At 55.9% G+C, this 63,382-nt stretch overlaps 1 protein-coding gene and 1 long non-coding RNA gene across 10 annotated transcripts; one reads left to right on the top strand and one right to left on the bottom strand.

Moving 5' to 3' along the window:
• Nucleotides 1-6,111: 6,111 nt before the first annotated feature.
• Nucleotides 6,112-59,282, bottom strand: PAK4 (p21 (RAC1) activated kinase 4). Of its 9 annotated transcripts, none has more exons than XM_015441686.3 (10): nucleotides 59,149-59,282; nucleotides 17,072-17,144; nucleotides 15,637-15,863; nucleotides 12,112-12,570; nucleotides 11,459-11,911; nucleotides 10,389-10,522; nucleotides 10,017-10,143; nucleotides 8,772-8,897; nucleotides 7,684-7,818; nucleotides 6,112-7,091 (listed from the first exon to the last, which is right to left on the bottom strand). In XM_015441686.3, exons 3-10 carry the CDS (start codon nucleotides 15,838-15,840, stop codon nucleotides 6,936-6,938), a joined length of 1,794 nt encoding a protein of 597 aa, XP_015297172.2. In that variant the 5' UTR covers nucleotides 15,841-15,863; nucleotides 17,072-17,144; nucleotides 59,149-59,282; the 3' UTR covers nucleotides 6,112-6,935. The 9 variants fall into 9 exon arrangements, with proteins under 9 accessions (XP_015297172.2, XP_065392669.1, XP_015297173.2 ...); XM_065536597.1 differs by lacking the exon at nucleotides 59,149-59,282 and adding an exon at nucleotides 29,527-29,716; XM_015441687.3 differs by lacking the exon at nucleotides 59,149-59,282 and adding an exon at nucleotides 27,973-28,197.
• On the top strand, nucleotides 48,016-50,708 carry LOC135968694 (uncharacterized). The gene is made up of 2 exons (XR_010583636.2): nucleotides 48,016-48,186; nucleotides 49,682-50,708. It is a non-coding gene; the product is annotated as an uncharacterized lncRNA (long non-coding RNA).
• Nucleotides 59,283-63,382: the final 4,100 nt, after the last annotated feature.

Raw genomic sequence — 63,382 nt, 5'->3', positions numbered from 1 at the left:
TGAGCTACCCCCATGTCCCCCAAGCGCAGTCCAGGACCCTGCTTACTGCCCCATCTCATCTCCTAGTCAACACCTCTCCACCCCAAGTCTCCTCGGATCACACCAGGGCAACAGCCTCCCTTTCAGAGTCTGCGGCTTGGGACCTGCCCTCCTTCCATGACCAGCCACCTGGAAAGACACAGGCCCTTTTCTGTTCATAACTGTGGTCCCATGAGTCGGGTAGTGAAGGCAGCCTTGACCCACTTCTCAGTGTGGCATGGTGAGGATGTGCAGGAATTCCCAGGCCCGATGCCAGGATTCTAATCCTGCCTCTATCGCTTTCTGGCTCTGTGACCTCAGGCTGACATCTTTGTTCCTGTCTCTCATCTGTCAAACAGGCCAAGGAAGGTGCAGTAGTTCCGCAGAAGGCGGCTACGAGGGTCGTGTTTCCCGGGTTGTGATCACAAATTCCCAATGCGGTGGCTTGAAATAGCACACATGTATTCTCTCAGTTCTGTGTTGTTGTTTTTTTGTTATTTTTTTTTTTTTTTGAGAACGAGTCTTGCTCTGTTACCCCAGGCTGGAGTGCAGTGGCGCGATCTCAGCTCACTGCAATCTCTGCCTCCCAGGTTCAAGCGATTCTCCTGCCTCAGCCTCCTGAGTAGCTGGGATTACAGGTGCCCACAACCACGCCCGGCTAATTTTTGTGTTTTTAGTAGGGGCGGGTTTTCACCATGTTGGCCAGGCTGGTTTCGAACTCCTGGCCTCAAGTGATCCACCTGCATTGGCCTCCCAAAGTGCTGGGATTACAGGCGTGAGCCTCCATGCCTGACCGTATTCTCTCAGTTCTGGAAGCCGAAGTCTGAAGTGCAAGTGTGGACAGGGCTGTCCTCCCTCTGAAGCCTTCAGAATGCTTCCTGGCCCCTTCTGGCTTCTCCTGGAAGGCCCCTGGCGTTCCTGACTCCAGGCTGCATCAATACTCTAACCCGTGATGGGCTGCTTCTCCGTGTGCCCCAAATCTCCCTCTGCATTTCTCTAAGGGACACTTTTCAGCAGATTAGGGCCCACCCAGATACACCAGGGTGACCTCATTTCCAGATCCTTAACTCAGGACACATCTGCAGAGACCCTTTTTCCAAAAAAGGCCACACTCACAGATTCTCCATGGACCTATCTTTTCTGGGGGTGGGGGTAACCTTTTTTTTTTTTGTGGAGGGGGAACATTTTCCTTGGGGGGGCGGTAACCACTACAGGGGTTAAATGGGGCAAAACTAGGAGCTCAGCGAAGCCCCTGAACACAGCCAGACTTTGATCAATGTTTTTTTGTCTGAGATGGAGTTTCGCTCTTGTTGCCCAGGCTGGAGTGCAATGGCATGATCTCGGCTCACTGCAATCTTCACCTCCCGGGTTCAAGTGATTCTCCTGCCTCAGCCTCCTGAGTCGCTGGGATTACAAGCACCCGTCACCACGCCTGGCTAATTTTTGTATTTTAAGTAGAGACGGGGTTTCACCACATTGGCCAGGCTGGTCTGGAACTCCTGAACTCAGGTGATCCACCCACCTTGGCCTCCCAAAGTGCTGGGATTAGAGGCGTGAGCCACCGCGCCTGGCCCATTCTCCCATTCTCAATCCTGGCTGCATGTTAGGATCACCTGGGTAATTTTTATCTTAAACACCTGTGACCAGGCCCCAAGCCACACAAAAGGGAGTTCCCTTTTGCTTAGAGAACCAAGCCTCAGTGTGGCCTTCAAGGCCTTCATTTCTCCCAAGATCTGTGGTTCATTCATTCGTCGCCCGTTTCCTTCCCCAGTGGCAGCCATGCTAATATGCAAATGAGTCTCCTAATTTGGTCTTGCAAAATGAGGACCACTGTTTTATGTCCATACTTTACAATGTATACACCCAGCCTTGTATTATAAATCTTATTATTGTTTTTCTTACCTGCTGGCTGCACAGGAATTTTGGGGGTGCACTCCTGCTGTTTAGCCACCCACCACCCTAGGGTGGATATGCCGCCGCCTCCAGCCCCCACCCCACAAATAATGCTGCAGTGAACGTCCTCGTTGACTCTCCCTCAGGTCCAGAGAGTTTCTTTGGGAAGTCACCCAGGTATGACTATTGGAATCATTGGGAGATACATATACGCAACACTTGACTAAGCCGCATCTGTTTTTATCAGACTCATGGTGTAAAATGCCATGGCACAGTTTGAATGTGCACGTCTCTGATGACTAATGACTCTGAGCGGCTACATACACCCTTACTGGCCTTTGAGTTCTTTCTTCTCTAAATTGCCTGTTCATATCCTTTGCCCATTGTCCTGTTATGGCTGGTCTCTTTTTCTTGTTAAGAAGATATCTTAAGTGTTAGACTTTGCAAATATTTTCCCCCATTCTGATACCTGTCTATTACAAATGAAAATTATTATTATTTTTTGAGGTGGAATTTTGCTCTTGTTGCCCAGGCTGGAGTGCAGTGGCGCGATCTCATCTCACTGCAATCTCTGACTCCTGGGTTCAAGCGATTCTCCTGCCTCAGCCTCCCAAATAGCTGGGATTACAGGCACCCACCACACACCCAGTTAATTTTTTTGTATTTTTAGTAGAGATGGGGTTTCACTATGGTGCCCAGGCTGGTCTTGAACTCCTGACCTCAGGTGATCCGCCCGCCTCAGCCTCACAAAGTGCTGGGATTACAGGTGTAAACCACCGTGCCTGGCCTTTTTTTTTGAGACAGAAACTCACTCTGTCATCCAGGCTGGAGTGCAGTGATGCGATCTCGGCCCACTGAAACCTCCGCCTCCTGGGTTCAAGTGATTCTCATGCCTCAGCCTCCCGAGTAGCTGGGATTACAGGCACCCACCACCATGTCCGGCTAATTTTTGTATTTTTAGTAGAGACAGGGTCTCGCTTTGTTGCCCAGGCTGGTCTCAAACTCCTGACCTCAAGTGATCTGTCTGCCTTGGCCCCCCATAGTGCTGGGATTACAGGCACGAGCCACCGCACCCGGCCCCCAGCATGCTTATTAAATCTCCTTGTCGTATATGAAGCTCCTGTACACACCTGGGTCTGCCTCTGGGTTCTCTGTGCTGTCACTAAATCAGAATTACCAGGGTGAAGCCCAGCAAATCTAATGAACAACAAGGGTGGAGAATCCTGACTGCATGGTAATAGAATTTGTGTCAGACACACACACAAACACTACATTTCCCAACCTCCCTTGCCTCTGGGTGCGGCTGCGTGACTAAGCTCTGGCCAATGAAGCAATGGCAAAACCGCTGGGTCAGTCCTTCAAGAGGAGTGCCCTCCTCTCTCTGTGCCCCCTTCAGAGCATAAGGAATCCTCTAATACCACATGGGAGAGGCAGGTGTCCCAGGAGGAAGGAAAAAGATGGAAGGACCGATTCGGAGTCCCACAGAAGTAGGCCTTTTACATGGAAGAGCAGTCATGGATGGCAGGGGTTCCCAAACGTGAGCGGGCACCAGCATCCCCCAGAAGGTGTGTTAAATACAGATCACTGGGCCTCACCAGCATCTGATGCACCTGGGGTGGCGCACACGGATTTATTTGCGTGTCTAGTAAGTTCCCAGTGATGCTGCTGGTCTGGGAACCACACTGTGAGAACAGCTGGTCTGACCTGGCTGCATCGTTTATTTTGGGTCTCTGTAAACGCACCTCCAGTTCTAGGTGGACAAATCCATCCCCGTGCCCCTCCTGGGCCTCCGGGTCTGACCCTCACCCATGGCACCTGTCCAGCCGAGTGTCATTCATTCCCGTGGAGCGCCTCAGCTGGTCAATTAAATGTGGGCAGAGGGACTCCTCTGGCGCCACCTTGTCCTAAGCGCTCCCCTGTTCTGCTCCAGGCGGACGCCTGAAACATGCATCTGTAGACCCCCTGGGCCAGTGGGGTCGGGAAGGGTCTGCCGGTAGGAGGCTCCTGGGTGAGAGTCCAGGGCAGGAAGCTGGACGAAGCCACTCTGCTCTGGCCGGGCAGAGGCGAGAGTGACCACCTGGGATTTGGGGAATGCCATCGGCCCCTTCTGTTCCTCCAGCCACACAGATGGCAGCAGCCTCCTGTCTTTAATGATCGCTGGGCACCTGGCCCTCTGTGGCTCCTCCAGCCTTCTCAAAGCTTTGTCATGATCCAACCACCTTTACCACATCCCGCCATGTGAAACAAGTCTGGCTGGGGTCTGTTTACCCGACTGGCTCCCGCAGGAGGAAGCCACGTGGGGAGGAACGGGACCTCGGGCAGCTTTCACCCCGCGCCACCCAAAGCCGTGCCTTCAAACTGCAGTTGAGTGGGCCGGGCGTGGTGGCTCACGCCTGTAATCCCAGCACTTTGGAGGGCCAAGGAGGGAGGATCGCTTGAGGCCAGGAGTTCGAAACCAGCCTAGGCAACTTAGTAACATGTCTCTCAAACCCCCCACCCAAGCCAAACAAAAAGAAACAAACCTGCAGTGAGTGACTGAAGGCACCAAAACCAGCAGTCACCGGGGGTCACAGATGTGACTGGGTACAGGAGCTCCCGTCTCTGAGCCTGTGGTTTCTTCAGCAGGAGCGTGGGCAGCTCCTAGAGCTAGCTGTTCTCAGTGCCTGTGGGGTCGCCGAGCACCCTGGCTGAGCCTTGTGTTTCTGAGATGCTCTGTTCTTCTCAGTCCTTATCTGGGTCTGGAACCACAGTCACAGCGGCCTCCTGAACTGCTATTCTCTTTTCTGGAACACCTTGTTCACGAGGTAGAAGGAATTACCTGCTCTTTCAAAGTCTGGTAAATCTCATTTGAGGCCAGGCACAGTGGCTCACGCCTGTAATCCCAGCACTTTGGGAGGCCAAGGCGGGTGGATCACTTGAGGCCAGGAGTTCGAAACCAGCCTGGCTAAGATGGCAAAACCCAGTCTCTACTAAAAATACAAAAAATTAGCCGGGCACGGTGACAGGAGCCTGTAATCCCAGCTACTCAAGAGGCTGAGGCAGGAGAATCGCTTGAACCCAGGAGGCAGAGGTTGCAGTGAGCTGAGATTGTGCCACTGCACTCCAGCCTGGGCGACAGAGTGAGACTCCGTCTCAAAAAAAAAAAAAAAAAAAAATCTCATTTGAAAGCGCATTCGAGCCCGAAGCGTTTTATTTATTTTGGAGTGTGTGTGCAGTGAGGAGACAGTTATTTTGGTCTTGTTTTCTATTTCTTCTTTTGCCAATGTTAGCATTTTTTTTTTTTTTTTTCCAGAAAGGCATCCACCTCACCTAAGCCTCCAACACACTGCAAAGAGCACAGCTGCTTGCACCACTGGGTTTCACTCTGTGATGACCCATCTAGGCTGTGTTTGCACTTGGCACAGGCCCTGCCACACACAGAGTGCCCTGATTCTTGGGGTCAGGACCTGTGGAGGGCGGGAGGCGTGCACTAACCTGGAATCTCTGCCCCGGCCACTCACTTCCCAAGAGGACCAGGCTGAGATCTCTGGTGCTGATGACGCCTGGCTGGCTTTGGGGATGGAGGCTCACTCCTGGCTCTCCCCCTGCCCCACTGCCTCCCTGGGTGCCGGGGAGGATGCAGAAAGTGGAGCCCAACAGGGCCTGAGGCACGAAGTGCCAGAATGCAGCAGCAGTAGGGATGGCGGCATGGCCACCTCCATGCCAGTCAGATGCCCCCCAGCGTGGGCTCAGCTCCGGGCTCCCGCGTGGAGGGACGCACTTCACAGGGGGTCTCTCCAAAGCCAGCAGCTCCAGGCCAGTCGGCCTCAGTCAGTCTTCCAAAAGTCCATCTGCCCACTGACCAATCTGCCAAATGGCCTTAAATTTACCAACATCGGGTTAGCTCCTACCCACCAAACACGCTCAAGATAAACAGCCTTTAAAAGCTTCCAGGAAATTGCAGATTTGGCAAACTGGGATCAGTCTGCACGGGGACCGTGGCAAACTGACTGCTTCCAGGGGTGGGGCCAACCCTGTCCCATTCTGGGGAGTGGCGGGTTCGGGGGGCTTACTGGCTGCTTTGAGCTGAACTCCCCACTCCCCACCCCACCCTTGCCCTGCCCTGGCTGGAACCGTGGTTTGCTCCCAGATCCAGACCCTCTCCCTGCAAATTCCCACCCAAGACAGTCGGGCAGGGCCCCCAAACACACCACACACACAAAACAAGACAATGTTTTAATTGTAAAACTAACTCGAGGCAGGGGTGGGGGGACCGGGGCTGCGCTGACCAGGCAGGAACCTGGGTCTCCAGGCAGTGGTTCTGCCCACGCCACCCCGCAGGACAGGGACCATCTGTCCCCCAATAGGGGCAGGGGCTAGAGTGTTATAAAACGACAATATAAATAGACTTCTAGAAAAGAGGAGGCTGTCCAGGTGCAGTAGTCATTTGCTGCAGGGGCTGGAGAGGGTGGGGGGCCCTGACCCTGTCTTCCCATCCAGCCACAGAAAGGGGGTGCAGGGCTACGGGAAAAGGCCACTCTTCGGACATTCATGATCGACCCCCACAATGGCTCAGGGGGAGAGGGGGCTGGGTGTCAGGCAAGGCGCCAGATACCCCGTTGCAGGCTGGAGGACGGGGTGGCTGGATCTTTGCACACACGCACATGCACACTCGCACGCGTGCACACTCACACACACATTCACCTCTCTTAGTGTTCTCTCCACCCCCAGCAACCCCCACTGCAGACTTCCAGTGATGGGAGGGCCGCTGTCCTTCTGGAGACAAGAGCACGGGGGAGGGCCTGTCCCAGAGGGTGAGGGTCCTGGGAGCCTCACTTGCTCCCACGAGTCCCTGTGTTTTTCTAAAAGTCACGAGATCAAAACCGGAGTTCAGTAGTAGGGTCCCATCTACCCCCGGCAAGGAGGGCGGTGCCACATGGAGCATCTCCCGGGCTGGAAGGAGTGGGAGGCCTGGCCCGCTACTGGCCTCGGTGGGGCGGGGGTGACCCGGGGGGCTCTTTGGTCAAGGGGAAGGGCGCTGGGTCTCATCTGGTGCGGTTCTGGCGCATGAGGGGCACGATGCTGGCGGGCGGCCCCGCCTTGGCCAGGAATGGGTGCTTCAGCAGCTCAGCTGCTGTGGCCCGATGGGCAGGGTCCCGCACCAGCAGGCGGTCCAGGAAGCCCTTCAGGGATGGTGACACCTGTCGAGGAGGAGCGGAGGGTCAGGGGGTGAGGGCATCACTGATGGTGTGCTGTGGGGCCGCAGTTTCCGCCTCTGCCAAGTCGGCTGGCGGCACGTACTGTGCAGGAAGGAAGCTGGCAGAGGTCATGGGTGTCTAGAGCTTGGGGTTTAGACGGGACAGGGACAGTGATGGTGCCCGCGATGGCGCTTACTGTGTGGCCCCAGAGGAAGCGACAAACTCTGGGGGCTCATGTACTCCCTATTTCCATGGCTTAGCAAGGAGCTGGAAGCAACTGGGCCCCAGAGGTGCCCCTTTCTCTCCTGGCGAGTCCTCCACTAGGAAGGTCCCGGCCCTGTCCTCCACTTCTAAATGTGCGAATCTCTCTAGGGCCGCCGGGCAGAGCCCAGGGCAACAGTGAGGGTGCAGGGGGCCTGGGGCTCTGCTGCCTCTGTCGCCCAGGCCCCACAGACGGGGTCTGCACAGACACATGAGGCCTGGGGGTGCGGGGCCCAGCACACAGTAAGCACCATCCCAGGCGCCATCACCGTCCCCATCCCGTCTACACCTCCTGCTCGGGCTGGTGCAGTTTCCCGGCCAGGGAGGGGTCTACCTTGTGCAGGTTCTTCAGTCGGGGCGGCAGGTTGTCCCGAATCATCTTCATGGCTTTGAGGGGTGGCTCGTTGAAGTAGGGGGGCTCTCCGTCCACCATCTCAATCACCATTATCCCCAGTGACCAGATGTCCACCTGGGGCAGGGGAAGGGACAGCAGGGCTGAGCTGCTGGGGGATGGTGGGTCCTGGGGAGGCCTCAGGGAGGGACCGCCCGAACGCTGTCTCTGCCTCTGGCTCCTGGAGTCCTTGGCCCAGAACTCCCTCTTGGACACCCAGCCAGCAGTCCATGTGCCAGGGAGCCCCTGAAGAGAGCTGCCCACCCCGCACCCACCCCTCTTCTTTCTGTCAACTGCCCCCAGGTCCCCTCCCTCCCTCAGTCCAGGTGGCATCCAGTGGTGGTTCAGGACCCAGGTAGCCTCATCACCACAGTGGAGACACAGTGATTGGTTCAGAAACAGGCACAGGACCCAGCCTGGGTCAATTAGAGCCAACCTGGGGACTTTACCCAAAACACCCAAGGAAAGAGGGGAGCCCGCAGGCAGGAGACACTTCCCAGAGCTGCCGGGGCCAGCTCTGCTCCCACAAGGGGAAAGCCAGCCTGTGAAGACAACGCTCAGAAATCAGAGCCAAGGCCGGGCGAGGTGGCTCACACCTGTAACCTCAGCACTTTGGGAGGCCAAGGTGGGCAGATCACCTGAGGTCAGGAGTTCGAGACCAGCCTGGTCAACATTGTGAAACCTCATCTCTACTAATACAAAAATTAGCTGGGCATGGTGGCCGGCACCTGTAATCCCAGCTTCTCAGGAGGCTGAGGCAGGAGAATCGCTTGAAGCCAGGAGGCGGAGGTTGCAGTGAGCTGAGATTGCGCCACTGCACTCCAGCCTGTGCGACAGAGCAAGACGCCATTTCAAATAAACAAACAAAAAAAGAATGAATGAATACATGTATGCCTGCAGTACCTCCTCATCCAGAGCACCATTCCTGGCAATCACTCCCAGACTGGGCCCCACCTCCTGCCAGCGCTGCAGCTGGAAAATGGCAGTGTATGCTGTCCACAGCGGGACAGCCTAACAACCCTGGGGCTCACCTCTGGCCCGTAGGGAAGGCGGGAGATGAGCTCTGGGGCCATCCAGTAGGGTGTGCCGACCAGCGACTTCCTTCGGGGCACTTCCTTGCTCACCTGGGCACAGAACCCGAAGTCTGACAGCTTCACCTGGGGCGGGCAGAGGCAGTGGGGTCAGAGGAGCTGGCACTACAGGAAGGCGAGCAGGGGGGTCCACCTGCCTCATTCCTTGGCTTCAGACACGATGTGCCGCCCAGAGGACAGAGCTGGTGTCCAGAGCCAGACCAATAGGAAGCTCCACCACCTCCCGGTGGGGGCCCTGGGGCGAGTCACCTCCCCCAGGATCCCCTCATTTCCCTTCCTGACAGCCTCTGGGGCTTTTGGGGGCACTGGCCTGAGTACTGCAGATAGCAGAGGCCGGGCTGGGAACAGGGTGGCCCAAAAAGCCTGTGCCCTGGGGCCCTGCTGCCCTCCAGCAAGTCTTTAGTTCGGTTGGAGAGGAAGGCAGCCCCGCACTGGGGCCCGTGAGGGGACACAGCCTGCCTTTGCCACAACCAGGCCCCTCACACCTCAGGAACTGTGGGCCCCTGTCCGACTTCTCAGGATCTCTATGGGTCTTCCTGCCTCCAGAAAACATCCCCACAACCGTGTGTGGACAATCTCGGGTGGCCCACAGATGTCGCCAAAACACATCTGTAGACATCCGGAGGTTTTCACAGACCGTCAGCGACACAGCGCTCTCTGCCTCTGCCTGGACTGACTGGTGGGGCTTAATCTTCCCTGGGGGAAGGGACGGAGTCATCCACTTCTGCAAGCATTTCATTCAAGTCAAGGGCCCCCTCTCCCAGAAAATCACGTCCACCCGGCGTTATAATTGCCACGGCCTCAGATTCGGAACCTCAGTCCAAAGTATGGAAGACAGGGCTGGGGTCCACGGCCCGCCCCGGGTGCTGGGCAGGGAGCGGCTTTTCAGTGGAGGGAGAAGCCTGTGGTGGGGGCTGCACTGTCTGCCCAGATCCCTGCCCCTGGGCCCAGCGTCCTGTGCTGATGGCACAGCCTCCGCCAGCCTCTGCCCTCCCACTGCATACAGTCCCCACTGAGCTGGAGCCTGACTCTGTGCTGCTCCACGACGGAGAGAGAACTTCTCGGCTCCTCAAGACACAGACCTGGGGGTCGGAGCTCACCTACCCTCAAAGGGCATGGGGAGAGGCGGGGAAGCCCCGCAGCCGGAACCCCACCACCCCTGCACCCCGCCGCCCGTCCCCTCACCCTGCCGTCATGGGTCAGCAGGATCGAGTCGCTCTTGATGTCCCGGTGGATGACGCCCTGGGCGTGGAGCACCGACAAGGCCTGCAGCACTGCCAGGCACACGGCCGCGATCTGCTCCTCGTTCATCCTGTGGGGTGGGGTGGGGGTGAGCAGCCGGGTGGACAGCACCCCGGGGGCCGAGGGGGATGCAGCCCTGCCTTGGGATGGGAGGACTCTGAGACCACTCGGCCCCACTCTGGAACGGGAGGAATGGAAGACAAGGCCCTATCCCGAAGGCCCGAAGCACAGCTGGTTTGGAGATGTGGCCCCACCCCAAGCGGTCTGGAGGGGACTTGGTTGTGTCACAGGAGGAGTCTGAGGCCCCCGCAGTACCTGGTGTGGGTGACGATGTCGGTGAGGGCGCCTCCTTCCAGGAACTCCATGACCACCCAGAGCTCGTCCCCCACCAGGTAGCTGTTGTACATCTCCACCACATTCTCGTGCTGGTAGTCCCTCATGATCACCACCTGTGCAGGGGCTGCATCAGTGGTGGGGGGGAGGCGGGAGGGCTGCCAGCCCTGCCTCAGACCCAGCCAGCGCCACCCCCGTGGTTCCTCCTGCAGTTCCACATCGAGCTTGTGCTCACTGGGGTCACCTGGACTGCCCTCCCCTACTGCCACAGCCACGTGGGCCTCAGAGCCAGCTTGAAGCCCATGCCTCCCTTACAGGGGTGCACCCCCCTGGGCACACGCTCGTCTCAGGTCAGTCCTGGGCTGGTGCTAGCGGGGAAGTGGGAAGACAGCGTTCAAGCACAGAGCTGAGACCCAGACAAGCAGGTATGGGGCAAGGATGACAGAAGAGGCGTGCATCTGGGGGTGGAGGAGGAACTTAGGCGAGGAGCTCCTGGTGCAGCCAGGCGCTGTGATGCGCAATGGGGCCAAGAGGGGCCTCACACACCCGGCAAAGGGGCCTGGGCTTCCTATTGTCAGGGCACTGAAGGGCGCTACCAGGGTCTCTAAGGAGGGATGGGGATGGGGTGGCCTGAACGTGAAACATCCTCTTGGTCGTTGTGTGGGCTGTGCTGAGGGGATGCCCAGGAGCTGAGGCTGGGGCGGGGCACAGGGAACCCAGAAGGGGCAGGTCTGGAGGACACTGTACTCTGGAGCCCGGGTGGGCTTCAGTGGGTGCAAAGGGCCTGGAAGACACGGGGTGAGGGGTCAGTGGGCCGAGGAACCCTGGGTCTGGGGCTCAGGGACAGAGATGTGGGTGAGGGTGCTGTGAAGACAGAGGCAGGGACCCAGCTGGGGCGGAGGAGATGGCCTGGGGAGGGAGAGGAGTGAGGGGAGGATAGGAGGCTGGCCCAGCACGGAGGAGTGCAGGGAGAGGAGGGATGGCAGGGCGGGAGGACCAGCAGGGTGGCAGGGCGGCAGGGTGGCAGGGCAGCATGGCAGCAGCGCCCGCACCTCGTTGAAGAGCAGCTCGCGCCTCTGCTGCTTGCGCAGGTCCATCTTCTTGACGGCCACAAGCTTGCCCGAGCTGCGCACGGTGGCGATGCACACAATGCCCGTGGAGCCCTCGCCAATCTTGATGAAGTTGTCCAGGTAGGAGCGGGGGTCACCTGGGTCCACCACCAGCTGCAGGGCAGCCCGGAACTGCTCATGGGATACTCGCTGCGGCTCCCGCTGTGGCGAGCGGGGGCCAGGGGGCCCGGGCACAGCAGGGGCAGCAGGGGCGGCTGGGGCGGCTGGGGTGTGGGCTGGAGGGGCCAGCTGGGGCTCCGAGGCGTGGGGGCCCAGCACTCCAGGGCTGGGGGCACCTCGGGCTCGGGTGGGAGGCCGGGAGGAGGAGGAGGAGGACTGGGGGACGGCCAGGCCCCCCGCTGATGGCCCGTTGGGGGCCACGTCATGAGGCTCCCCCTGAAACAGAAAAGAGAGGCAGCTGTCAGTGATGGGTTCCAGGGGCCAACTCTGCTCCCCAAGCAGGAGAGAGACCCAGCGATGGGACAGACACATGGGTGGTCAGGATGAGATGCATGGTGGCAGGGTGGGGCTGGAAGGTGGGGACGGAGGAGCAACGGGCAGGGGACAGCGGGGCCCTGGGGCGGGGGATGGGTTACCTGGGCACCCCGGGATGGGTGGTCCGTGTCAGCCCTCGGGTAGGTGTTAAAGGGCCGGCCAGCTGCCAATTTCGCCCCACTGGCCAGACCAGCAGGCTGGGGGGTGCCGACGTCAGGCCCGGAGAGGGGGCGTTTGTCCCGGGAGGGCTCCTGGGGCCCCCCTGAGCCCTCCCTGGAAGACTTGGGCCTCTTCTCTGGCCCCACCCGTCGCCTGTCACCACTGCCGCCACCCGCCTCGCTGTGACTGGCGATCCGGCCTTGGCTGCCTGCCTTCCCCGGGCCCCCTCTGGCCGTGGTGGCCGGCTCCTCCGGCATCCCATTTTCCTGGCGGGCACGGGCGGGCGGCGGCGGGCTGTCTCTCCGCAGGGAGTTGGAGCGTGTCACCGACATGTTCTCAAACTCATCCAGCAGCAGCGTGAGCGCCCCATCCTTGGCACCTTTGCTGCCCCGCACGATGGTCTGGGGTCCCAGTCAGTGGTGGGTGGGGGCCCAGCAAGGAGTGGGGCACACAGGACGTGCATCCGACACGCGGGGACGGGACAGCACGACACACACAGAGACAAGACGGAGACGCAATGAAGAGATGCCATGGAGTGACAATGGCATGGGTGGTGCGGCCCCTCCCCTCCCTGGGGACGCGGCTGCAGAGGCCGGAGGAGTGATCCCCATGGCCAGGCTGCTGCCCCCTGGGCTGGGTGGGACCCTGGGGAGGCACCCTTTGTTCTTCTCCTGTTCCCCACACTGGCAGAATAGTCCTGCCCTGTGGGGTTGGGGGAGGGAGGGCAGAAGCCAACCCATCCCCATCCCATAATCAGCCCCGAGGACTGCAAAAGACAGGGAGCTGGGGCCTGGCCTGGCCTGGCACTTCCTCCCCTGTGGGCGCCAGTGTTCCTTAGCCCCAAAACCACACTCTGCTCCCATGAACAACAAGGGGTGGGGGACAGGGAGGGTCAGAAAGGCCTGGTCCCAAAGTACAGGGCAAGGGGGTCCCAGGAGCCGGGTGGCAAATACAAACGCAGGTGGGGACCAGGCAGAGCGTCCAGTGCGTCCCAAGTCACCCTGTCCCCACCCTCCGTGGTCTGAGTCGTGTCCTGCAGGGCCCCTCTGTCCCCGCCCCATTTCCAGGCACACGGGTGTCTCCCCACCACGCCCCCGCCCAGGGCCTCTGCTGGCTGCTCCCTCTGCCCGGAACATCAGCTCTCAGGGTCACCGTGGCTCCCTCCCTCCACTCCTTCAGGTCTTCACTCAAAACTCAGCTTCTCAATGAGGCTTCCGCTGGCCACCCATCATCTAAAATGCCAGCCCCTGCCCTGCCTGCATTCTACCCAGAGCGCCTGACAGCAGCTGATATAGAGCACACAGGCATCTGTCTGCTCCCGGCTCTGCCCAGTGCAGGCTCTGGGCAGGGATGGCTTTTTCCTGACTGCTTCAGGTCCTGCTACATCTCAGCACCTAGACCAGCATCTGGCACACAGCAGGGGCTCCGTGAACTTTTGCTAAACCACGGAGTCAGTGAGGCGGCTGTGCAGAGGCCACGGTGAGCTGAGAACGTGGGCCCTGCTGACAGGGACCCTGCCCGGGGTTCAGATATCCTCCAGCCGGAGGCCTGCCTCTAATGTGCAGAAAACACTGACGCCACAAACCCGTGGTCTGCCGCTGCCCTGCCTCTCCTGGCCGTGGCTGTCTGCCTGAAGCCGGGCCTTGCCCAGGGGCCCCAGGAAAGCAAGGTGGACACTAGGCCAGTCTTTGCTTTTAGAACCGGGAATTGAGGCTAGGAGCGGTGGCTCACGCCTATAATCCCAGCACCTGGAGACCAAGGATCACCTGAGGTCAGGAGTTTGAGACGAGCCTGGCCAACATGGCGAAAACCCATCTCTACAGAAAAGACAAAAACTAGCTGGGCATGGTGGTGGGCAGCTGTAATCCCAGCTACTTGGGAGGAAAATCACTTGAGGCAGGAAAGTCACTTGAACCCAGGAGGTGGAGGTTGCAGCTAGCCAAGATGGCGCCATTGCACTCCAGCCGGGGAGACAGCAGGAATGTGTCTCAAAAAAAAAAACAACAAAAACAAAAACAAAGAAACAAACAAAAAAACACAGGTGGTTGAGTGGGCCCTGGAAGGCCTGAGGTCCAGACAAGGGCAGCAAACACAAGCGCCCATGGGGCCCCAGGACAATGCCGGCCACGAGGCCCTGTGTGTGAATTCAGGTGTCCTGCCTCCTGGTGGGACCGCCACAGGCAGGCCTCACATCTGGCGAGCCAGGCAGGAGCTGGGTTTTTGGAGACACCTTGATGTGGGTCAAAGCCTACATGCAACTGGCCACAGAGCCAGGCAGGGTGTGGAGCTGAGGCGGGTTGGGTGTGGCCTGCGGCCCAGAAGAGCCAGTACCCAGCCTGCAGAGGCCACTGCCACTCGGCTCCAGCTGGTCTGTCACCAGATGCCAGAAACGGCCTCGGAAGTGGTCTGTCACTTTTTCAGTGGTGGCAAAGAAGTCAAAGCATTCAAAAGCGTCCTGTGTGGGCCACATGGAACCCTCAGTGGGCCACCACACTGAGCTGCACTTGTGTCTACGGCCAACTTGTGGGCCCTTGGGGCTCCTCCCCGCCAGGCCGGGCTGGGCACCCGGAAGGGTGAGTCCCCAGGCACACCCATCTCCACCCGCTGGAAGCAAACCTGGCCGAGCTCCCCCTGGCCTGCGGCCCCTCCCGGTCCCCACTGACCACGGGAGAGAGTCCAGGCTCCAAGGCTGGCTTCTGAGGCTCAGCAGGGGCTCAGGCCAGGCCAGCCTCGTGCAAGGCCACACCCAGACACCGGCTCCACAACTCTCACCATTTCACATGGAGGCAGGAGAGGGGGTAAGAGCATGGGCCTTGGAAACAGACATTGGTTCAAATCCCAATCTTGCCATTTTGCTCTAGATGGCAGGAAAAAAAACCCAAAATCAAAAAGCCTGTGTTTCACAGGCGTGATTTCCCCCACTAAAGCCCGGCTTCCCCAGCGCCTGCTGGAACTCCTCCTCCTCCTCCTCAGCTCTGGGCTCCGCCTCGCTGTCCCCTCCTCCCAGAAGCTCGCCTGGAGCCCTGGTCTGGGTCAGGTGCCTCCTCCGGGCTTCCCCATCCAAGCCCTGACCACTCGGGGCTGTCACCCTCTGGGAATGGGTCTGTCTCCCACTGCCACGAGCTCTGGAAAGGCTCAAGAATGTGATGGGAGTGTGGTCTGGGGCACAGCAGCATGGCCCCCGGGGTAGGGGTGGCCGGGAGACAGCAGAGCTTGGAGGCTGGTGTGGGGGCTGCCAGATGGGCCATGGGGGCTCAGGTTGGGGTGGCATGGGTTCTCAGAACTTGGAGCCAGTGGGTGGAGGGTGAAAGGCCAGCGCTGGGCCCAGGATCAGGGTTGAAGGCTGGGGTGTGTCTGTTTCCATGTCAGTGAGGAGGTGTCAGTCATAGGGTCGAGTGTGGGGTTGAGGGCTGGGGTCACTCAGGGGTGGGGGTGGGCTGGGGGAGGTAGTGGTGGCTGCCGCATACCTTGGGGGCCCCGGGCTGGATGGAGGTGATGCAGGCGGGGTCGATGAGGGGCTTTGGCCGGCGAGCCGACTCCTCGATCAGGCTCTGCCACTGGCGGGGCAGCCCCGTGAACTTCTGCTCATGCTGGTCGAAGCCCGTGTGCACGCGGTGCTCGAAGTTGGACGGCGCGGAGATCTCCACCCGCTTCTTCCTCTTCCCAAACATGATTCCGGGCGGCTCGGTGCGGCCTGCGGGAGGGAATCGTGGTGGGTGAGTGAGAGCCTGCCTGTGTCTCTTCCTCCTCTGCCCCTGCCCTGTCCCTTCCAATCTCATCTTCCACCGGAACCAACAGGAGGCAGGTGCCTCCTTCTGGGTCTCCCTGCTCAGCCCCTGCCCCCATCTGTGTGGCACACGCAGCCAGAGGGCACCCGTGAGCACCTGAGCCGCCATGTCCCTCTGCTCAGAACTTTCCTGCCGCTATGTCTCCCGCGGGCCCACAAGCCCCCATCACCTCTCTGTTCTCACCCCCTGGAGACCTCAGGGCCTTTGCACAGGCTGGCCCCCCTGCCAGGAGCTCACTTCCAGTGTCTGCACGGGCTCCCCGTCTCCTCCTTCAGTTCTCAGAGCAGCAGTGACTCTTTCCCTGACCACCCCAAGGCAAGCAGCCCCGTGTCCCGCCGTCCCCGCTCTACATCACCGTCACAGCCCAGAAATCCTGTCTGTTGTTCCGTCTTAGGTTGCCGAGGGCAGCATCCACACCACTCGCTAGAATGTCAGTGCTACCTTCTGGCCAGGTCTCATCTGCCCCGCTTCCCCACATCCCCCGCTATGCCTGGTACACGGTGTGTACTCAATGGACGGTCACTGCTGGCCTGGCCACAGCCACCGCCGCTGGTCCAGCCCTGAGTCTGGGCTGGGGACGCACACACCGTTGGATATTGACTCAGCACAGGGTTACTGAGCCCCTGGGGTAAGAGGGCACCCAGGTAGCCTTGCCACGACACTCCCCTATCTTCAGGATCTGTGGTCTTCAGTCCGGCCCTTGCCATAGTACCAAGCACAGAGCAAACGCTCGACCAAAGCCACTTTAAAAAACAAAGGGGCTGAGGGGGAGACATGCTGATGGCGGCATCTCATAGATAGCCCGGAGAAAGATGGGAAGAGGAGCCAGGCGGCCAGAGTTTGACTCTCCACCACATGCTGCCGTGACCTTGGGCAAGTGACAACCTCTGTGTGCCGTGGATGAACCCCCACAGGGCTGCTGCGAGGGGCCATGGGTGACTGGGAGCCAAGAGCTTGGTGCAGGGCTGGGCAAACGCGGGGGGCCTGTCAGTGGGGGCCACTGTGATGGCCGGGGCGGCTCCCACAGTGTCTGTGGGAGGAGGGGCCCAATTCCTGCTCCCCCGGAAGGCCCCACCCCAGCTGTCCCAGGCCTGGGCCCTGGAGTCGCACACACCTGGTCTGATGCTGGTGGGACAGAAGTGCCCTCAGGCGGGTGACCACTCCTCTAGAGGCTTCGGGTTACTCATCTGTAAAATGAGAGGAATGCATCCGTTCACTCATTCTCTCATTCACTCATTCACTCATTCACTGAGGAATAACTCAGCAATGGGCCTCCTCTGCGGCCACCGCAGCGGCCCTGACAGCCTCTGACCTCATGGGAAGTTCGTATGGGGCAGAAAGACCTGTCCCTGCGCAGCAGCAGCCCAGGTGCAGGGCTGGGGGACGGGAGCACGGGACCCAGCCTGGAAGGACAGCGGGGTGGGCAGTAGGGAGGCTTCCCGGAAGAGGGGAACAGTTGAGACCAGAGGACGGGGGGACACACAGGTGGAGTTTCTCTTCTGTCTTGTTCCCAGCTGGCTCCCCAGAGCCTGGCACAGTGCGCAGCCCAGAGAGTCCTGTGGTCCTAGTGAGAGGACAGAGGACCCGCAGATGCATGCGGCCCCTCCACACCTGCTTCTCCGCCCAGCTCAGGCTGCCTTCATGGGAGCAGCCAGGAAAGGTGAGGCCCTGGCCAGAGCTAGGACCATCGATGGGAGCCAGCCAGGGGAACCGGTTTGGCAGCGGGAACCCTGTGGGAGGCGGGTGGGGACCCGGCAGTCAACCTGTCTCAACTGGTCCCAAGAGGCCAGCGGGTGGTCAGAGCCGGCCTGGCCAAGGCTCCTAGGGTTGGCCCAGTTTCCCTGCTTGCCCTGGGGCCCAGGATGCAGGGCGGGCAGGGGGCCTCCTTTGTGTCTGCCCAGCCCCTTCTCCGAGCCCAATGCCGGTGCCCTGAGTGCTGCCCAGCCCTCCCTCGTGGCCTTCCAGCCCGGCCCATCCCTGGTGGCCCTGACCTACTCTCTCGCTGCTTTCTAGGCCCAGTTCCTAGGGTCATCCACATACCCCAACAGTCCCCATCTCCCCACTCTGCCTGCTGTCACTCCAGAGCTGTGTCCCATGTCCTCTGGCTTCTCCGTCCTCCCAGATGTCCCTCCACCCCCTTTGGCCCCATGCCCAGCCCGTGACTCTTCATCGTGAACCTGTCACCCCGCCCATCCCGCTCCCTCCCCACTGCGGGGCACTAGGCTGTTCCCACAGTCACAGGAACAGGATCAGCCATGTGACCCTCACTAAGCCCAGAGGGCGGAGAGCAGGGCAGACCCGGAGGTGGCGGACGCCTGGGGACAGGGCAGGAGAAGCCTGGAAGGCCGGCAGCTGACCCAGCTAGCAGCACGGGGTCTGGGGTATGTCCTCCGAAGCCTGGCCTCCTGCCCTCCCACCCATAAACCCCCAAGGGAAGGGGGCAGGGGGCACGCCTCCGGATATTTGCCTGGGGCCGCCCCTTTCCTCTGGGCACTGCAAAGAGGGCAGGACAAACAGAGGAACTGAACATGTTTATAATGACTAGGCAGGGGCCCCACCCTGGGCCCTCCTGGGCAGCTCCAAGCCCTGCTGGCTTCCCCAGCAGGCGCTCCCTTCCCAACATAAGCTCCTGATCTCGCGGGGGCCACAGAGGCCGTGCCAGGCCTGGGAAGAGGGAGAAGAGCTAGGCAGAAAGGCTGGGCTTGCCCAGGTGCAGGGAAGGAAGGGTGGGGGCTGGGCTCCCGGGCCAGCTCCAAGCTTGGCAGTCAGGCTGCCCAGGGCTCCAAACTCCAGCAGGGCTGCTATGACCTGCCCTGTGTGACTTCACTTTCTGTGTCTGTGAATTGGGGATCTAACCCAACCTGGGGACCTCAATATGTGGTCCCGAGTGAGCAACTCAGCCATGCTGTGCCTCAGTTTCCTCCTCTGTCCAAAGATGGCGATGACAGTAGCTGCTTCCTGGAGTATTTTTTTTTTTTTTTTTAAATGGAGTCTCGCTCTGTTGCCCAGGCTGGAGTACAGTGGCGTGATCTCAGCTCACTGCAACCTCCGCCTCCCGGGTTCACGCAATTCTCCTGCCTCAGCCTCCCGAGTAGCTGAGATTAACAGTTGCCTGCCACCACGCCCAGCTAATTTTTGTACTTTTAGTAGAGATGGGGTTTCACCATGTTGGCCAGGCTGGTCTCGAACTCCTGACGTCTAGTGATCTGCCCTCCTCGGCATCCCAAAGTGCTGGGATTACAGGGGTGAGCCCCCGCGCCTGGCCTTACTGGAGTTTTTACAAGGAATTACGGAGAACACAGAGCACGGAGGGCCTGGCCCAGAGACAGCGGTTGGGATCAGAGCCAAGGCAAATCACACACAATAAGTACCGGTCACCATTCCAGTAGCAGCCAGCACTTACGGAGTAGCTACTGTGTACCAGCCCTCTTCCAGGCACTTTACCCGGGTCCCACATCTGGCCCTGGAGGGAGGGGCCATTATAAGCCCCAGATTACAAACAGGGAAAACAAGGCACAGAGGGGGACCTCATTAACCCAAGTGACCCAGCTAGGGTGGCAGAGTGGACACCAGACTCCAGGCCTGTCTGCAGAGATTCACGGGTTCCGGCCCTGCTGTGTCTAATCCCGCTCCATCCTCACAAGCATCCTCATCCCAATTCACAAATGGGGAAACTGAGGCCCAGAGAAGGGAAGGCCCTTGTCCAGGGCATGGACAGGAGAAGCAGCCAGTGAGAAGCAGCCAGGATTTGAACCTGGGCGGTTGTATGTGGAAGGCACTGAAGGCTGGGCTCTTACCTGCCTGTCCTGCTGCCCTGGAGGGCTGAGGTGACGCTGTTGGTTTTATTATTATATTATTATTATTATTACCATCATCCTCTCAAGGCTGGTCCTGGCCTCCCCTCTCCCTCCCTCCCTCCCCATTCTTTCTGTCTACACCCAGACCTTGCCTTTCCTCTCCTGGCCGAGTCTCTGCTGAGGGTCCCTCCCTCCTGTGTGACCCGTCCTGGACACCACAGGCAGTGGGAGGAAGCACAAAGTGGGCCCCCGGGCCCCCGCCTCCTCCATGGCTGTTCACCAGCCTTTCCCATGGGCCTTTGCAGCAGGAAAGATGCTTAAAACCAACCCTTCCCACCAAGTGTGGCCTGAGGCTCAGCTCGGTACTCCCACTACCACACGGGACCCATGGCCAGAGCAGAGGCTGAAGCTGAGCTCACAGGCACCCCCAGCCGCGGTGGTAAAATCTCTCACTAAACTCACCAAGCAGAGCTGGGCCTGGAAGCCAGTCCTGCCCACTCCAGAGTCCACAGCCTTAAACCCTTCGCTGGCCCCCAAAATGCCTCCTTGTGGCCTGAGAGTCCCCACAGGGCATGCCCATCACCACACTGCCCTCCTCTCCTCCCAAGCACCCCTGTACTCACTGTGCCCTGGCCACACAGGTCCCCCTGCTGTTCCTCAAATCCTAGACACGGTCCCACCTCAGCGCCTTTGCATGGGTGAGTGCCCCACCTGGAACTCTCCTCTCACTGCCCTCCCTCCTCCCCTGACTTCCCAGGCCCGCCTGTGCTCACAAGCCCTGCTCCTGTCCTGTCACCCTCTACGCCCATCTCTGCTGCTTTATCTTTCCTTAGGGCTCTTACCACATATACGGTGTGTGTGTGTGTGTGTGTGTGTAATTCTTTTTTTTTTTTTAGACAGAGTTTCACTCTTGTTGCCCAGGCTGGAGTGCAATGGCATGATCTCGGCTCACTGCAACCTCCGCCTAGTGGGTTCATGTGATTCTCCTGCCTCAGCCTCCCGAGAAGCTGGGATTACAAGCGTCCACCACCACACCCAGCTAATTTTTGTATTCTTAGTAGAGATGGGGTTTCACCATGTTGGCCAGGCTGGTCTTGAACTCCTCACCTCAGGTGATCCACCTGCCTCAGCCTCCCAAAGTGTTGGGATTACAGGCGTGAGCCACTGGGCCCAGCCGTGTGTGTAATTCTTTAGCGTCTGCCTCTCCCCTAGAATGTGTCAGCTCCACAGGGCAGGGACGGTCCTCTGTCTTGCCCTCTCACAGCCCAGGGCAGTACACGGTAGGGACTCCGTGGAATGACTGTCCCTGCCCACTGCACTATTCCCCTGCTCAGAGGCCTTGGACAAGGTCCGGCAGCACCTGGAAAATCTTTCAGATAAGCAGCTGGGACCTGGGGGCAGTAGCCCCAGAGCAGCAGGGAGATGCAGCCTTCTGCCCCAGCCGGGGCACAGACGCCTCTGAAGTCCAGTATTCGATCGCAAAAATGCAGGCATACTTTGTATCCTACTCTAAAACGTTTATTTCCAGTTTTAAAAAATCTTTTGAATTCTTTAACACGTGGGACAGGCAGCGTTGACCTGGCCGAGCAGACGCTTCCGATTTTCCAGTCACCCCCTGCATCCTCTGACCTTTTATGGCAGGAAAAGGGTACCACCACCCCCATTCTCCCCCACAAGGTTAATTGGCCCAAATGGAAAAGCAAGATCCACCATGCGACAAAGCTGTCGGTGTGAGCAGGTGCACGTGCAAAACCCCTTACCTCCTGCCCCGCCCCCTCCAGGCTCTGCTCAAAGCTGCTGCCACCGGAAGGGAGGGGGCTGACCCGGGGCAGAGCAGGGGAGGTGGCCAGGACCACAGGCATCCTTTCATCATCACTAAAATGAAACCCGAATCAGGAAGGGGACCCACAGGGGTCACTGCCTCCAGCCTGCACTCAGGCTTCTACCATGGGTCGCACTCACCACCCTGCCACAATCTTCACCTACCAGCTCTGGGAAGACCCCTCCCTGCCTCAGTTTACCCCCTACCTTCTGGGGATGTGCTCTGATGGCAGAGGCGCTGGGAGTCTGGCTTGCTGTCCCAGCACAGCAGGCTCCTTGCTGTCCCAAGTCCCCCACGCCATTCCTGCCTCCAAACCTTGGCTCAGCTCTTGCCCCCATCCTGCACAGCCCCCGACCCTCCTCTATCCATATCTCTCCTCAGGCTTCCCACACTGAGCCTCGCTCCTCCAAGGAGTCCTCAGGTTTGGGACTGACACATCCCCAGGGTCCTCCTTAGCAAACACCTACTCCACCCACAAGCGACCCCCTCGCACCCACCCACGCGTCGACCCATGCACCTGTCCGTATCTACTGAAGGCTGACTCTGCTGGGCCTGGGGCCCACAGCAGTGCACCCAACAGTCAGAAACATCCCTGTCCTTGCAGCACTCACATTCTAGAAGGAAGGAGGCAGTCAATGTATGAGATAAATCGGAAAAGTATCTACTAAGTCCAGTGAGAAATGCTGAGATAGAAAATAACGCAGCAATCAGAAAGGAGCTGAGGGGAGGGGAGGCTGGAATTCTCAATAAAGTGGTCAAGGCTGGGCACGGTGGTTCACGCCTGTAACCCCAGCACTTTGGGAGGCCAAGGAGGGAGGATCACTTGAGCCCAGGAATTCAAGACCAGCTTGGGCAACCTAGTGAGACCCTGTCTCTACCCCCAAAAATAAAAAATAAATTAAAAATTAGCTGAGCGTGGTGGTGTGCGCCTGTGGTCCCAGCTACTGGGGAGGCTGAGGCGGGAGAATCATCTGAGCCTGGGAGGTCAAGGCTGCAGTGAGTGATCATGTCACTGCACTCCAGCCTAGGTGACAGGGCGAGACCTTGTCTCAAAAACAAGAATAACAGGCTAGGCGTAGTGGCTTATGCCTGTAATCCCAGCACTTTTTGGAGGCCAAGGCAGGTGGATCACTTGAGGTCAGAAGTTGGAGACCAGCCTGGCCAATATGGTGATATCCTGTCTGCACTCAAAATACAAAAAATTAGCCGGGCGTGGTGGCAGGTGCCTGTAGTCCCAGCTACTTGGGAGGCTGAGGCAGGAGAACTGCTTGAACCTGGGAGGTGGAGGTTGCAGTGAGCCGAGATTGCGCCGCTGCACTCCAGCCTGGGCGAGGGAGTGAGACTCCATCTCAAATAATAGTAGTAATAATAATAATAAAATAAAGTGGTCAGGCAGGCCTTGCCGAGAAGGGGACACGTGAGCAGGGACCTGCGTGAGGAGGGCAGAGGGAGCCATTTGGGGCCCTGGAGGAAGGGCAGCCAGGGTGGTGGGAATTTGCTTGACATGGTCAAGGGGCAGCAAGGAGGCCGTGGGGCTGGAGCAGGGTGGGCGAGGGGGTGAGTGGACGGACAGGCCAAGGAGGTAATGGGGCAGATCGTGTGGGGCTTTGGGGGCCACAGGGAGGGCCCAGTCCTTCCCCGAGTGAGATGGAGTTGCAGGGGTCTCTGAGCCCAGGAGGGCCACTGCCTGACTCAGGAGTTCACAGGCTCCCACTGGCTGGGAACAGTCTGTGGGGGCAGAATGGAAAGGGGGACCAGGGAGGAGGAAGCTGTGATGGTCCAGTGGAAATCAAGAGGACAGGACCCCGTGGGGACTGCAGAGGGAGCAGCATGAGCAGGTTCCAGGCACGCTATAAAGGTGGAGGTGGCAGGACTGGTCAAAGGCTGCAGCATGAGCTCACAGGCAGGCGCTCGGTCTGCTCTGGCTCCATGTGGCACCCCCAGCACCTGGCCCAGAGCCTGGTCAGCGGGGTCCATTCCCTCCAGGGCCCTCAGTGTTGCCTCACACGTTACAGCTGTTTGCCGGTCTGTGGCCGTCGTCCTCGCTAAGTCAGTGGCTCATGTGGACAGGTACCATGTTTTGGTTCACAATGGCTGCATCTCAGTGCCTAGAGCAGGGCGTGGACTCACGGGGCCCCCTTCGTGGCTGTGGACTCGCCCAGGCCATGCCAGGCACGCAGACCAGGCCACATGGAGCCCTCTAAACAGTTCTGGGTGCTGGGTGGGGAGTCCTCTTCCTTCCTGTTCCTCACACCAGGAAACTGAGGCCCAGAGGGGGAAGTCACTGCCCAGGGCTATCCAGTGCCAGGTCACAAAAGCAGCCACTCTGTCCCACAGAGAAGGCAAGTCAACATCCCCCAGCCTCCTGTTCCCCGGTGGCCCCGGCTCCAGCCAAGGCCTCCACTCTAGAGAAAGGACCCTGGAGGTTTACGGGACAAAAACAGGGAGGGACAATGTCCCTGACAATGACCAGACCAAAACCAGAAAAGCCACCTTGGTTAGAAGGGAATCTGAAGACATTACACCAACGCACACACAGTTCTACACGGCTTCCCACTTTGGCTCAAACACTGACTCAACACGGCCCTTGACTAGGAGGGCCCTGCCAACCTCGCAAACTTCATTTCCTCCCCTCGCTTCTCTCCAGCCGCGCTGGCCACCTCCGTGTATGTCTTGGACTCATCACAGCTGTTCCAGCCTCCGGGCCTCTGCACCTAGCTTCCCTCTGCCAGAACTGCACTGCTCAGCCTTTCTTGATATTCAGGTCTTAGCGCAAATAAAACCTCCTCCGAGAGGCTGCCCCGACCCCCTAACAAAATGTGCACCCCGCTTTTTATGTCTCTGTGGCACCACCCCCTGGCATCCTACACCTACTGACTGGTGGTGCCCCCAGCGGAATGTCAGCCCCCTGAGGGCAGGGCCCTGTCTGTCTGTCTGGTTCTTGCTGGCATCTAGAGCAGTGGCTGGAACACAGTAGGTGCTCGAGACGTATCTGTGGAACAAATGAGTGATGCCATTACTGAAGTAATGAGCCTGGTCCCTGAGGAGGTGCAGGGCACGGGGATCGCAGGGCACGGGGATGGGGCCGAGGCAGACACAAGTCCCTGGGCCTCGTTCACTCACTGCCTGGAAGTCTGGCCTTGTGCCTGGGGAGAAAGTGGGTCTTCAGAGACTGAATCTGGCTGTTCTGCAAGTAAGCTGGTGTGTGTCCCAACACCACAAAACGTCCCCCCGCTGTGAGCACCCAGGCCCTCCCCACTGCAGGGGGCCCACCCAGCCACATGGCCTAGGCTGGGAATCTTGGGAAGTGACAGAGGATCCTGGCAAGAGCCAAATCACATGGGGGATGCCTCTGGAAATCCATGAGTCCCCACAATGGGTAAAAGCCTGTGAAGATGCAGATCGGGGTCGGGGGGCCCCTGGATTCAGCAGCATCTGTGGAGGGTGGAGGAGGCAGCCCTGCTCTCCTTTGTTCCTCCAGGTACAGCACAGCACTGGCCCTGCCCCCAGGCCTCCGCACGGACTGTGCCCTTAGCCTGGGTCCTGAAGAGTCCCCTGACCCCTCAACCTTCACCTTGTTCTCTCTTCCTCTTCCTTCAAACTGCAGGTCCACGGCCAGGCACGGTGGCTCATGCCTGTAATCCCAGCACTTTGGGAGGCTGAGGCAGGTGGATCACCTGATGTCAGGAGTTCAAGACCAGCCTGGCCAACATGGCAAAACCCCATCCCTACTAAAAATACAAAAATTAGCTGGGTGTGGTGGCATGTGCCTGTAGTCCCAGCTGCTTGGGAGGCTGAGGCACGAGAATCACTTGAACCCAGGAGGCAGAGGTTACAGTGAGCCAAGATCACGCCATTGCCCTCCAGCCTGGGTGACGGAGTGAGACTCCATCTAAAAAAAACACTGCATGTCCCGTGCCTTCCCCTTGACAGCATCTGTCACAGCTGTAATTTTACGTTTGTCTCTATGGTCCTTACTTAGTATGTCTCCTGCAATGAACGGGCAGTGTGCCATGAGGACAGGGCCTATCTGTCCTGGCCACTGCTTTGTCCTCAGCACAGGCCTGGCGCAGTACAGGGGCTCAGCAGGCAGCTGGTAGTTAAGAGCCGACTGCCCAGTCCCAGGTACTGGCTCTATGACTCCAAGCTGTGTGCCCCTGGACAAGTTACTCAACCTCTCTGGGCCTCAGTGTTCTCATCTGCAAACTCGGGGTAGTGATAGTCCCTACATCCTGGGAATGATGAACAAGCGAATAAGACAACGCATGTAAAACATTTACAACAGTGACTGGTGCCGAGTGGGGACTCACTGCAGGCTCGATGCTGTTATCAGTACTGCCAATCTTGCTGCTGATGATGAACGAATGAATGAACAAATAAACTACAGAGGATGCCGGGCATGGTCCCTTCTGCAAATATGCTAGCCTTACTTTCTCCAGGGTTGGGCGGGGGAAGCCTGACGGACTGTTACTGTCTGATAACAGGTCTGCCTCTTCCACTGGACTGGGAGACCCAGGAGGGCAGGGCCTGGGGCCCCATCTTAGCCACCCTGTGTCCCCAGGCTTGCCCAGCACAAGGTAAGGTACAGCAAAAAGAGTGTGGCTGAATGAAGAGATGATGCTTCCTTTATCCAGCCAGGCCCAGGCTGGAGCTCAGAGCCCCAGTGATGCCAGGGCTGGCAGTCTCAGGCCAAGCCCCCCTGCCCCGAATCTGGCCCAGCACAAAAAGGCACAGACATAAAGGGCACTGCTGGTGCCCTTCACCCCTCAGAGGTACCCAGGGTAGGGATGGACACCACAACAGAGAGTGTGCAGGAGCCCATACAGCCTGGGAAATCGGAGCAGAGTCATTTATTCCTCCCCTGAGGCTGGGCAGGGGGAAGGGGGCGATGTGGCAGGAAAGAGGCTCTGCCCCTCTCAGGCCCCAGCACCCAAGCCCTCTCACTGTCCACTTCCCCTGCTGTGCAACACACAAGGCTGCGCACAGACACCAGGAGACACACGTGGCCTCTCCTCACAGACCCAACACACAGCAACGAGCGAAGCCATCCCACAACCCATGCACGCTCACACATGCACGCTTACACACATGTGCACACACGCACGCACACACATGCATGCTCACAAACATGCACACACAAGCACGTTCACACACGCACACTCACGCGCACACACACGCACCCACATGCATGCTCACAAACATGCACACACATGCATGCTCACACACGCACACTCACAAATGCATGGTCACATACATGCACACATGCACACTCACACGCATGCATACACACACACGATCCCTAGACACAGATGCATGTGAGGACACACCAGAGTGTGCAGGACATCTGCAGCTGACACTATACAGAGCCAAGCCCTAAGACCATCACACAGACATGCAGATACACACCCAGCCACACAAACCACAGGCCTCCAGCCACATGCACTGGTCACATGGAAAGCTCCCTGGCCATTCTTCTCCAATATTTATCTTAGGGGAAAAAAAGAAAACTTCCCGGCTAGCCGGCAACAGCAGCAATCCACCCTCAACCCACAACATCCCGAGCACCCGGCGGCGGCCCGTACAGGAGCATGGGCTTAGGAGGCTGGTGACCAGGGGTCAGTGCTGTGCTTGCCGCGGGGCAGAGGAAAAGGACATTTACCAAGAGCCTCTGTTCCTGTCTCTAGAATATGGGGCGCCAGCAGAGCGTGCCCCAGAGGGAGCTTCTGAGGCTTCAGTGGGAGAAGGTGGGGGAGCGGCTCTTAAAGCCAGCCTGGCTCAGTCAGCCCACACCTGGGCCCCAGAAGAGCCATGGATGGACCGTGGACTTTCACACACGCTGCGAAGACTCGTGCACCCAGACATGCAGACACTCCCAGAGACCCACACACAGAAACACAGGGACATGTGTGTACACGCACAACGCCGCAGACACTCCATGACTTCGAGGGAAAGCCATGCCGCACCCCAAGACGCACACACACATAGGAATAACCCCCAAGATACAAAGCTACACCAGGGGGCCCCCCAACCCCAAAACCACACACAGCAGGCAAGGAGACCTCCATGGACCCAGGCGCACCCAGTCACCTCCAGGGTCACCCAGAGTAAGTGAGGCACAGTCTCACAGAAACTTCTGCCCCCATGCAAGCCAGACCCCAGGAGTGAGCTCGCACAGAGAGGCTCAGGGACCTACGCTCAGCCGCCTGCAAGTCCCCAGCAGACAGGCACCTGCCGTCACGCACACGTTTAAACATGGTGACCCCGCCCCAACCCCAGAAAGGTGCAGCCTTCGCACATGCTCACACTGGCTCCAGTGGCCAGACAGCAGACCCTCCTTCCCCCGCAGCCAGCCTAGCCCTCCCCTCTCCCCTCCCTCCCGAGGCCTGGCCAGCTCACCTCCACCACGATCCTTCCCACTTCCTAGGCCACACTCAATGGGGCGGGCCTGTGGAAAAACAGGCTTCCAGCTGGAAAGCAGAGTAGATCCAGGGCTCCCCAGGCCCTCGACGTGGGCACCCACTGAGGAGGGCTGGCTGGGCTCTACGCTCCAGCCTCCAGGGCAGCGGTGGTGACGCGGCCAGGCTGGCCAGGAGTTGAGCCTCGGCTGTGGCTTCCACCCACGGAGGGCGGGAGGGAGGCGGGGCTGAGCCTGGAGCTGGGGTGGGTGGGCCTGGGCCACGTGGCCCATAGCTGCCTGGATAGACGGCAGGGCTGGGCGGGGACCCCAACCACAGCCTTTGCTTCGGCAGGGTCAGCCTCCCACCCACAGGCACACCCCGCCTTGCCCCCCCATGCCAGTCTAGGTGCCAGGGGCTGGAAGGGGTGACTACACAGCAAGGCTGAGTGCCTGCAAGCGGCTGGCCAGGCAGCTAAGGGGCAGCCAGGTTTGAAACAAGGGACCGGGGTATGTACATGGGGGCGGCTGGGGAGTGACAGGGGCTGCTAGGTACAGGATAGAGCCCCGGGGAGAGGGGTGGGTGGACTCTCTGATATGGAGGCAGAACTGGAGAGCTGGAACTTGCTTCTCCTCCACCCTGACCAGGCTGGGATTCTAGCAAGTGCCCAGCATGGGCTGGAGGAAAGGGCCACTCTGCACCCCCCACCCATGAGGAGGAATCTGAGACAGCCTGACGGGGGGAGGGGCGAGGTCAGGGGAGACCACGGTGAAGCCCCCATATTGCCATCCCAAGGTGTGAGAATGGGGCTGGGAGGCATGGATGGCAGGAAAGGGAGGAGGGAGAGGAGGCCGGGAGGTGGAACGCCATGCTGGCGCCGCCTCACCAGGATGAAACTAACCTTGCTGAAAATAGGCAGCTCAACATGACAAGGCCTTATTCTGGGCCAGGCCCTGCTCTTGGCATAGGCGTGGGCTCAGGGCTTTGCCTCACTGCTGCCCTAAATGGGACAGGTCCTTCCGTAGGCCCCTTTCACCATGGAGGAAACTGAGGCCCGGAGAGGCAGAATGACTTGACGCCTGGGGGAGGTCAGGCACTGGGCCTCCCAGGCTGGGTGTCTGTCCTGGTGTCTGCGCCCTTAACCAGCTGCTCCGAGTATGAGGCTGGTGTGATCAGAACCCCTGTTCAGGAACAGAAGAAAAAGACGCTCCGCCGCACTCCTCCCTCCCCTTCAAATCCCACCTCCCGTGCAAAGGCTGGCCCGAGACCGAGCTCGCAGGTATAACTGTTTCTACTGTGAACACTGTCTGTTCCCCTCCACCCCAGCAGGCTGCGGAGGGCTGCCTGGTTCATCCCTTCTCACCCTCTGGCCCCACCTGAGGCACCTGCTCCTCCGAGAAGCCCTTCCTGCCACCCCAGGCTGGGTCAGGTATCCTCCGGGCTCCAGCCCTGCGCACTCCGCCCTGCACCTCCCCATGCCAGCCCTGACCACCCAGGCTGTGGCTGTCTGCAGCCTACCCGCCTCTGATTCATTCACTGAGCTCCAGGCACATACCAGGCACACCTGTGGGAGGCCCTGAGACTTCAGCACCGAACAAAGTCCACAAAACTTCCTGCCCGGAGGAGCTGACATCCTAGGGGGGCTCCATCAGGGACTCCAGTCCGGTAAGCGGTAGGGACCAAGGCTGCTGGGTGCCCGGGCCCTGGATGGGTACCCAGGCCACGGTGAATCCAGGGACAACAGTGAGCAAGTGCCCGGGCACACGGCAGACAGAAGCCCCTGGGTTCTTCCCACTGCCCCGCTCTGCACACCCCTGCCCCCGCAGCCAACTCCTCCAGGGCAGATGTTATCTCCACACAGAGAACGTGGGCTGGGAGCCCAGCGCTAGCTCTCGGGGCCTGGAACTCCCACCGCCACCTCCATCCACCCCCTGCCCACAGTGAGGAGGAAGTCCAAGGAGGGGCTGGGCCGGGCTCTGGACCACAGCAGGGCAGGTCTGGGGGTCCCAGAAGTCCCAGATCTCAGGCCACTGCCTCCCCGTGGGGTGGGGGTGGGGCATCTGTGGAGTAACCACCCGGAGAGGAGGAGCCAGGTGGGGCAGCTCTGCAAACCAGACGGGCAGGTTTGGGCTCTGGCGGGGGAGTGGGTGGGGACTGGACAGCTCTGGACAGCCGCAGGAAACGAGGTCTCCAGGGGACGGAGAGGGAGCTGCACTGGGCGATTCTCAGTGATTCCCACTTTACCACACTTATGCTTATCTACCCCTTTTCCTTTTCCTTCTCTCTGTCTTGATAATACAGGCACACGGTTCAAAAGCCAAAAGGCACCAAAGGGTAAACTGTGACAGGATGTCCTCCTCCCACCCTGGCCCAGCTCAGCCCTGGAGGCAACCCCTACTAAACTTCCGGTTGTTTTTTTTTTTCCTTTCTGAGAGATCCTACGTGTGTGTACGGGTACACACGATTACCCACTTTTTAAAAAACAACAGAAATGGCAGCCACACGACACACAATATTCTGTACTTTGCTCTTCTCGAAAACATTCCGTGGCTCTCCCACGCTGCTGGCACTTGGGAGGAGCTTAGCAGCATCCAGCGGAAGCGGGGACACACGCTCGACCTAGCAAGAGCTCTCCTGGATACACACTCCAGCTAACGCAGGCCCATGGGGCAGGAAGCACACGCAAGAAGGGACTGGAAACAAGACAAATGCTCGTTCCCAGGAGGTGGCGAATGAAGGGTGACCTACCGGCTCCATGGCACTGCACACGACAGGGAGAATGAATGAATGACTACAGCTACATGTGGATGAGCATCAAAGAAGAGGCCACATAAAAGAGGCAAAAACATCGAACGGTACTCCGTCCTCGGACCAAGGTTCAAAACCAGGCAAAAGGAAACTGCTTCAGGCTGCATACAGAGGTGGCAAACAGAGAGGAAAGCAAGCACATGAGGGCCTCAAAAGTCAGGAGAGTTGGACTGGGCGCAGTAGATCATGCCTGTAAACCCAGCACTCTGGGAGGCCGAGGCGGGAGGATTACTTGAGGCCAGGAGTTCGAGACCAGCCTGGCCAACATTATGAAACCCGCTCTCTACGTTTTTAGAGAATTAAAATTAAGGCCAGGTGGGGTGGGTCACACCTGTAATCCCTGCACTTTGAGAGGCCAAGGTGAGCAGATCACCTGGGGTCAGGAGATTAAGACCAGCCTGACCAACGTGGTGAAATCCCATCTCTACTAAAAATACCAAAATTGGTAGGGTGTGGTGGTGGGCACCTGTAATCCCTGCTACTTGGGAGGCTGAGGCAGGAGAATCACTTGAACCTGGGAGGCGGAGGTTGCAGTGAGCCGAGATGACGCCACTGCACTCCAGCCTGGGCGACAGAGACTCTGTTTCAAAAAAATAAAACAACAACAACAACAACAAAACACAAAAAATTAGCCGGGTGTGGTGGCACATGCCTGTAATTCCAGCTACTCGGGAGGCTGAGGTATGAGAATTGCTTGAACCCAGAAGGTGGAGGTTGCAGTGAGCTGAGATTGTGCCACTGCACTTCAGCCTGGGTGATGGACTCTGTCTCAAAAAAAAATTAAAATTATAAAGAGTGGATGCTTCTGCAGGAAGGGAGAGACTGGGAGGGGTAGGGGGAGGCTGGCACCATCTGTTTCTTCACCTGGAGGGGTGACTACATAGATTTTTCCCTTTATAGTAATCAGTTTTATAAAACATAAACATTTACGTTTTATGCAGTTTTCACTGCGTATCCTAACAATTTGTAATTATGATTTTAAAGAAAAATATTTATATATTTACACAATTATACCCTGGTAGCTGAGGGAGCCGGGGGTACCACATCCAGGGATGCTCGTCCCTCAGTCGGCCCTCCATAACCGCGGAGGGAAAAGATGGCCCTCCACAGTAAATTTTCAGACCTTGGTTGGTTGGATGAATGGGTGGGTACAGAACCCGTGATCCTGAGGGTCCATGATACCGAGGGCCGACTATATACACGGTAGTTCCCCTTACCTGCGGGGCGTATGTTTCAAGACCCCCAATGGGTGCCCGAAACTGTAGATAACACCGACCCCGACTGCCATCAGTTGGAACACGTTTCTGTTCCTGTTTTTCTACTCCCCAAATGTAATGCCTTTTCCATCTTAACCAAACACTTATGCCCTGTGGCTGTAACTTTTGCAGTTTGAGGTGTGACAGTAAACCTAGCCACAAATTCTTTCCCTTCTTCACAATTTCATGGATGGAAGGCTCGTTCTTACTGTAGAGTTTAGTAATCTTAGCATACAATGTTTTTTCTTTTCCTTATTAGGTTAAATACATTCCCCATTTTCACTTAAAGGAAGCACTTTACAGCTTCTCTTTGGCATATCCAAATTGCCAGCATCACTACTCTTGCACTTTGGGGACGATGTTAAGTACAGTAAGGGTTACCCGAACATAAGCACTGTGGTACCACAACAGAAGATGCGATAACCGGGAGAGCTACGGAGTAGTCACAGATGGGTAGCACATACACCATGGATATGTGGAATAAGAAAGGTGATTCATGTCCCAGGCAGAACGGAGTGGGATGGCTCCAGATTTCATCCTGAGGCTGTGTGGTGGCTCCTGCCTGTAATCTCAGCACTTTGGGAGACGGTAGCAGGAGGATCGTTTGAGCCCAGGAGTTTGAGACCAGCTGAGCAATATAGGGAAACCTCGTCTCCGCAAAAAAAAAAAAAAAAAAATCACAACTCAGCATGGCGTGCAATTTAAAATGCATAAGCTGTTGGGCCGGCGCAGTGGCTCACGCCTGTAATCCCAGCACTTTGGGAGGCCGAAGCAGACGGATTCTTTGAAGTCAGGAGTTCCAGACCAGCCTGGCCAACACGGTGAAACCCCATCTTTACTAAAAATACAAAAATTAGCTAGGCGTGGTGGTGCATGCCTGTAATCCCAGCTACTCGGGAGGCTGAGGTGGGAAGAATCGCTTGAAACCAGGAGGCGGAGGTTGCAGTGAACTGAGATGGTGCCACTGCACTCTGGCCTGGGTGACAGAGTGAGAGTCCGTCTCAAAAAAAATAAATAAAACGAATGAATTGGTTATTTCTGGAATTTTCCATGTACTTTTGGGCCATGGTTGGTGGCGGGTAACTGAAACCACAGACACACTGCATAGATATGTGTGTCTTGGTGACCTTTCCCTGCCTTGATCTTGGCAGAGCGCCGCCTTGCTGCTTTGGCAGCTGTGTGGAAGGACTGCGAGGTCTGGAGCCCGTCCCCATGGGGCCAGCGTGGTGGTTTCCTGTCTTTTGCTCTTATAAATGGTGCAGTAGCGCTCATTGCGTGCGGCTCTCATTTCACAGGTGTGCAAGTTTGTCTGTGGGTAAATGCCCAGCAAAGCTCACCACTGCCAAGTGGCCCTGCGTGAGGCCTGTCCCCCACTCACAGCCCCCCGGTGGTGCCAGGGCCTATCCCCTCGGCCTTGCAGCACGGGGCGGGGCCAGTCTCTCTGATCTCTGCTGATATGTGAGATCTGGTCCCCCTCAGCCTAGTTTTCATTTGTATTTTTCTACTTAGTAGGGTTGAGTATCTTTCACATTTATAAAAGCCATTAGAATGTCCCCTTCCGCTAAGTGTCTATTCAAAGCCCTTGCCTTTTTCTGCTAGGTCAGGGAGACCTTTGTAAATCTAATCTGATTGTATCCTCTCCTGCTAAAAACCTACTCAGGCCTGCAGAGCTAAAGCCGTCTCCTCACCAGGGTCACGCCCACCTCTCTGTCCTCATTTTTGCACACTTTCCGCCCCCAATCACCTGCTACAGCCACACGCAACCTCCTTCCCACGTTCATGGACTCCACCAACAGAAATCCAATGCGCGTCTATCACGTGCCGCCTGCGCGGGGGCAGAAGCGCAGTGTGGGCCCTACCCCATCAGGCTTAGAGTCAAGCACCACACACAAAAAATGTTGAAGTCCAGCTGACACACCCTGGCTGGAGGGAAAGGTGGGCAGCAGGCCTGAAGGGGGACAGACGGTGTGGTGGAGGAAGGCCTGAAGGGGGACGGACGGTGTGGTGGAGGCAGATCGTGAGAGAGCAAGGGGAGACAAGGTGGGTGCCAAGGACAGGCCTGGGTTTTTGTATTTTTTAAATTTTTATTTATTTATTTTTTTAGAGACAAGGTCTCACTACGTTGTCCATGCTGGTCTTGAACTCCTGAGCTCAAGCCACCTGCCTACCTCAGCCTCCCCCAGTACTGGAATTACAGATGGGAGCCACTCTACCTGGTCCCGGCCTGGGTTTTGCAGATGTAACTTTGGCTGCCCTGTGAAGAATGGGATCAAGGGGCCTGAGTGGGTGTGAGGATGAGTGACAAGGAGGCAGCGCTCTCTGGGCAACTGATGAGGCAGCCAGGACAGCAGCGGTGGAGAGAGAGGGTCAGATCTGGGCTATGTCTACCAAGAAAAGGCAATGCTCGCTGACGACTCAGAAACTGGGGCTGAGGAGGAGGTAGTGTCAAGGATGACTCCGAACCTGGGCCCAACACAGTGCCATCTTCTACACGGGGAACCCTAGAGGAGCTCCAAAATGCCAGGTTCCAGAGCTCTTTTTTCAAGAGCTCCATCTTGAAAAAGAAAAAAAAAAAAAAGAGAGAGAGAAAGCCAAAGGAATCCCTCTCCCCACACTTAAGGCCTGCTGCAGCGAGTAACCCAGATGGGGTGGGACGGTCACCGCAACAGAGCAGCAGAACAGGACAGAGAACCCAGAAATAGACCCACACCAACATACCCAGCTGGTTTCAAAAATGTATTTGTATGATGGTAAAATATACAGCATATTTATCATTGTTAACCATCTGTAAGTATACAATTCAGTGGCATTAAATACATCCACCAAGTTGTATAACCACCACCACCATCTACATCCAAACATGTTTATCATTCCAACAACAACTATGTACCCATTAAACAACAGCTGCCCGTTTCCCTCAACCCTGATAACCTCTCTTCTACTTTCTTTCTCTCTATATATACATAAACATATATTTTATTATTCATTTATTTATTTAAAGACACACTCTCTCTTTGTCGTCGGGACTGGAGTGCAACGGGGTGATCTCAGCTCACTGCAACCTCCACCTCCCAGGTTCAAGACATTCTCGTGCCTCAGCCTCCCAAGTAGCTGGGATTACAGGCGCCCACCACCACGCTTGGCTAATTTTTGTATTTTTAGTAGAGATGGGGTTTCACCATGTAGGCCAGGCTGGTCTTGAACTCCTGACCTCAGGTGATCCGCCTGCCTCAGCCTCCCAAAGTGCTGGGATTACAGGTGTTAGCCACCAAGCCTGGCCCTATATATACATTTCTTTTAAAAGAGACCGGGTCTCACTATGTTGTCTAGGCTGGACTCAACCTCCTGGGCTCAGGGGATCCTCCTGTCCCCAGAATAGCTGGGACTCTACGCATGCTTTCTGTCTCTTTGTATTTGCCTACTCTAGGTCCCTCACAAGTGGAATCATAGAGGATTTCTCCTTCTGTGTCTGGCTGATTTCACTAAGCATAATGTTTTCAAGACCATCCACGTGACAGCTTCTACTCAAAATTTCATTCCTTTTTATGGCTGAATAATATTCCATGATGTATACCATCTTTTGTTCCTCCATTCATCCACTGATGGACATGGGGCTGTGTCTACCTTTTGGCTCTTGTGAATAAGGCTGGGATGAGCCTGGGTGTACAAATATCTGTTCGAGTCTCGGCTTTCAATTCTTTTGGACGTACAGCTGGGAGGAGAATTGCTGGCTCATGAGGTAATTCTATGTCGAACAGCAGCAGCACCATTTTACATTCTCACAAGCAATGCATGGGGCTCCAATTTCCCCACATCCTCCCAACACTTGTTATTTTTGTTTTTTTGACAGCAGCCATCCTGGTAGGTGTGATGTAGTATCTCATCGTGGTAACCGATTCTTGTGAAAGAAGCCTAAGCAATTCAACAGAGGAAAGACAGCATTTTCAACAAATGCTGCTGGAACAACAGGACATCCATATGCCAAAGGGAAAAAAAAGAACTTTAATCCAAAACTTATACTTTGCACAAAAATTAACTCATAATGGATCACAGACTTAAATGTAAAACTATGAAACTTTTATGGGAAAAAAAAAAAAAAGCAGGCCGGGTGTGGTGGCTCACGCCTGTAATCCCAGCACTTTGGGAGGCCAAGGCGGGCGGATCACGACGTCAGGAGTTCAAGACCAGCTTGGCCAATATGGTGAAATCCTGTGCCTACTAAAAATACAAAAATTAGCCAGGCGTGGTGGTGGGCGCCTTTAGTCCTAGCTACTTGGGAGGCTGAGGCAGAAGAATCGCTTGAATCCAGGAGGCAGAGGCTGCAGTGAGCCTACTCCAGCATGGGCAACAGAGCAAGACTCTCTTTCAAAAAAAGAAAAAAGAAAATTCTTTGGTACCTAAGACAGGGCACAGGGTTCTGAGACTTGACAGCAAATGCGCAATCCATAAAAGAAAAAAGTTAATACAAAACTAAAAACTTTTGCTCTGCAAAAGTCCATATGAAAAGTATTAAAAGACATGCTACAAACTAGGGGAGAATATTTGCAAACCACATATCTGACAAAAGACTAGTATGTAGAATAAAGATCTTGCCAGGTACCGTGGCTTATGCCTGTAATCCCAGCACTTTGGGAGGCCAAGGCGGGTGGATCACTTGAGGTCAGGAGTTCAAGACCAGCCTGGCCAACATGGTGAAACCCCATCTCTACTAAACATACAAAAATTAGCTGCGGCGTGGTGGCACATGCCTGTAATCCCAGCTACTCGGGAGGCTGAGGCAGAAAAATCACTTGAACCTGGGAGGCGGAGGCCGCAGTGAACCGAGATGGCGCCACTGTACTCCAGAGTAAGACTGTCTCAATAAAAAAAAAAAAGAGAATAGATAAAGATCTCATATGAGAACCTGGTCGGGCCAAGAAAAAAGAGAACAACGGTGAAAACTCAAAACTCAACAGCCAAAAAAAAAAAAAAAACAACCAAAAACAAATAATCCAATAAGAAAATGAGCAGAAGCCATGCGAGACCTTTCGCGCGAAGAGGATACACAGATGGCAGGGCAGCACAGGAAAAGCTAATCAACATCATCACCGTTAGAGAAATGCAAATTAAAGCCACAATGAGTTATCACTGCACACTTATTAGAAGAGCTAAAATAAAAAATAGTGACAACACCAAATGCTGGTGAGGATGCGGGGAACCTGCCGCTGGTGATATAACATGGTACAGCCACTCTAGAAAACGGTTTGATGGTTTCCTTAAAACATGGAACCACCACACTGCCCAGCAATTGTACCTCTGAGTATTGGTCCCAGAAAAACAAAAATTGACATTCACACGAAACCCTGTTTGTCAAGGTTTATAGAGGCTTTGTTTGTAACAGCCAAAAAATTACAAAAACCCAAATGTCCTCCAACAGGAAACTGTTAAACAGTGGGGCATCCAGACCACGGAATACTACTCAGTAGTCACTATCAGCACAGCAATCTGGATGCACCCCCAGAGAATCATGCTGAGGGGATAAAGTCAATGCAAAAAGGGTACATACTGGGTGGCTCCACTTACATAACATTCTTGAATTGACAAAATCATAACAATGGGGGAACAGACAGATGAGCGGTTGCCAGAGGTTAGGGATGGGTAGGGGAAGGGTGTAGCTATGAGAAGGTATTATGAGGGATCCTTGTGATTGAACAGATGCTCTGTATCTGAACGGTATGAATGTCAATCGACACTCTGGTATCTGGTACTACAGTCTTGCAGGGTGTTACCATTGAGGAAAACTGGGTAAAGGTATGCCAGACCTCCTCTCTGTATTCTTTCTTTCTTCCCTCCCTTCCTCCTCCCTCCCTCCCTCCCTTCCTCCTCCCTCCCTCCCTCCCTCCCTCCTCCCTCCCTCCCTCCCTCTCCCGCTCTCTCTCTCTCCTTTCGCTCTCTCTCTCTCCTTTCGTAACAGAGCCTAACTCTGTCACCCAGGCTGCAGTGCAGTGGTGCCATTAACAGCTCAGAGCAGCTTCAACCTTCCGGGCTCAAGTGATCCACCTCGGCCTCCCAAGTAGCTGGGACTCCAGGTGCACAGCATCACAGCCAGATAAGTCTTTCTGTTTTGGGAAAAGGTGGTGTCTCCCCATGTTGCCCAGGCTGGTGTTGAACTCCTAGGTGCAAACGATCCTCCCGCCTTGGCCTCCCAAAATGGGGTGGAATTATAGGTGTGAGCCACCGCGCCGGGCCACTCTGAGTTACTTCTTACAACTGTAGGAGAATCTACAATGATCTCAGAATTTAGTTTTCTTAAAAATAATAATGGTTTATTTAAAATGCCAGATCCTTTCCCATCTTTTAGCCTTTGAACATGCTATCTGCTCTCCTTGGGACAATGTTCCACAAACTAACCCTGCTCCTCCTTCAGGCCTCAGCTCAAAAGTCTCCTCCTCCAGGAGGCCTTCCTTGATTTCCTAGGCTGGAGCCAGGGCCTCCCACAGTCCTCTGGGTCTTCTCCCATCACAGCTGTCACACTCTGGCCTGTGCTTTCCAAGGTCACTTTGGTTTGTCACTGCCTAGTACCATGTCTGTCTCCCTCACTGTATTATAAGCTCCATGAAGGCAGGACCTCAGCCTGACAGGGTGGTGGCTGACCGGGCTGGACTCAGAGGAGGGAAAAAGTGACTGCCAACAAAAATGAGTGAATGAATGGCAAGCATGACAAAGATACTAACAGCTAAAGCTCATTAAGAGGTTTCCACACGCTAGCTTCTACGAGTGCTTTGCATGGATGAAGTAACCCTTACACAATTCCATTTTACAAATGGGGAACTGAGGCCAACAGAGGCGGGAGGGGCAGGGGTCAACACATGCCCAAGGCCATCCAGCTAAAAGTGGCAGAGCTGGGTGGCAAACCCAGGCCAGTTAGATACAGAGCCTTTGATAGTAATCTCCCTGCCAGAGGGCCTCCCCAAGAAAGGCTGTGTGAGCCTGGCTAACAGGGCGGGTGAGGGTGGGGAGTGGGCGGGGGCTGGGGGAGGGCAGTAGGGAAGAGAAGAGACCCACCCTCCTGTCCCCAGCTGCTGATCCATGCCCTCCTCCAGAGAAGGCCCCACCGTGGTGCACACAGGCCCCGGGCAGCACCAGCACCCCATTATACCTTACATAAGCTCAGGGAGGGCCCCTTCATATCACGGCTGTAACTGAGTCCCATGTGGTGCCCCAGGAAGCCAACGGCGCTCTGCCACTTCCACTGGAGGGGCCGCTTCACATCCAGGTGGAGCAGGGGGCCGCGGGCCTGAGTGAGAGGAGCCCAGAGCGTCCTCCTGGGCCCCCCCCAGGACAGAGCTGCTTCCCTCTGGCCATGGGTGGGGGTGCCCTGACCCCCGCTGGGAACCATTCCTCCTGGCACAGAGCTACATTACTCCACCCAGAGAAATCTTAAGAACAAAATATTGAGAGAGTTGCAGCCAAGTGCTGCCGGCCTCGTACCATTTGGACGCAGTTTAAAATCCTGCAGAACAATGCTGGACACTGTTTAGGGAAGCAGACGCAGGGCCAGCGAGGCCTGGGGCCCCGGGGGAGGCACCTGGGGGCTGCACCCACAGCAAGCATTTCATCTTTTAGCTGCAGGCGGGCCTGAGGGTGGTCAGCAGGTGATTCTCTGTTCTCTCGGGGGTGTCTGAAATCTTTCACAATACACCAAAAAAGAGGTAACAATGAAAAGAAAGGGAGGAGAATGTTTTTGTTAGTACTGGGAAGGGCAGGTGGAGGAGGGGGCTTTCAGGGAGCTGGTGATGCCTGTCTTTTTGATCTGGGTGGTAGTTTCATGGCTGTTTGCTTTATAATTATTCATTAAACTGAACATGGAGGTTTTACGCACTTTCCTGTACACATCAGATTTTACACCACCATGCAGGAAAAACCGGGAGAGTGATCCTGACAATTGTAAGCTTTCTCTGCATTTGCGTGTGTCTGCAAACAGTCTCTCTCCTCATTCCTTTACCGTCTCTCTCTTTACCAAGAGCACGAGTGCGCACACACACTCACACGCACACGCACACGCACACGCACACACACTCACACGCACACGCACACGCACACTTCCCAAAGCCGTAACTTCCACCATAACCACAGCAGCATCCTCCGGCCCCTTGTAACTCCTGGCCTGTTTCCTGCAAGGAAGACAAAGGCCGGGAAGCAGCTGGCCCTGGAGCCCTCAGACTCAGGCCACAACAGCCAGGTCTCTCCACATGCCAGGCACTCTCAATCCGGCTCCAATCCCAGCCCTCAGGAAGCCCTTCTGGCCTCCGGAACAAACCCAGATCAACAAGTCCCTGCCCTGGGGCACCACAGCTGGTCACCCAGAGTGGAAGGGGTTATTACTAAAGATTGGGTCAAGCATCCCCTTGGCAGGGACGGCTTCTGGCTGGTTCGTCGGTGCCCTGTGCTGGAAACAGGACAGCAGAGAGACCACTACAAAGTTACGTGCAGGCTCCATCCTGGTGCAAAACCAGGCTGCAAGGAGGGTGCTGTTCACACCCTATTTTGCAGAGGAGGAGAGTGAAGCTCAGAGAGAAGACGTGCCAGCCCTCAGTCACATGGCAAGTGTATCAGATCTAGGATTCCATGGCAGGTCTGACCTGGACCAAAGTCCACTCACTTAACCACATCTATCTATCTATCTATCTATCTATCTATCTATCTATCTATCTATCTATCTACCTATCTATCTATCTTATCCTATCTATTTAATCAATCTATCTAATCTATCTTATTCTATCTAATCTATCTTATCCCATCTATCTATCCATCCATCCATCCATCCATCCATCCATCTATCTATCTATCTAGAGATAGGGTTTTGCTCTGTCACCCAGGCTAGAGAGTAGTGGTGCAATCATAGCTCACTGCAGCCTCCAACTCCTGGGCTCAAGCAATCCTCCCACCTCAGTCTCCTGAGTAGCTGGGACCACAGGCACATGCCACCACGCCCTTTTAAATTTTAAATAATTTTTAAATTATTTTAAAACAATAATTTAAAAAACGTTTTGTAGAGCGGAGGTCTCACTATAGCCCAGGCTGGTCTCAAACTCCTGGGTTCAAGTGATCTGCCCACCTCAGCCTCCCAGAGTGCTGGGATGTGAGCCACTGCGCCCAGCCATGTTCCTTATTTTATTCATTCACGCACTCAACAATTTTTTTTTATTTTTTTATTTTTTTGAGACAGAGTCTTGCTCTGTCTCCCAGGCTGGAGTGCAGTGGTACGATCTTGGCTCACCACAACCTCTGCCTCCCGGGTTCAAGCAGTTCTCCTTCCTCAGACTCCCAAGTAGCTGGGATTACAGGCGCCCGCCACCACGCCTGGCTAATTTTTGTACTTTTAGTGGAGATGGGTTTCACCATGTTGGCCAGGCTCGTCTCAAACTCCTGACCTCAGATGATCCGCTCGCCTTTGCCTCCCAAAGTGCTAGGATTACAGGAGTGAGCCACCGCGCCCAAACCTTTTTTTTTAATGCTTCTACCCAATGAACAACGAGTCCTTAATACACCCTCAGCAGGTGCCAGGCACTGTTCTAGGCACTGAGGACACAGCAGTGAATAAGACAAGAGTCCTTGCCCTCCTGGGGTTGACATTCTAGTGGGAACACAACATGCAGGTAAACAAGTGGGAGAAGGGACAGAGAATGACAAGGTGCTCTTTCAGACAGTACAGTCGGGGAGGTCTCTAAGCAGGTGGCGTCTGAGCAAAGACGGGATACAGGTGAGGAAGCCACGCGGAGTACCCGGGAACAGCACTGAGGGTGGAGGGCACAGTCAGTGCGGAGGCCCCCGGGACTGGAATCCAAGTGGCTGGAAGGGAGTGGGGAATGGAGCAGCTGAGGTCAAGGAGGTTTATATTAAAATGCGGAAGCGGAAGGGCAGCTCCCGGAGGCCCAGTCACCACAGCCCAAGGCATGTACAGCCACCATCAGGCTGTCGAGAAGGAAGCAGGTGGAAAGGCCGGGAAAGCCACTCAGGGTGACACAGGCGGCCAAGGGTAGAGCTAGGGTGGGAGACCACTCTGCCCTGAAGGTGTAAGCACCATGCAATGCAGAAGGGCTTGCCAGGGTGGGTGGGAGCAGCTCTCAGCTGGGGGCCTGCGGCCCTAGCAAAGCAGGAACCGGAGGCCCACATGTTAATGCCACTGGTTTACTTGAAGCCAGGGCACCCAGCCCATTGCTCCCAGGCGGTGGGGGCAGGGAGAGGGGCGACCCAGGCCTCTGACCTTTGGTCCCTCTTGCCCTACTTCTGCTGGATCTGGGTACCAGCCTTACTAGGAGTGACTTCAGAGTGGTTTTCTCAACCTAATCGCTTTTTTTTTTTTAAATGTAACTTTTACTTTAAAAGTGAACTTGACAGTCATGCACACATTTAAGTAATTCTGATGCTCATCCAAGCACCACCTAAGAAAGCGTGCTTGTCAGAAGAAACCAAACCCGCATCAGATCGAGCCTCTAGACCTAAGTCCTAACTTACAGGAAGCACTGAGACAGAGAACACGTGCAGTGACACCACAGGGATGTATCAGCTGGCTCCACACTGCGAAACTCCAGGACAAATGGCCTGGGTCGCCCGTAGAAAAACTACCAAAACAAGCATGCCAAAGAGCTGATGCCAGGATCTGAGCGTGGCGGCGCACACCTGTGGTCCCGGCTACTCAGGAGACTGAGGCGGGAGGATCGCTGCAGCCGGGGAGGTCAAGGCTGCACGTGAGCTCTGATCGCTCCACTGCACTTCAGCCTGGGTGACAGAGGGAACAAAACAAAACAAAAAAAAGAGGCCTATCAACCGGATGCAAAGTGTAGACATTGTCTAGACCTAAATCAAACAAATAGGCCGGGCGCCATGGCTCACGCCTATAATCCCAGCACTTTGGGAGGCCAAGGCAGACGGATCACTTGAGGTCAGGAGTTCGAGACCAGCCTAGCTAACATAGGGAAACTCTGTCTCTACTAAAAAATACAAAAATTAGCCAGGCATAGTGGCGGGTTCCTGTAATCCCAGCTACTCCAGAGGCTGAGGCAGGAGAATTGCTTGAACCTGGGAGGCGGAAGCTGCAGTGAGCCGAGATCATGCCACTGCACTCCAGCCTGGAAGACAGAGTGAGAGTCCATCTCAAACAATAACAGAACAAATGAAAAAGGATTACGGCAGGGTACAGTGGCTCACGCCTGCAATCCCAGCACTTCGGGAGGCCGAGATGGGTGTATCACCTGAGGTCAGGAATTCAAGACCAGCCTGGTCAATATGGTGAAACCCCATCTCTACTAAAAATACAAAAATTAGCCAGGCATGGTGGCACATGCCTGTAATCCCAGCTACTCGGGAGGCTGAGGCAGGTGAATCACTTGAACCCAGGAGGCAGAGGTTGCAGTGAGCCAAGATCGTACCACTGCACTCCAGCCTGGGTGACAGAGTGAGACTCTGTCTCAAAAAAAAAGAAAAAGAGAAAAGAAAAAGGATTATAAGATAACTGGGGAAGTATGAGGAAACTGAGGCAGGTTTGTTTTTAGAAAAGTGTAGAATATTTCTGGCTATATGACGTTTGGGATTTGCTCTGAAATAATCAGGGAGGTGAGGAGTGCAGGCACAGGTGACAAGGCCTGGTCACAGCTGCTACCTGCTGACAGGGACCCCAGGAGGGCATGAGACCATTAACTTCTGAGTATGTGTGAACATTCCCATGATACAAAGGTGGTCAACATTTTACCAAAGGAAATGTGACCTCATCGTAATGGCAAAGAATTAGGGATCACTCACCATGTGAATCCTAACTGCTAAATCCAAGCACGTATCCTGCCTCTCTAATAAGTGTAATGGTAATAAGAGTACTAGTAACCAGAATGGCATAATGACAGTGGCCCTGTTCTGAGCATCACACACAGCGGACTCACTTCATCCTCCCAGCAACCCTGGGAGGCAGCAGGAATCATTATCCTCCTGCTCCAGATGTGGGAACTCAGAAACATCTGAGGCTCAGGGCCTCGCCCAAAGTCAGAGGATGCTGTGCTGGGGCAGGGAGAGGCTGGAGGTGGAGCTGGACTCCTGAGCCCTTCCCTGGAGAGGGGTAGAGGGAGAGGAGGCAAGGCGAGCCCTCAGGCCTCAGTGAGTGGGGATATACAGGACCACTGGCTATCATTCCCCCCAATTCCCATCAAATAATAAAGGCTCTTGCAATGTAATATTCGCCTTTTTAGCACAAACCTTTGCTGCAATTAAACTACTGACTGGCAGGCAGTCCTACCCACAGGAGCTGAATTGTTAACTGGCAGTAGAGGACTTCCGGGACCGCAGAGGCGGCTGGTGTCACAGGACATGTCAGAGTCAACCCGTGGGGACAGTCCTCCCTACAAGCTTGCAGAGCCGGGCCTAGCCCCCCTCTGAGTGTCAGTCAGATGGCATGTTGCCCCCAGCCCCAGACTCCAGGTGTCAGGAGCTGTAAGGGAGGCCAGTGCGGTGACATCAGCATCCTTCCCCTCAGAAGGATGTCCTGGGCCTGCAGAACCCATCTCCCCTCTGTGGCTTCAGTCAGATCCTGCCTCAAAACAGAGAAATCGGGGAAGTTTCCACCGGGGAGGAGGGAAGTTGAAATGCAGGGGGAGAGGGGGAGGAGGGAGATAAGAGGCAGAGAAACAGGGAGAGAGACAGAGGTGACATGGAGAGGGCCCAGACAGACGTCTGGACAGACCAGAAATGGGAAGATAAGACAGTGACAGAAGCCGCACCGCCAAGCTTGAGGCCTTCTCTGGGCCTCAGTTGCCTTGTCTGGAACACAGGAACCACAGTCACATGTGCCCGTAGCGTGCCGTGACTTAACCCCTCCATTTCAGAAGCCTAGAAAAGCACCCAAAACATGCCAAAAGCTAAAACACGTTTGTTGCCACTTGTGCAGGCCGGCAGCTCTCACCCCAGCTCAGAAGCATGTCCGAGTCGCCAGGGGAGCATTAAAAAACCCCAAGACCCAGGTCCCACAGCTGGAGAGTCAGCTTCAAATGGTCCGGCTTGGACCCCTGCAGTGACCCCCCCACCCCAGGTGACCCTAAGGTGCAGCCAAAGGGTGAGGAGGAGATTGGGGAGTGAGCAGGAGGGCAGATCCAGCCCTGAGACCTGGACGGGGGAGGGTGTAAAGAGAGACCGAGACAGACTGATGCAGTGGGGGGAAGGCAGTACCCGGAAGGCCCTCTCTGGTTCACCCTCCCCCACCTAGGGCCATCAGGAGTCTGGGGCCTGCGGAGGAATGCAAGGAATGAAGCCAGGCCTGGCACGGCCATCTCCAGAGTCCCCTCCTCCTTCGCAAACTCCCAGGAGGCGTTCCTGGTCCAGGCGCCTCCAAGCCGTCACTCAGTCCTCCCCGCCTGAACAGCCCTTCCCAGCCCCCTCCTTGGAGTCCAGGTCCCGAACCCTTTATCCCACTGGGTATCCAGACACTGGCTCAGCTCAGGCATCCCCCTCAGTGCACTTCTCAGCGTCTGCAGGAGGAGCAGCGGATGAGCAACCGTGACCCCGAGAGCTGGCAAGGGGCCGCGAGGCTGATCGGCAGCTCTGGCAGGAGGGAGGCCTGAGGAGGCTTCCCAGAGGTGCTGACCTTTAAGCAAAGACCCACAGAATAAATGAAGTCAGAGCACTCTACAAAGGCCAGCAAGGCTGAGGTGCTGCAGGAAAGCGGGGAGGGGCGGGCCCTGCCAAAGCTGCTGTGGGGAACGATGTGAATCAGGGGAGGAATCGGCTGCAATCTCCATCACACGTGCTGCCCTCCACCTGTCACAGCACAAAGGAGGATGCAGAACCCCCCACTGACCCACTGGAGGGTGCTGGGGTATCCCCATATCCTGCCACCCCACAGAGTATCCCCACTTCCTGCCACGCTGTGGGGAGACCCCAGCTGAACTGCTTCCCGCATCCCAGAGCCTATTCCCTAATAATTAAACCGTAAGCTGATTAGTCAAGGCAAACCTTTAATTAGCCCTTGAAATCATTCAGGAAAATTACAGCCTCCTTTCTGGGCGCCCTGCCCACCCTCCACCAGGGTCCAGGGGCGGTGCCAGGGAAGATGCAGAGAATGGGGGAAGTGGCCTCCTCCACCGCCATGAGGTCCTCAGCCAGCAAGGCTGAACCTAGGCTTCGAGGCATCTTGTGGGAATGGAGGGCACAGACTCCCTGCCACATCATGAACTACCCTGGGAAAAACCCCACAAGAGGCGGCCAAGGCCTTGGCTGGAAAAGTGTGAATGAGAAGACAAACAAATGGAGAGACATACCACGTTCGTGGATTGGGAGACTCAGCGTCAGGTGTGTGCGCACGAGCACACGTACATACACTGACGATGTACTTGTCTAATATGTAAAGGGAATTACAAAAAGTCAAGAATGGGCTGGACGCAGTGGCTCATGCCTGTAATCCCAGCACTTTGGGAGGCTGAGGCAGGCAGCTGGCTTGAGCTCAGGAGTTTGAGACCAGCCTGGGCAACATGGTGAAATCCCATCTCTACAAAAATACAAAAAAAAAAAAAAAGTTTCAGAACAGGATGGCCAACATGGTGAAACCCCATCTCTACTAAAAATAAAAAATAAAAAAATAGCCTGGTGTGGTGGCGTGCACCTGCAGTCCCAGCTACTGAGGCTGAGGCAAGAGAATTGCTTGAACCCGGGAGGCAGAGGCTGCAGTGAGCCAATCTTGCACCACTGCACTCCAGCCTGGGTGACAGAGCAAGACCCTGTCTCAAAAAAAAAAAAAAAAAAAGTCAAGAAGGGCTAAGACGCCAGGCATAGTGGCTCACGCCTGTAATCCCAGCACTTTGGGAGGCTGAGGCAGGCGGATCACAAGGTCAGGAGATCGAGACCATCCTGGCTGACACAGTGAAACCCCGTCTCTACTAAAAATACAAAAAATTAGCCGGGTGTGGTGGCGCATAACTGTAGTCTCAGCTACTAGGGAGGCTGAGGCAGGAGAATCGCTTGAACCCGGTAGGCAGAGGTTGCAGTGAGCCGAGATCGTGCCACTGCACTCCAGCCTGGGCGACAGAGCGAGACTCTGTCTCAAACAAAACAAAAAAAAAAAAGTAGGGGGAGAAAGTGACCTGAACTGGCCCTTCCTTCGCAGGAGTCTGGAAGAACAAATTAAAAGCTGCCCCACCTGACTGGCTACCAGAAAAACGCACATCAGACCACAGAGGATGCCACCAGATCTGTTCTAGTTTGCAAAATGGGTGAAGGACTTAGCATTGGTGCCCCCCTCACCTACGAATCTGTGAAATGGGTCACATGGGTGCGGCCACATCCTGGGATTTCAGGGAGGCCCAGGCAGCAGCTTGGGAGCACTGGCCAGGGCACAGGGCCGGGACGCAGAAACCCTCCATTCGTCTTCCCTATTCATCACCCTGAAGAGCTTCCCGGATCCGGAATAAGGACTCCCCGGGCCCAAGCTTGGTCACACCAGACCCTCTCCTGCCTCCAAGCAGGGGTGCCCCAGATGGCTCCAAAGGCCTGGCTCCAAATGGGTGGCAACTGGGTCTGTTTATCCACCACCACATCCCTGGAGGCCACACGAGCCAGCACTCCACCAAATTTGTTGGAAAAAAATAAACAATCACATTTGTATTTATGTGTCAGGCACCAGAATAAGTGTGTTAGGAGCAGAACTTCAGGGACGTCCAGGAACACCGGAAGCAGCCCCCTTCTAGAGAGGAAGACGCTGAGGCAGAGACAGGCCCAGGCAGCTGTCAAGACTGGAATCCAGACGAACCCGAGAACCAACCTACCGTCTTCCTTCAATTCCTCAAAGGCCCCCTGCACTCCCCCGCCCGGAGACCTCTGCACTGGCAGCTGCTTCAGCCTCCTCCCTTAGCTGAGGCCAAGTTCATCCTTCAAGTGACATTTCCTCCTCAGGAAAACCTGCTCGGTGTGCCCCACCCAGGGCGGGTCCCCATTACACGCTCTGGCAGCCCAGCTTACTACAGTTCAGTCAGTCAGTCGGTCAACCAGCATTTACTTTACGGAGAGACCACCACACCCGATCCTTGAGAACACAGCAAGGGGCAGGGCAAGGCCCCGTGGTTCTACCCCTGCCCCCATGCCCTGAGGCTACGATATGCCAGGAGGCGAAATAAACCAACAGACCCACATGTCATCATGTAAGTAACCATCGTGAGTGTAACCGGGGGAAGGTGCTAGAGGGAGGGTGGCAGGGGCTGCTCCTGGAGACCCATGGTCAGGGAAGAAACATCTCCCCAAGAGGGCCACCGTCGGGCTGCCTGAATGGAGGGAAGGAGGGTGCTGCCTGCCCAGGGGGCAGCAAGAACAAAGGCCCCGGGGTAGGACCCGCCTGGAATGTTCCAGGAATGGCAGCAAGAGAGGAGGGAAGCGGAAGCGGGGCAGGCAGGAAGGTGGCCGGGTGGCCTGGGACCTTGCAAGCTTCTCTCCTGGGAGAGGTGGAGCCAGGGGAGGGCTCCTGCCAGGTGCGCACAGCTCCCTCTGGCTGTGTGGGGATAACTGTGGGGACAGTGGGGGAGGAGGGAGCAGGGAGCACGCCTCAATGGTCCAGGAGGGAGATGAGGGTGGCTTGAACTAGGTGGTGACAAGGAAGGGGGTGGCGACGAATGGGGATGACGAGAAAGGGGGGTAACGAAGAAGAGGGGGTGACGAGGAAGGAGGGTGATGAGGAAGGGGGATGACGAGGAATGGGGCGACAAGGAAGGGGCTAACGAGGAAGGGGGTAATGAAGAAGGGGGTGATAAGGGGGGTGACGAGGAAGAGGGGGTGATGAGGAAGAGGGGGTGATGAGGAAGGGGGTGATGAGGAAGAAGGGGTGATAAGGGGGGTGACGAGGAAGGGGGGTGACGAGGAAGGGGGGTGACGAGGAAGGGGGGTGACAAGGAAGGGGGGCCCGCAGCGCCAGGTTATGTTCTCGGGTGGAGTGACAGGCTCTCCAGACACTTTGGATGTGGGGGTGGCAGGGGCAAGAGAGGAGTCAGGATGACACCACATTTGGAGAAGCCTGTTCCTGAAATAAGATGAAGGATGGGGGTTCCTGTTCCCAAAAATGGGGTCACTGTGGGAAGATGGGGGCTGGGAGCCTCCAGTCCGGCTTATCTTTCTGTCGCTCTTCAGTGAGGTCTGTATTCCTGCTGGACTGAGCTCAGGGAGGGCTGCCTGCTGTTTGGGTTCACCCTTGGGTCGCTGGGCCCCAGCACAAAGCTGGTCAAAGAATATGCACGTGGGTGGGGCGCAGTGGCTCATGCCTGTAATCCCAGCACTTTGGGAGGCTGAGGCGGGAGGATCACTTGAGGTTAAGAGTTTGAGACCCACCTGGCCAACATGGTAAAACCCCGTATCTACTGAAAATACAAAATTAGACAGGCGTGGTGGCCCACACCTGTAAATCCTAGCTACTTGAGGGGTTGAGGGAAGAGAATTGCTTGGATCTGGGAGGTGGAGGTTGCAGTGAGCCGAGATCGCGCTGCTGAACTCCAGCCTTGGTGACACAGCAAGGCTCCGTCTCAAAAAAAAAAAAAGCAGCAGCACTTGACTCCCGTCCACAGAATGGGCAAGAGTCGGAACAGACAGGAGCAGCACGGGGAGGAGAAAATAACACGAGGGGCTCAGTCCGATGATAACCAGTGGTGTTAGTTTTGCAGAAAAGAATAAAAGTGTTCCAAGGTCAACTAAAAAGTCCAACAGTACCAAACGTTGGCAAGGAGGTGGAGCAACTAAGATCCTCAGTCACCACTGCCAGGAGGATACACAGATATGACCACCTTGGGAGGCTGTGCGGCAGCATCTGCTAAATCCGAAGCTACCCTACCCTCTGCCCTGGGCTATGCACTCCCGGGTACATTCCCTGAAGAAACGCACGCACTGGCACCCCAGGAGATGCTACAAAGAGATGGCTCACACCAGCGCAGCGGGAGATGGAGAAACAGAAGATTATATGGGGCTGGGCGCGGTGGCTCACGCCTGTAATCCCAACACTTTGGGAAGCTGAGGCGGGTGGATCACCTGAGGTCAGGAGTTCAAGACTAGCCTGGCCAACATGGTGAAACCCCATCTCTAATAAAAATTAAAAAAAAAAAAATTAGCCAGGCATAGTGGTGTACGCCCGTAATCCCAGTTACTCGGGAGGCTGAGGCAGGGGAATTGCTTGAACCCAGGAGGCGGAGAATGCAGTCAGCCAAGACTGCGCCACTGTACTCCAGCCTGGGCGACAGAGCGAGACTCTGCATCAAACAAAAAAAAAAAACAGAATATTATACGGCAACAAAGATGAATGACTACAGATACACTCAGCACACAGATGGATCTCACAGACCTAAGGGCGAAAGCAAGCACAGACAAGGACATACTGGAAGATTCCATTTATGTCGAGTTCAAAAGCAGGCAAGATAACATTCTGTAATTCAAGGATGCACACCTCATGGTAAAAGCTATCAGGAAAAGCAAGGACACAGTGACCCCCAAGGTCAGGAGAGCGCTCATGACTGTGGTCGTGATGGACAGGGGTATGGAGGGGCGGCTTCTGGGAGGTTGTGTGGTCTTTACCGAAGTGGTGGGGAAGTGTTGTTCGCTTTGTAATTCTTTGGTAAACTTACCTTTGCATTTCAAGCACTTTTCTGTGGGCAAATTATAATTGACAATTATTAAAGATTTTTTAAAAGCAGTGGAGTTAGAAGCACTGTGTAGTCAAATAACGTGAGGCCAGGCTGCAGTGGAAGATTTGTGGGGAAGGGACGACAGAACTATGGAGACCCCTGTGGGTGGCAGGGAAGGAGGGTTCCTCGGGAGAGAGGGACACGGGCCTCCTGTGGGGAGGGAAGGGAGGGGTCTTCCCCTGGGGACGGGTCTGTGGAGGTGCCAGTGGCCCGCAGGGTCCTACTTTCTCCCCACGCCCAGTGCTGACTGGGGGCTGTGGCCGCAGCGAGGGAGGGAAGGGAAGGAGAGGGGGGCTGGCACCCCACTCAGCCCAGGAAGGCCGGCCGCCTTCTGCCTCTGGGAGTAAAGTGTGGGAGTGGCAAAACCCGGCTGGGAACCGCTGCACAATGCTGCTTTATCAGGAGTTCCCAGGACAGGGCCAGGTGGTGGGTGGCAGGAGCAGGGAGGGCCCGGGAGGGGAGCTCTCTAGGTGAGGACCCCGCCCACCCGGTGCTCTCATCCCTCAAGGGGCGGGCTCGAAAGCTCCTGGGCAGCCTGCCTCTAATGGAGACAGCAGAAGAGGGGTGGGGGAAGGAGGGAGAGCTTTGCCCCGGGTGGCAGGCGAGGCGGCCACAGTGATTAGGAGCCAGGCCTCCAGCATCCAAATCCCAGCTCCACTTGCTCTGTGACCCGGGGCAGGTCTCCCAGGCTCTCAGTCTCCTCCCTAGAAAATGGAGATGGTAAGAACACGTGTGTCTTGGAGCTGATGGGAGGGTCCAGTAGGTTAGTTCACAGAAAGCACTCAAACAAGTGCCTGCTCATATTAACAACACAGCTATTGTGACATAGCTATAATATTAATACAGCTATTAGTAATGCAGCTAAACAGTCTTTGAGCACTTACTATATGTTTTGCCTGCCGAGTATACATTTATATCCTCAAAACAACCCTAAGAGTAGATACCATTAGCACCCTCATTTTACAGAGGAGGACACCTGGGCACAGAGAGGCGGTGTGACTTGTCTGGGGTCACACAGCTAGTAAGAGACAAAGCTGGCTCTGGAGGCCAAGCCCTTGACCTCTGCTGTGTCAGACGGGTTAGGAGCTCCAGAACAGAGCCAAGGGTTTGACTGCCACATCTGCCACATATTTGCTGTGGGACTGCTGGCCTGTGCCTCAGTTTCCCCTTCCCAGAGAAAGTAAAATTATCAGGAATAGAGAGCTCCGAGAAAAGGAAGCTCAAGATGGCTTTCAATAACACAAAGCTGTCCCACTTTGCTCTGATTAAAATCAGAACCACAACGGGACTGTTTGTCACCTATCTGACTGGCAAAGGTGAGAGTGTCAGGTGACACCCATCTATTCCAGCAGGGGAGTGAGGAAACCCCGGCGCCATCAGACACTGAGGGGTGGGAGTGTGAGCCGGACAACCTCCCCATCAGGGTGAAACACTACCGGCAAAGCTAACCGGGTGCCTGTGTCACACCACGAGGCCACGAGCTCAGACTCCCATCTAGAGACGTGCGCACAGTCACACTCAGGCGGGTGCAGCCCTGTTCACGGCACAGAAGGACGGGAACGGCCTGACGGCCATCAGTACACAATGGCTGTGCTGTCTGTGGGGGCGCACGTGTGCATGGGACGCTCGAGGCGGCACTCTGTGTCCTGACAGCGAGCCTCGGAGTGGGAAACGCAAAGCACAGGACAGAATATAAACATGGGAAGTCCGCTCCATCTGAGTAAAAACAAAAGGGAGGGGCAGGCACTTGGGGGAACAAATATTCCAAGAAAGAAAGAAAAGAAACCGGGGGTGATGATGCTATCTCTGGGAAGGGCCTGGCAGGCGGGTGGGAAAGAGACTTGCTCGTCCCTGTACATCCTTTTGTGCTGTGTGCAGTTTTTCAGTGATTATTTAGGGGAATAGGTAATGCATGCACATGGAGCAAAAACGTGCTTTCTGAAAATTAAAACACAGGAAAAGAGAAATGAGGTTAATAACACCTCCTCCTCAGGGTCTCTGGGAACAGCTGCACGACCATGCTCACAGACTCACAGCACACGCGTGCCTGGCACACGGAGTGGGGCCCCGGGGGGCTGGGGTTATTACAGCTCACTACCAGATGAGAACCCAGAGGGCGACAGTGTGCAGGGGGTGCCTGGCATGCGGACCTAGGGCCCCGGGGGGGCTGGCGTTATTAGAGTTCACTGTGGGATGAGAACCCAGAGGGGGACAGGGTGCAAGGGACGGAAACCGTCAAAAGCACCAAGTTCAACATTTACCAAATGCTTACTGCGTGTTGAGCATCGGGCTAAGCACGAGGCATACACAAGATCTCCCGTCCTCCCACAGCCCTGAGAGGTGGCCACCAATACCCCCTGTAACAGGTGAGGAATTGGAGGCCCAGGGAAGTTCTGTCTCTTACCCAGGGGCTCCCAGCCAGTGGGAAAGGCTAAGGGATGTGTGTGGATTGGGCAGTTCCGGCAGGGAAGTTCCCACTGGCCCTAGGGAAGGCAGCAGATGGCCTCCCAGCCTGGGGAGGGTCAGGGCAGGACCAGAGGGCCCCAGGAGACAGGCTTCAGTGAGCAGTGGCTTCCGTCGCATCCGCCAGAGCTGGCTCCCCTGGGATGGGAGAGTGTTCCCCTTCTCACCCTCTTTGGCCCCCCCAACCTTCCTGTGGGCCAAGGAATGTGGCAGACGAGAAGCCTTGGCCCCCGATGGGTGACTACGTGGGAAGGGTCCCACCTTCCTGGCCGTGACTTGGAAGGAGGCTGCTTCCTGCTGGCAGCATGTGAGGGGCTGGGCTCGGTGATGGGAGAAACAGCTGCTGGGGACACCCCTGACCGGTGTCTGGCCAGGAAGTCTGGCTCGCCTGAGCCAGTGGAACGAGGAGATGCAAAGGGAGGCCCGGAGGGAGGTAGGGACCCAGCGCCCAGAAACTACCAGGTTGAACAGGTCCCCATGGAGCTTCTGTCAACAAAGGAGCCTGGGTAAGAACCAACTGGACAGGTATCAAGCCCGTCTCGTCCAAGCCAGTTCCAAATCACAGAAGGGCAGCCCCAGTAAGCAGTGACACTGAAGCCCCAAGGCCTGGGGTTCAGTCCTACCTCTGCTACTGCCTGCTGTGTGACCTTCAGCAAGCCCTGTACCTCTCTGGGCCTCCTTTCTCATCTCTAGAGTGAGGATGATACTAGCACCTACTTCACAGGTTGCTGTGAAGATGAGTAAGGTAACACGGGTAAAGCGCTGATGACCTCGGCTGGCACGAGGACGCTCCTCCATCGCTGTCCCCTCGTCCTCTCCACCCTCTTCTGCTTGGACTGTCACAGTAGCCTCCCCACAGTCTCCCTGTTGCCATCCCCCCGCGATCCGTCCCCCACACAGCAGCCCGAGCAATCTTTATAAAAGGAAAACCAGATGTCGCTAAAGCCTCTGATGACTTCCCATTATGCACAGAATGGAATCCACATACCCCACCGGGCTCTGCCAGGCCCTGCTGTATCCGACACAGCCTCCAAGCCTCTGACCCCACCCCCCGCTCAGCCACACTGGCTTTTCTTTTGCTTTTTTATTTATTTCTGTTGTATTTTATGTATTTCTTTAACTGCTCTTTGCAGAGCAAGGCTACCACGCAGTCAGGGTGCACAGGGTACCCTACACTGGCCTATCTGATGATCTTCGACCATCCCGAGGTCATTCCGACCTCAGGGCCTTGGCACTTCTGTACCCACGACCTGTCACATTCTTTCTACCTCCTTCCAGCCTCGCTTATATTTTCTCATCAGTCAGATGTCATCTTATCCAGAAAGCCCTCCTCGATTCCCCACGCTGGGTCACATGCCTCCTCCGGCTTCCTCCGGCCCCTGCGCCTCCATTCCAGTCCCAATCCCTCTCTGTGCCCCTCTCCACCATCCGGCCCCACCCCCTCTGCCTGGATCCCCCCCAATCCCACCCCGACCTCTCTGCCTGGGTGCCCCACCATCCCGCCCAGACCCCTCTGCCTGGGCCCCACCATCCCGCCCGGACCCCTCTGCCTGGGTCCCACCATCCCGCCCGGACCCCTCTGCCTGGGCCCCACCATCCCGCCCGGACCCCTCTGCCTGGGCCCCACCATCCCGCCCGGACCCCTCTGCCTGGGCCCCACCATCCCGCCCGGACCCCTCTGCCTGGGCCCCACCATCCCGCCCGGACCCCTCTGCCTGGGTCCCACCATCCCGCCCGGACCCCTCTGCCTGGGCCCCACCATCTTGCCCTGACCCCTCTGCCTGGGCCCCACCATCCCGCCCGGACCCCTCGCCTAGGCCTCTCCTTCATGGCCCTGGCCTCTCTGGGCTGTCACTGCCTGGGGACAGCAGGTCTGCCTCCTTCACTGTACTATAATCTACAAGGGTAGAGCTGGGCTGTGTTGGTTACCACTGGGATCAACAATCAGATACACAGAAAGAATGTAACAACGCCTCACCAGCCTCCAACTTCCACCTCCGTCCTCCCTGCCTCCCTACTGAGAGGTTCAAGTCAGTATAGTTCTCTCTCCCAGCTGTCACCCCTGGCACCTGCCCCTAAAGGGCAGTTGGGGCAAAGTTGCAGTCACCGTCCTGGATGCCCAAGGGTGTAAAGGTGAAAGCCCTCCCAGCCTGCCTTCTCCTCTGGGTGTAGGGACTCAGTGGGGACCAGGTCCCAGCTAAGCCAGTTGCGTGAACCATCTCCCCATGTTTCCAACCAGACTGGTGGGTGGGTGGGTCCATAAACCTCCCATCTCACGGCCAAGGAAATCATTTCAGCGAGGGCCACAAAGCTGTCCAAAGCAGGACTTGGAATGAAGGGAGCCTCGGAGCCTGCTGGGGAGGACAGTGGTCCAGCCACTGGGGGCGCGACTTGGCAACCGCCAGGAAAGTGGGGAGCTCTGGCTTTTCCGCTGCTAGGCATATGCCGGACAGACTCTGGCCATGGTCTACAGGAACACGGGTTCCAGAAGGCCCATCATCACACTGTTACGGCCCCAACAGGAGATCACCTCAGTGGCCATCAATAGGTGAAGAGCCAACTCCTGTGTGACACCATCACAAAAAGAAATACCAACAGGAAAAACAAATGGCCTGTCCTAGACCAACACACATTCCCATGGAGAGAGATCCAAACTCCAATGCTCAGCTCAAAGCGGGGTGCAGGGGTGCACGCCTATAATCCCAGCTACTCCAGAGGCTGAGGCAGGAGGATCACTTGAGCCCAGGAGTTAGAGGCCAGTCTAGGCAACATAGCAAGACCCCATCTCAAATATACCTATAATGTTGAACAAAAACAGCAAGTTGCAGAAAGCCATGTTTATGGTGACACCATTTATCTGAACAGTGAAACAACGGTGGTCAGCCCCTGCTGGCCATAAGAACTGTCCAGGGAGCTTCCAAAAGCCTGAGGCCAGCCCCAGCCCAGACCAAGTAAGTTGGAACCAGAATTTCCATGGCAGGCCTGGGCCAAAGCATCTTTTCAAAGCTCTCCAGGGGGTTCCAATGTGCAGCCAGGGGCAAGAGCTGTTGCTCTACCGGTGGTGAATACATCCAAGGGCAGTAAAAGTGTGAAAGGCAGAAGAGGAATGGTGACTGCCATGCCCAGGACAGCGGCTGCCCCTGGAAGGGAGGGAGGAAGCCGGGGAGGAGGAGACTCTTGGCCTCTAACTGCATCACGGTGTGTTCTGTCCCAGGCCAGACACTGGCTGGATGTATGAGTGTTTCATTATACTGAAAGCCCTGCTTTTTCCCCTACCTGAACGTGTGTTGAAGGAATAAAAGTGGCAAATAAGAAATCATTTGTCCAAGGTCCCACGGCTGGTAAATGAGCGAGGGACCTGAATATGGGTCTCCAATGCCCAAACCCTATCCTTCTCTATCTTTTTGGCACTTTATCTGTGCCAAACCCTGAGACGCTGAGTGAGCTGGCACCGCAAGGCTGGGAGGCTGGGCCAGCCTCAGAGGGCTGCCTGGCAGCATGCCGGCTCCCCAACCCTGCCAGAGCCAGGTGGGGATGGGGTGGCTGCCAGAGAAAGCCAGGAGGCAAGTGGAGCAAGGGCCTCCACCGTCTCTGAGGCCCTCCCCAGGCAGCAGTCGGGTGGCAGCAGCAGCAGCAGCAGCAAGACTAATGCTTACACAGCAATTACTACATGCGGGGCCTTGGGCCAAGGCTCTCTAGCCCACATCCTCACGGCAATTCTATGAGGCAGCGCTAACGCTATGCCCATTTTGCAGAAGTGGAAACGGAGGTCCTCACACGCTCTGTGAGTGATGGAGCAGGGTGTGTACCAGGCATCCCTGGCCCAGCACTGCTTTCTGAACCACACTCCATCACGGCCTCACGCAGCTCCACACACACAGGTACTCCTCAGCCCTCCCCTGCTCCCACCGTCCCTCCCAGGCTGAGCACCCTCAGGGTCTCGCCCTGAACCTGCACAGGCTACGTGTTGCCCCAGATCCCCAACTCTGCACCCGAGTCCTGACCTCCACTCATGCCAGGGCCTCTGCACACACTGCTCCTCCTGCCTGGTGAGCCCATTCCCAGCCCTCCTCCCCATCCTTCAGAGCCTTCCCAGGGGAAAGGGACTCAGGCTTCAGCCCAGGGTAGGGGCACTCTCCCGGCTCCCTGAAGACGCCCTTGCAAGCCACACCACCGTTTGTAGAGACGTAGCCTCGTGTCACTGGCTTGGGGGCTGGTTCCACTGTGCTCCAACCAGGGGACTGAGTGCCCTCTGAGGCTAGGGGCTCTGCGGATCTCGTCCGCTGCCACACTCCAGCACCCAGCATACTGCCCAACAGTCAACCCCCAGCAATGTCGCATCCTCTGCAGGCCAGGCAGGGCTTCGTGGGGACCGAGGCAAGGAACCCCACAGAGCAATTCCACGACGCACCCTAATAATTAAGGTAAGGAGGGAGGGAACGGGCTGGGCAGATGAGAGAACAAGAGCCTGCAGAAAGTGCGAGCCAGGGTGGTCCCGGGCCAGCTGAGAGTGAGCGACCTGTCAGTGAGAGAGGGCAGGGTGGGGAAAGGATTCCCAGCAGAAGGAACAGGAAGGTCAAAGATCGGGTGGCAGGCATGGGCCTGGGCTGGGGAGAAATGGGCAGAGCCGTAGGAAGTAAGGTGGGCGTGACTGAGGACCACAGCGAGAGCTTAGGGTTTTAAGAACAGTGAACACCCAGCTCTGCCCGCGGTACCACCCAGGGACACCCTCCCCAGTTAGAAGCCCATCCGACTCCCTCACTGGGACTCCAGACCACCCACAAACACTCCACTCCCATAGGCCCACGGGAATCTGCCCTGCCAGATCACCCCTTCCAAGGAAACCAAGCTGACAATCCCATAGGCCCAGGGAGTGGCCCAGCCCTGCCCAGCCCCCTGCTTCCAGGAGAGACCTAATGGCCAGCACCGGACAATGTGGCGACCAGCAGCAGGAGCCCTGGCATCACCCAGGCCCAGCTTCGATTAACTCTGCCTTCAGCAGAAACTTCTGAGCCTCACTTTTCCCGTCTGTAAAATAGGTTCATGTTGAGCAGTCACTTCACAAGATTGCAGCAGGGGTGAAATACGACCAGGCACACAGGGCGTGGAGCACAGTGTGAGCCCTCATTAAACATTAACCGACATTATGATGATTTGAGAGGCGGTCGGCCAGAGCAGGGCTCTGGGCCAGAACCCCAGAGTTAGAATCCCAGCGCACAACTTACGCATCGGGTGACCTTGGGCAAATCACTTAACCACTTAACCTCTTAATACCAGGTTAAGACCCCCTAAGACTGTGGTGAGGACTGAATCAGCTAATACAAGTAAAGCGTTAAAAAAAGGGTCTAGCCCATAGTAAGTGCTTCATGAGTGTTTGCCATTATTATTTGTGGGAGAGTTCCCCCTTCTCCTGCCACCAGGAAGCATCTCCGACCCCGCCCCTGGTTGCCCCGCCCCCCCGTCCCCTGCAATACGCCCTCCTTGGGTTTTAATTTTTGACTCTGGGAAACAGCTGCCCCGCTGTCAGATTCTCACCTTTGCACCTTCTAGGCACGCCCCAGCTTTGAACCCCTAAAAGACGCCCCCGAACCTAAAACTCATTCATCTGCTCCGCTGGGGGCAGCTTTAAACCTCCAACCTGGGGCCCCTGGGGCTGAGGCCTCTGACCCTTGTAGAGGCAGCCTCACCTCAAATTATTAACTTGGACCCCATCTTTTTTGAGACTCGCCCAGATCCCCTCGAACGCGCCCCTACTTCGAATTTCAAACTTTGCACTCCCCTTCGCCACGCCCCCTTCGCTGGTTTGACCTCCGACCTCCACTACAACTCCCTCCAGACTGCGTTAACCCCCGACCCCTCGGACGCGACCCTTCCCTCCACCAGTGAACTTTGACCCCAGCGGCCCCGCCCCCCTCCTCGCGGAAACGCCGTCTCTCCGCCAGCGCCCGGCCCACTGCAAGCCCCTGGCCGAACCCCTTATCCTACCGGCTCGGCGCCGCAGTCGCTCGCGGCCTAGCTGCTCGGCCTGGAACTCCGCGCCCTCGCGCCTCCCTCAGCTCGCTTGCGCCGCCGCCACCGCGGATACTGCCGCCGCCATGTTGAATCCCCAACGAACATCCGGGGTTTTCCCCGCTCACCGCCCACCAGTCCCCATAGCAACGAGGCTGACCGGGCAGTGGGCAGGATCAGCGCGGGGGCGGAGTCGGGCGCCTCTCAGGGCCCGCTCCAGCCTCCGATTGGTGCAGAGCGTCCAATCGGAAACCTTCGTGCAGAAAATGCCAAGCGGGGATTGGAAATTTTGGAAAAGGTGCGGGAAGGCTGGCTCCCAGCCCACTGAAGTCCTTAAAGGGGAAATGACTGTTTTCGTGTGATACCGATTTTCTAACTTCCCCCCAGAAGGAGTTTAGGGGCTGGGAGAGAGTAATGAGTTAATAATGGGCAGAAACAGTTCTTAAGCACTTACTAGGAGCCAGGCACCTGGACAAGTGCTTTACTTGCATTTTCTCGCTGCATATACAACCCTGTGGTATAATATCATTAATATCCGTTTTACAGATAAACTGAGATTCAGAGGGTGAAATAGCTGGCAGAAAGAAGGTAATGAGTTTTGAACGCTGGTCTGTCTGAGCCCGGTAACCTAATACTGTTTGATCTTAAATTTTAAAATACGTTTTTACAAAGTAATTAGTCAAAATATTAGAAACAAACACCAGACATCTTCTTTTTAAAATTTATTTTATTTTATTTGTACTTATTTATTTATCTTGAAACGGAGTTGCCCTCTTGTTGCCCAGTCTGGAGTGCAATAGCTCGATCTCAGCTCACTGCAACTTCTGCCTCCCGGGTTCGAGAGATTCTCCTGCCTCAGCCTCCTGAGTAGCTGGAATTACAGGCGCCCACCACCACGCCCGGATAATTTTTTGTATTTTTAGTAGAGAGAGCGTTTCACCATGTTGGCCCGGCTGGTCTCGAACTCTTGACCTCAGGTGATCCACCCGCCTTGGCCTCCCAGAGTGCTGGGATTATAGGCATGAGCCACCGCACCGGCCTTTTTCTTTCATTTTTAGAGAGGGTTTTTCCGTGTTGGCCAGGCTGGTCTCGAACTCCTGGGCTCAAGCTATACTCCCGCCTTGACCTCCCAAAGTGCTGGGATTGCAGGTGTGAGCAAAGGCGCCCCGCCAGACAGCTCTCCTCCTGGATCTTAGTCACTGGACTCTAGCCTTCATGCTGTTCCTGAACTCTGTCAGGTGCGCTCTCACCTCAGTCTTTGCATTGGCTGTTCCTCTGTCGGTTACATACTCTTCCCCCAGGTATCCTTATCTCTCCCTTCCTCCCTTTTTTCAGGGCTTTACACAGATGTCACTTTCTCTGTGAAATAATTCCCTCGCCCACCCTAAGGAAAGCAGCAAACATCCCTCTCATATACTACCAAACCCTGTCTGCTTTTTTCTTATTTCTCGTTGCTAATTGTAGTTATTGCCTGTTGGTGGTCTCCTCTGCTGGAATGTCAGCCCCATGACAACACGGATTTCTGTCTTTGTTCACTGCTGCATTCCCAGCGCCCTGGCACCGTTGACATGTAGATGCTCAGTAAACATTGGTGGAAGGGATGTTTGAATGAGTGGTAATTCCACCCCTTCAGAGATATCAGAGATACTCTTAAATGTTTGGTGCTTCTCCTCTGCCCCAGAACAGCCACATAGTAGGCATTTAATTAATTTCTATTAATGTCTGTGGCAATAATGAATGAATGATTGAATGATGAGTTAATGAATGAATGATTGAATGAGTTAATTTTTCTTTATGTTTACCTACCCTTTTTCTTTTTATTTGTTCATTCTTTTTTTTCTCTCTCTCTTTTTTTTTTTTTTTTTTTAGGTAGGTGTTTTATTCTGTCACCTAGGCGGGGTTGCAGTCTGAAACTCCTGGGCTCAAGTGATCCTTCCACCCCAGCCTCTCAAGTAGCTGGGACTACAGGCATATGCCACCACACTGGCTAATTTATTTTCCCCCTCCTCTCCCGGTCCTTCCCCTCCCCTTCCCGTCCCTCCCCTCCCCTTCCCTTCCCTTCCCTTCTTTCAGAATCAGAATCTCACTTTGTCACCCAGGCTGGAGTGCAGTAGCATGATCTTGGCTCACTGCAACCTCCGCCTCTGGGGTTCAAGCAACTCCTGGGTGCCTGCCACCATGCCCGGCTAATTTTTGTATTTTTAGTAGAGATGGGGCTTTCCCATGTTGACCAGAATGGTCTCGAACTCCTGACCTCAAGTGATCTGTCCACCTTGGCCTCCCAAAGTGTTGGATTACAGGCATGAGCCACTGCATCCGGCTTGGCTAATTTCCTTAATTTTTAGTAGAGACAGGATCTCGTTGTGTTGCCCAGGCTGGTCTTGAACTCCTGGCCTCAAACAGTCCTCTCACCTTGGCCTCCCAAAGTGTTGGGATTGCAGGTGTGAGCCACCATGCCTGACCCCTTTTCTCTTTTAACAGAATTGGACATATACATTTGTAAAGAATGTTGTGTCTTTTATTTAATTTATTTTATTTTATTTTATTTTTTTTGAGGCAGAGTTTTGCTCTCCTTGCCCAGGCTGGAGTACAATGGCATGATCTCAGCTCACCACAACCTCCGCCTCTCAGGTACAAGCGATTCTCCCTCCTCAGCCTCCCGAGTAGCTGAGATTACAGGCATGTGCCACCACGTCCAGCTAATTTTGTATTTTCAGTAGAGACGGGGGTTTCTCCATGTTGGTCAGCCTGGTCTCGAACTCCTGACCTCAGGTGATCCTCCCCCCTCGGCCTCCCAGAGTGCTGGAATTTCATGTGTGAGCCACCGCGCCCGGCCTAGAATGTTGTGTCTTTTAAAACACAAGATTGTAAATATCACCAGTGTCTTTCCATGTCATTAAATATTCTTCAAGAAGATTAGTTTTAATGACTGCGTAAGATGCCATCCTATCAATGAACTTGAATTTGTTTAATCACTGTCCTTTTGAACATCTATGCTGTAGTACCTTGCCATTATAAATAACCATCCTCCCTGTCACGCAACATCCAAGCAGCTAAATATTTGTGCCCGTCTCTAATTATTTCCTTGTGCCTGTCTCTAATTATTGTTCCTACTGCAAATGAAACTTCTGGGTCAAGGAGAAGGTCTATTGAGAAGGTCTTCTCAATATCTTTAAGAATTAAGAATAGTAACTGGCTGGGTGCGGTGGCTCCCGCCTGGAATCCCAGCATTTTGGGAGACCGAGGCAGGCAGATCACTTGAGGTCAGGATTTCGAGATCAGCCTGGCCAACCTGGTGAAACCCCCGTCTCTACTAAAAATACAAAAATTAGCTGGATGTGGTGGCACACGTCTGTAATCCCAGCTACTCAGGAGGCTGAGGCAGGAGAATCACTTGAACTTGGGAGTCAGAGGGTACAGTGAGCCAAGGCGGCAGAGGTGGCATCACTGCACTCCAACCTGGGCGACAGAGTGAGTGAGACTCTCTCAAAAAAAAAAATGATAACAGTTCCCATGTTTCAAGCATTTCTGTGCATGAGGAGGCATGGTGCTAAGCCCTGTAATTGTAACAACTAAAGCTGTGAATATTCATCCCTTTTCCAGAGGAGGAAACTGAGGCTTAGAGGAGTAACTTCACTTGCTCAAACTCAAGGACCAAGGGGGCAAACCCAGCTTTGACTCCCGGGCACTGTTCTCATTGACTGCCCTCTGCTGCCTCCTCATGGCCTGGGACACACATTGCCAAATTGTGCTATAGGGATCCAACTCACACTCCCAGCAGCCTTCAGAGAAAACGTGCCCTTTAAAGAATCCTTGTCAGCATTGGGTGCCGGGCGCAGTGGCTCACGCCTGTAATCCCAGCACTTTGGGAGGCCGAGGCGGCCGGATCACGAGGTCAAGAGATAGAGACCATCCTGGTCAACTTGGTGAAACCCCGTCTCTACTAAAAATACAAAAATTAGCTAGGCTTGGTGGCGGGCGTCTGTAATCCCAGCTACTCAGGAGCCTGAGGCAGGAGAATTGCTGGAACCCGGAGGTGTAGGTTGCAGTGAGCCAAGATTGCACCACTGCACTCCAGCCTGGCGACAGAGCAAGATCGCATCTCAAAAAAAAAAAAAAAGAAGAAGAAGAAGAATCATTGTCAGCATTAAACATTCTTGTTTTTGTACTCTTTTGAAATGCTTGTGTCTTGCAGAATCATTAAAAACAA

Source organism: Macaca fascicularis, chromosome 19, assembly GCF_037993035.2.
Source record: "Macaca fascicularis isolate 582-1 chromosome 19, T2T-MFA8v1.1".
Taxonomy (NCBI): domain Eukaryota; kingdom Metazoa; phylum Chordata; class Mammalia; order Primates; family Cercopithecidae; genus Macaca; species Macaca fascicularis.
Note: the sequence above shows the minus strand (reverse complement) of the source record. Positions and strands in the feature narration are given on the sequence as shown.

What these genes read in the sequence shown, in the direction of transcription:
- PAK4 (XM_015441686.3), bottom strand. Translation starts at nt 15,840, where the DNA reads ATGTTTGGGAAGAGGAAGAAGCGGGTGGAGATCTCCGCGCCGTCCAAC. An exon ending in GCGAGCTGCTCTTCAACGAG is followed by an intron (nt 10,523 to 11,458) that starts GTGCGGGCGCTG and finishes GCCCCTGCACAG; the next exon opens with GTGGTGATCATGAGGGACTA. An exon ending in TGCTGACCCATGACGGCAGG is followed by an intron (nt 8,898 to 10,016) that starts GTGAGGGGACGG and finishes TGCCCGCCCCAG; the next exon opens with GTGAAGCTGTCAGACTTCGG.